We start from the raw sequence: 72,089 nt of genomic DNA, 5'->3' as shown, positions 1-72,089 counted from the left end.
GGAATCATACTGGATCTTGAAACTCAAAACACTCACACCGTATGGTATTAATGTAGATAGGTAATATAGAATGTTATTTTGGAAATTATTTTCATATATAAGTTGAGATTGTATTTATAGGAAAAGATAGAATGTTTATAAAGGATTGATTTTTTTGATGTTGTATTGGTTGATTAAAAGGTACTGTTATATTTTCAATCGTCATATAATGTGTATAGAAGGAATATATATATATATATATATATATATATATACTATATATATATATGTATGATTATAATATGGGTGCATGAATGTATATGATGTGTATAGGAAGTGATGATTATAGATAGAGAGACAGATAGAGGTGTGCACAGGAATAATAACATATTTCTGTGCGACACAGTCTTGTTATATCACGCAGCAAGAGCATGAAGATTTTGTCAGTGATAACTTTAATGCTACATATTAGGGATTTTTACACTTGCAAATTTTTGCTTAGTCCCGTACCAACGGTGCGGCTAAGGGGGGGGGGGGGGGGGGGTGGGGGGCTTAGCCCCACCGTTGGTACCGGACTTTCCTTAGCCCAATTTCTGTTTACACTCGTTTTTGCCAAAGTGGGCTTTGCCCCACCGATAGTCCCGTACTATCTGGCCCTGCAAAATAGCAGGGTTAGCACCGCAATTGCGGTGCCAAGCAAACGAGTGTAAACAGAACGAAAAAATAATCCGGGGCTAAGCGACGGAGACGAAGTCCGACCCCCACTGACCAATCAGAAACGAGATAATCAAGTGCTGCCGGTGCGTGTGTGTACGTGTACAGTGCACAGCGTAATCATGAATATGCATGTGGTTTGGAAAGTACCGGACTAAGAAATACGAGTGTAAAAAAGTCAATTTTCTCCTTAGCCCCGGACAAGAGCTTAGTACGGGACTTATTGGCGAGTGTAAAAAGCTGAAAAAATTGGTACGGGACTAATGATAGTCCTGGGTCAGAGAAAGTACGGGGTTAAGAAACACAAGTGTAAAAGGGCTTATGTGTATTTGGTATATTTTTGTGTTATGTGCCTAGGGACAAGTGGCAACACATCATGCCACTCTTTATCTGTACCCGTGTTCCTTGCCTGCTATTGTGATTGTTTGTAAACCAACTGTAGGAGTTAAAGACCGGCAATGACCACGAGAATGCTCATTGTATCGTATTTTTAAACAATCCTCCGCTGATACACTTGTATGAACACTGAACCTAATTCTTACCATCGGACCGTACCCTACTCCTGCCTGACATGCACCACCGCACACACACCTTCCCTCCAATATATCACATGATCACTCTCATCCCGCCACAAGACGGCCACAAGACACCCAAGTAACACACGTCTGCTTAGCACATAAATAAAGGCCTACTAGTATTATCAAGTTTAGTTATGATATGTGTTTGATATTTTTATTGTATGATATGTCTGCATGTTAGACATACGCAATATATATCTACTTACAGTTATACATTGTTGAATGTTTTGCAATTGCCAAATATGTTGCCAAGTATGCTATGAAGCTGTTAACTCATGCTGAATTTGTATTTAATGTATCATGTTCATTACTCCACAATATGATCTGTCATGCTCCAAACATCTATTTTTATTTCGTAAACAGACAATAAAGCTGAAGAAGACCAAGGTCGAAAGCTTCTCACCAGCCGGCTTCCTGCAACATCTTTTGTCATCATTACATTGTCTCGACTACATGTATATATATATATATATATATATATATATATATATATATATATATATATATATATAACTTCAGACTCACAGTAGAACACCCGTAGCAGAACACTCAGCCATGACCAGACAGGACATATTATAGTCCAACACAGAAGATGAGCACACGGTGCTGTGATGCAGGACATCACATCAAATGATACACGTCTCATGCAGATCCTGAGGAAGGCCTGAGGAAGGCCTGATGACTGGCCGAAAGCTTGACTGAATAAAAGAGAGACTCAAGATCGAGAGCAAAGTCCGCCTCAGTCTAATTTCTTTCAGTATATATATGTATGTATGTATATATATATATATATATATATATATATATATATATATATATATATATATATGTATATACATACATACATACATACATACATACATACATACATACATACATATATACATACAGAGGATTCCCATTATAACGAAGTCCACCGGACCGGCAGTTTTCTTTTGTCATCAGGAAATTTGGTTATAGACGAACAGTAAAATGCGTAATGATACATTGATGATAATTTTTGGGTCTGAATTAATCTTTTTTACTTCTTCGTATTCATGTGGTATTGAATGAGAATTTCGTTATAACCATGTTCGTTACAACGGGAGTGTACTGTAATGTATTTCTTGTTGATTTTGACAAGCTGTTATATTGCAATCGCATTTGCCTTGATTTGTAATGGAAACTACATTTCCTGAAAACATCTTGTGATTTCCGACTCGGGACGGCTTAGGGGAAGCTGTGGGAATGACTTCCACGAATGTTACGCTGTTGTCGTGAACTACGTACAGAACTCCGCAAACATTTACTCCAAACAATGCCAAACTCAAGAGGAAACTTGGCAAAAATGAGTACTCTGCCATCCGTCTCTAGCTATAGCTTCCTCTTGCCATCTCGCCGTGCGCAGCTGCCGGGGCTCTTTTGCTGAGCAAATGGACCGAACTGTTGTGTAAAGAATGCCATTGCCTCTGGGTTGATATGCACCAGAGCTTCGACGAAACTGCCTTCTCTCTAACGACGGTGAATCCACGAAGAATGGGGCGCTAATGTGTCGAATGTTTATCCCACACGAAAAAAAGACAGAAAGAAAGAAAGAAAGAAAGAAAGAAAAGAAACGACAAAAGTGACAAAGATAGGCGAAGTGTATCATCATATCGATGCTAGACTGTGTTTTCACCAGGCGTAGTCAAGCCCGGCCTAGGGACTGGGAAAAAGTGACTTTAATGGGTTTCTACTCAATGAGTGGGAAATGGAAAGTGACGGATCCAAGGTGGAGGAAACTGAAGGGGGAGGGGGAGAGGAAGACGAATCGTTTATGCTCCATAATATATGATTGATCAGCTTCCTTTCTGTCTCTTACCCGATAAGCTAAGGTCACAGCAAATGGCTCGACACACATCGAATGCGTATAAACCTGTCCCCGGGTCTAATGAATGCACTTTCATTATTAACGTTTAAGCCATACTCGGATGAAATCCCCGTATACCTCTTAAAACCTAGTCAGATGAGTCGACGTTGTTTTTCTTCTTTGTGCTTCAAGTTCGAATCCAGCTTTCATCTTCTTCTTCTTCCGCTTCTTCTTTGCTTCTACAGCTACCATGGCTTTTAGAAGAAGGTCATGATATGAGGAACACGGGGTAGTTGAGTGCTTAATTCGTAATAATGATTCATCCCACTTTAATGACATTCAACTTCTTCAGAACAAACTATGCTATGGATGCATTACAGCAAAACTGATCGAAGGGGGTGATTACCTACATTATTATATTGTCTTCAACTATGCATTATTTGTGGGACCTGAGTGACGACGGTCTCAGATAGTATGCTTCACAACAGCCGCAACATTTCGGCATCTCCCAGAGGAAATGAAAACATCATAAAACATTTACTGAGTACCAGTCTATGGGATTGTGCTGCAGTTAAACCTTAAATGTTCAATGATTGAGGATGGTTTGTTTTGATTATTTGTTTATTTACTTACTTATTCATTTTCTTCTTTTTTTTTGCTGAGGAAATAGAATCATTTCCTTGTTTGCTAAATGTTTCTTTCTTTAAGTTAGAGACTCCCGCCTTTTGAAGGGTGTGCTTACTGCCGGATATGACGAGATTTTAATCAATATTGGGTTTACGAGGAAAAAAAATCCCCGGAGGTGAGGCTTGCTTTGAGCGGAAACGGAGGAGAAAAAAACCTCTTTGGAGCGACATCGGTAGACGGAAACAAAGATACAGCTGTGTCCATTTGACTAGTCACCTGACCTGGCGTCCCAATGGCATCTCAAGCTAGATGATGTGGTCATGTGACTTTTTTCTCAATTGTAGACGACTTGATGTCTTCTAAGGCATTACTGGAAAGAATTCTGATTCATGTATAAAATTACGGTGAAGAAAATCAATCAATCAAACAAACAAACAAACAACAAACAAACAAACAAACTCCTCCGCTCGTTGTGCACATCAAATGTTTCTGGTATAGAAAAAGATTTCCGATATTTCACAAGATTAGTAACATCCTGACGAGAGAAGATAAAAGTTTATGTCTAAGATCATCCAGACTTCACTGAAACCAGCCAAAATGATTAGATAAAATATTTGATAAAAGGAAATACGTTGCGATCCTTTTATTCACTGCATGCATAAAATCACCCATGAGAAATACTATTATATGAAATATCAATTTATTCATTTACGTCCTTGATATCTTGTTGCTTTAGTCTGACGTGAAATGAACAGACGATGACCCCTTGTAATCTGCCTTTACAGGTTTCCCGATATAACGGAATATCTTGTACTGATTAATACACAATTGAATTGAAAATATGCATTTGACTTCGTATCAAATTTTTGCCTTGTATATGCATTGTCAATCAATTATCGTCTCTCCCTGTAGAAATATTCAAGTAAGGTAAAAGCGGTGTAAATACATAATAAACGATATAAACACTAAACAAAAAGTAAGTCCCCCCTAAAACAAACCTCCGTAATTCATGAATCAGGAACCTTTGAGGTTTGTTTTTATTGGGGGAACTTACTTTTTGTTTAGTGTTTAGTAATGTGAATTATGATGACACCCCATGCAAGCCAAGCTCTGTGTATGATGACGATCTCCAGTACTGTAGTTTCCTCCCCTGTGCTCGTCTAGTATGCAATGCAATGGGGATATTTTTCTAAATGTCATGTTATCGAAGACAGTGTTGCTACGAAATTGACGATTCCTATATTGATTTGTATCTTTTCCCTTTTGCATACTTTGTATCAATTTACTGTACTTGGAGAAAAAAAAAGAAATACAGAAAAAGAAGCAAACTAAACCATATCAAACCGCACCATTCAAAACTAAACGAAACGAAACGAAAAAAACAAACATTCATCATACTGTTGATTGTTTCATCAGAGAACCACAAATCGGTTCATACACGGTACAGAAGCAACTATCCAAAAGTCAGTTGTTAATGTCCCTCTTTTTGCCAAGTGGTAATAAATGATTGACAGTATCAGTTGTTGGGAAAACTGAGCAAATTATGACAAAAGAAATATCAGTATCTGCTTTAGGTGCACTTCACGAGTTCGACACCCACGAATCATGCAGTCCACGAGCCATACAGCCCATGAGTTCGACACTAAGCAAAGGAGGCCCACGAGACAGACACATTAAGCCCCGTGTTGTAATGTCGAGCTCGTGGGCTGTTTTTTCCGGGTGCTGTTCGTTATTCCGAAGGTTCGCTATTTCGAAGGTTTGTTATTCCGAAGGGTCGTTAATCCGAAACACGCAAATTCCCTATACCTAGAGGTTCGTTAATCCGAAAATGGAAAAGGGTTCGTTAATCCGAAAATTTGTGGCGTTATTCCGAAGGTTCGTTACTCCGAAGATTGATCTTAGGAATAAAGAGCCTTCGGAATAACGAGCTGTAACCGTTTTTTTCTAGTGTCGAACTCGTGGACCTTATGTGCCCAGTGGGCACTCATTGGTGGCACTCATGGACCTTTTTTCAATGTCGACATCGTGGGCTGTAAAACTCGTGGGTGTCGGTCTCGTGGGATGACCCCAACACGGGGAGGGGGGGGGGGGGTTGAGAGAGCAGAAAACGAAAAGGGTGGGTTGGTGTGACGAAAATCTAATATTTCTAAAAATGGTAATTCATCTGATGACAATTTCGTGACGTTCGATAGAACTGATGAATGAAAGATCAACTTGTATCGCCTATATAGCTGCAATATCTTGACGCCCTGCGGGTTCTGACAAAGCGACTGAAACGGACCTTCCACGAAGTAAGATTTTTCCTCGTTTTTGCGAAACTATAGTGTGGTTTCAATGCCTTGTGAGACAATCATGAATGCCACATGACATTGTGCCTCATTTTTGAGGGCATTTTATGCATATGTATCATTATGAGCTGCCAACGTTGTACAATGTGTTACACAATGAATGTTGCTTATCTGAGTCCATGCGAGCAGCGAAATTCCGGTACGGCTACATACCCTAAGGGCCAGTAGAGATTTATTTGTAGCATTTAAGCAAAATGCACCTGCTACATTGTATAGATCGATATTACAACACGAGATCATGTGACCTGTCAAAATCAATACTAAGAGATGTTTCATTTGAAAGGAGAAAGGAAAATCGTTACTTTTGATGGGGTCTCGTTCACTCATTGTCTTCGATTATCTTGTCAAAATAATTTCGTAAAAGGACGGTCAGTATTGACAAAATGATTAAAGGGGAAATGGATTGTCATTTTTTTTTATCATGATGTCAATATTGTGTCCTTCTATTCTAAAACTTCTGACAGATCTTGATGGCGTCATAGTTGAGTCAATAATTGGTATGACATTGTAATGAGGTACAAATTTATTCAGGTGCAAGCATATTTTGACAGGTTTGTTCAGATTAAGTACAGGCGTTCATTATGATCAAACATGAAAACTTATTATTTTTTCGTGATTCCGTCATTAATGTTCAGACTTTTGCAGGGTAAAGGCAGCTATACAATAGGTTCCCCCCCCCCCCCCAAAAAAAAAATCGGATATTTGCATTGATAACTTCCAATATGACTGGATTGTCCGACTACTACTTCAGGGTCTTGAAATATAACATTTTAGCTATAATGTGCAGAAAACCCCATTCAATTTGGCTAAGTGGTCACAGAGAAATTTGTATCGTTATTACGCATGTCATGCAATGGGTCTGATTCTTCCAAGTTTAGCACTTGGGTGCTCTTGGAACTGCATAATGCGTGAACACAATGGACACAACTTGGAGGGAAGGGATTCCTGACATGCTCTACAAAACTCCTCATTTCTCTTTGACCACTGAAGCAAATCAGATTGGGTTTTCTGTAAGATGTGGATGATACGTTACAGTTTCATACCCTGAAATTGTATTTAGATTGATTCACTACTTTTAAAGATATCATTGCGGAGGGTCTCGTTGTATTCTTTATCCTTTTAGGTGGACATACAGTATATATATCATGTTTGTTTAAATTGAATTTGTAATATGTAGTTGTAATCCTAGATGTATCGCAAGTAGGTGTACCGGATGATAGTTTTCATTCTATCGGTGTCTCGTGCTTGGCCTATTGGCTAGGGTTTTTCAGGGAATCGTTTTATTTCATTTCAAATCCGATTCATTATGGAAGGGTAATATTCAAAATTTGTTATAGTTACATAGAGTTTTTTGGTGGTAGTATAGCCACATGTATTCTGTTTTTATGCACAATGTGATTATCCATTTCACAAATTGTTTCACAGTTTTGCTTTGTTTGATTTTTTTTTAAATGAGTTATGGTGGTATGAAATTGTGTTATGAGAAGTACAATATTCAAAGCAATAGTTTAATGAAGTGTTGGATGCTGTATTTTTTACAAGTATGTGGTGTGTTATATTATGTTAAAATTGTATTCATGAAGAATGTCGTGTGATTTTAGTTATTCAAGTTATTCAAGTGATTTCATGGTACCGATACATCTTTTAATAATATAGCATTTTTGTTATTCAAACACTGCGAGATTTGTATGCAGTCTTGTTTGTGCGATATCTATGTGGTTCATTAGTTTATTACTCATCGATTTTTTGTACTGGTGTAATTTTAGTTGGTCAAGACAATCATATCCGTTCTCCGTGTAAAATTATATGCCTATGAACTCGGGAACCTACAGTTTTACAAGCTTTAAAGCTTTTATGTAGGCCCCATCATATTCTTATACTTACTAGTGACATTTTCATACGATGTGACCATGTACATTTGTGTCAAGTATATTTTCTTTTTCTTTTTCTTATACAATCAAAAGACATTATTGTATATATTTTGTACTCTTGTTTTGTTGTCAATAATTTTGTAATGTCATCATTGAGAAAATGGAAATATGAAATAAATTTGAACTGAACTGAACTGATTTGTGATTATATTTTTGTTTAATGTTGTATGTGCAGGACTTGAAAAAAAATTTCCAAATGGCCCATAAAGATTGCAATAAGTATTGAAATTGATATAAGTAAGTACATTCAATGTACCTTTCGAGTAGACATTAGTTGAGTTTTGATTAATGACCATGTACATCACTGTCTATGTACAAGAAAACACACACATGCCAATGATATATTTACAAATTATAAATAAATGCATATATATATGTATACATATCTCAAGGCCCGACACTTACTTTTATTCTTTAGTGGCCAGTTCGGGGGACTAGAATCTTTGAATTCTAAGTTTTGGCGGCCCGAAATGAAAGGAAATATAAAAATTCATTTGGAACATTAGCTGCCCGATCGGGCGACAAAAAGATAGCGTTTTTCGAAGCTCGGTGGCCACACTTTTTCTTTTTTTTTGGTAGCCCCGGGCCACTAGCTTACAGCACACACACACACACACACACACACACACACACACACACACATATATATATATATATATATATATATATATATATATAATTGACCCAGGGAACTATCTCTCACACTATATATATATATATATGTGTGTATGTATGTATGTATGTATGTAGATATTCCTATGTGTACACCCATATGCCAACAAGAAGAATTTCCTATATGGACAATAAAATGAATCTAAATCTGAATCTGAATCTGAATCTGAATATATATACATATATATATATATATATATATATATATAATATATATCTTCTTCTTCTTCTCCTCAAGTCACTACGCAGAATGGAACGTTTAGATTTGTCCAACCCAATGTTGGATGCACTGCCTGGCACAGGGCGTTAGAGCTGCCAGATCCTCCTTTGTGCAAGGCTCTGGTAGAAGTGGACAGACGAGGAGATGTTGCATAGTCTGCTCCTCTCCACACAGGCAGGTGGTGTCATCATTCTCACTATACCCCCACTTTGCTAGGTTAGATTTGCAGCAGCCGACATCACTTCTTAGGCGATTGCAGCAAGACCAGAAAGGCCATGCCTCACTGGCGCCTGATGTTGTAGTTTCCTTAGGGCCGGTAGTAGACACTGTATGCGGTGTATGGGTATGACTGATGACTCTAAAGCATTATATGATGACCACATCTTGCGTTTTGAGGATGACCCTTTTAGTGATGACACCATTGAGCTTGGTGAAGCCTTAGCTAATTCCATCACAGAAGAAAGGCGGAAGAAATGGCAAGAGCTCATTGAAAGCACAGATATGACTCATAGTAGCAGGAAAGCCTGGCAGACCATCCGCATCCTAGGAAATGACTACACAAAGCCGCAGCCAAGACCGCAAGTCACCGCTGATCAGGTTACCCACCAACTCCTCTTGAATAGCCGGGGAAATCCAAATCACCGTCCTCAGAGGGCTAAACATCCAAGAGCTGCTAATGCATCCTCACAAGACGCCACAAGTTTCACAAGGCCATTCACAATGAGTGAACTGGAATCTGCAATGAAGTCTATGAAAAACAACAAGGCTGCAGGTCTTGATGATGTCCTAGTGGAACAGATCAAACCCTTCGGGCCAGGTGCACGCAGATGGCTTCTTGATATGGTCAACGAATGTGTTAAGTCCAACAAGATCCCAAAGATGTGGAGGAAAGCAAAAGTCATTGCTCTACTGAAACCTGGTAAAGACCCTGCCATCCCTAAGAGCTATAGGCCGATATCCCTGCTCTGCCACATGTACAAGCTGTTTGAACGCCTCCTCCTGAACCGCATAGCATTGTTCGTTGATGATCACCTTATCCCGGAACAGGCGGACTTCAGACCGGGAAAATCATGTACAGGACAACTACTGAACCTCACGCAGTACATCGAGGATGGTTTTGAGAACAGAAAAATCACTGGTGCTGCCTTTGTCGATCTTTCTGCAGCATACGACACAGTCAATCACCGTATCCTTGCCAAGAAACCGTATGAGATGACCTCAGATGTTAGACTCACAAAGTTGATCTGCAACATGTTATCAAACCGCAGATTCTTCGTAGACCTCGGTGGTAGAAAGAGTAGATGGAGGACACAGAAGAACGGACTTCCTCAAGGGAGTGTGCTTGCCCCTTTGTTTAACATCTACACAAATGATAAACCTACTCAACCAGACACTAGACGCTTCCTCAATGCTGATGACCTTTGCATTGCATCTCAAAAGGACACCTTCGAAGAAGTAGAGGACTCCCTCTCCAGTGCACTGGACTTACTCATTCCCTACTATGCCAACAACCATCTAAGAGCTAACCCAGACAAAACACAAATCAGTGTGTTTCATCTTAAGAATAGGGAAGCCAGCCGTCAACTACGGATTAGTTGGTATGGGAAACGCCTGCAACATGTATCCAAGCCAGTCTACCTGGGGGTGACACTTGACAGGTCCCTCACTTTCAAGGATCACATCATTAAGACCAAGGCAAAGGTGGCATCAAGGAATATATATATATATATATATATATATATATATATATATGTAAACATAAGCCTGAAATCTGACCAAACATTGAAAGCTATAGTAGACAACCTTGGCACCCCGGATGAAACTTAAAGATTCGTGACAACTGTGTTCCAAACATTTTTTTTTTAAAGCAAAATTTAAACCCTAGTCGCTTCTCCGTTCTTCTGGAGCAATTGCTAGATATAAAGAAAGAATGGTTTATCTTACAGACATGAGAAACGTTTTATATCAAATGACATGCACCCTCGGGATGTTGTTTCCAGTAATCAAAACTCATGAGGAGGCTCTAGCTAGCTTGTTCGCTTGTTCTGTTTTATTGATCTCTTGGTTTTTACTCTGCGAATTAATGTGGAATGAAACACCATTTAACAGTTGGCAATTCAATAATTCAAGACATTGTGGATATGCGCTGTAAGATATGTGCAGCTTGTCATTGGCGAAGGTACACTGCGTCTTTGTACATTTACACCTCAGATCTTTAAGATAAAGATTATGTTCCTTGGACATTATATACACCATGAATACAAAAGACGAGCTTTGATAGCGATTTCTTCATAAAGTTGTGCGTAACAACGATCTATTTACAACCATTTCATCGATTCAGTGTTCGTAGAAAATAGATTCAGAATTTGCAGATGTAGACCATCCAAATGTGTTGCGACTTATGTCATGTTGCACACATAGATTACGGTACCCAGGTAGTTCACTGACCTTGGTCAGACCGGTAAAGTCCCTTTTTGTAGAAACTTGAGAAAAATACGTATTTTAGTCCGAATCTGCTCGCAAGTCCAGATGTAAACTTAGTCCCCTGATGTGGTGGATTCATAAGTCACGGTAGAAATGTTTTTCTCGCAAAACAAAGTCGGACATATTTCAGTTCGAAGGTGGATTTGAAAGGTTTCAAGCGCTGCAGGATGTAGTCATCTAATTAAACAAAGTCAGTATTCCAACTGCCGTGAAGTAAGTTAAAGACGCTGTAATTGTCCACTTTCATGGGTATATAATAAACAAAAACACAACTGCATCTCCTGCTGCTTTAATACTCAGTCTCCTTTTCTTAAAGATGTGTTAATTTCTTCATTTCATGCATGCTTTGAAAAATGTGCCTATTTTCTGTGAAAGCCTCTTCGTTGCAAATGCAGAAAGTCCGTCGGAAAGTCCGGCTTATTCGTCTCTAGGACAGCATTACCCGAGTCACTCCCAGCTTGCATCTCAAAGAACATGACTTGATTTACCAAAATAAAACAAGGGACATCAGTTCCTGTATCATCTGATGGCATTGATCAGCGTTAAATGTTTACCGACGCACTTTATTGAAACTGATGCAACACTAGCCCGCATTTGAAACAGCCCAGCGGCAAAATGGCAAGACAAATAGAAGTTGGTTTGCCGCAAGATTCTGACAAACAAAAAATGTGATTTTTTTCCCTCCTGCTACCTACATGATGTTTCGTTTTCCTCTGAGATGATGTCAGATGATAATACCCATTATTGGCAGTCATGTACGTAGAATAAAATACTCGTGTTGAAAGCCATTAAAGTCTGAAACGTTGAACTTGACGGGTAATCCGGCAATTGCATTTGACAGGAAATTGATGAATGATTACACCTGTGTCGATCACGGTATCTGTTTCATCAGAGCAGTATGGACTGCCTAATAATGACAGATTACAGTCGTTTTAAATCTAGCATATACATCCCACGCATACACATCTTGCGCATACTTTGCATAAGGTTTATTGAGTAACGATAAACCCATTCATCGAGGCGATCGATATCCCTCAGGGAAATTAAACGGAGTTGGTCCAACAGTGCGGTGCAAGTATCTTCCATTATTTAGTTAGCATTTTAATGCAAGCACAAGCCTTCGCATGATAAGTAGGATTTATACGTTAAATACAACAATGTGTATGAGTTTGTGTAGTTACATTAATGAAGGTCTCTGTACTTGTCGCATCCTCACGCGCGGATGACGATATCAAGGTAACTACTCGCTTTCGTAAGTCTCTCACAACCCCGTGCCTGTCTTTAAGGGCAATTGTGTTTCTGTATTGTCCTTAATTGTTTACTTGTTTATGGGTCTTTTTGTCTGTTTTGCTCTACAATAAATGGCAGTGGTAACCCACCAATGAAGACGCTGTTCAGTTCTCATCAGCGGCGGCTTTGATCACACCGACTCGGAGGCAGTGCGGACAAGATGTTGATCGACGTTGTTCGAGTTTTCATTGACCGGCAACGCCAGCTGCGGGATGGAACGCATAGACGGTGTGCGAATGATTACCGAACTCCTTGTCCGCCCACTGGTCTCGCTGAAGTTGCGAAAACTCCGAGTCGCCCGGTAAAGCCCAAATTTGCGAGCTAGATGCTGGCGGAACGACGAACTCATTGAATACAGGATAATGGGGTTGATGCAGGACGCCAGATAGTACAGCACGATGCGCAGTCGGCCGAGAATGTACCAGGAGGGGCGAGAAAACACCACGAGGTTGAAGTCGAAGATGAGCCAGCTGAGATAGACGTACTGCGGCAGCCAACAGATGGTGAAGACCAGCGTGATGATGAAGAGATTGATCGACACGCGAAGTCTAGCCTTGTCGTCTGCATTGGCGCTCCTGCGCCGGTGAAGAATTGTCTTCTCGCTGAGCAGCTTCCGCGCGCACAACGCGTAGAAGAACGTCATCGAGAACACGGGCACCACGTAGAAGAACACGAGCTGGATGGTGTAGAAGATCTTGTAGGACAGTTTCTCGTACTTGAAGGTGCACGTGCTAACCATAGCGGGGCTCAACACTGCGTCGAAGAACACGAAACACGATATGGAGCACGTGATGACCCAGATTATAAGGCAGAGGACAACCGTTGCGCGCATGATGCTCAACCGTCGCACCAGAAAAGGCTTTACTATGGCAAAGTATCGCTCGATACTGACGGCAGTTAAGCTCATCGAAGAGACGCCAAATGAAGCGTGATAGAAAAAGTGGTTAAGCCGGCAGTAGTGGAACGTTGTGCGCATGTACGATGGTGCAATGACTGGCGGTGCCGTTATAACGATGAACAGAAAATCTCCCAGTGCCAAGTTGGCCAGGAGGATGTTCGGCGGTGTGCGTAACTCACGGACAGTCCCGACCAAGTAGAAGAGGGTACCGTTGGTAACCATCCCCATCACCACTTCCATGACGATAATCACGGTAAAGGCCAAAGGAGTCGGGGTCCGTTTCGGGATAAACTTGGGCAGGTCTGTCATATTGTCGTCGAAGTCGTTAAATTGTCATCGAAATCCATTGTTGGTGCAATGGCGTAGTGGTCCAGCAAAACCGATGATTGATTGAGGATGAACTCCATCTTGCCCTCCGAATTATGTCGCGTTCATTAATCACCCTCATGTATACCAGTACCTGTAGAAGAAGAGAAGGTAAAAGAAATGACGAGAATGAATGCCGAGTTTGTATCATGGGCCAATTTCCAGAGCACATACACCAAGTGGGGTCGTGTGAGTCTAGATCTCTCCATTAAAAATTAATGGAGGGGGAAGGCTGGCTAGGTTCGGATATATTTGAGAATCCCTGTAACGAATTGTGTACAGCTCTATCACTGATGTCTATGTAAGATACACACACAGCCGAAGAATCTCGACTGGAGTCGACCATTACTGATATTATAAAGCTTACGTGTCGATGCACATGTTCGCTGACCGGTGCTACTTGTGGTTTTTCGAATGTACCCTGATGAGCAGCGAATGAATCGGGTCACCCACGAATCTCCACGCCACCGGGTCATTAAAGGAAACCAAAACCCAAAGAGATGTGGATTGAGTGAAAGCAGCAACATTAGTAGAACACATCGGTGAAAGTTTGAGGAAAATCGGACAATCGATGCAAAAGTTATGGATTTTAAAATTTTGTTGTTGGAACCGTTGGATGAGGAGACTAATAGAGGTTATGGCGTAATGTGTGGAAGCAATATGAAGAAAACATAACGGGATCCAAAATTCTTTTTAATGAAAATTGCACATTCCATCAACTGATACTGACATGATGTTAAGGGTAGCAATACTTCCCCTGCTCTTTGAAAGCAGTTAGTCAAGTTCTCTCTTTCATTATGTCTAAAAAAGTGTCTTTTGTGGAATTCCCGTTACATTTTCTTTATGATATTGTTGTCCACAGATGACGTCATGACCTCTAGTACTCTCCTCATACAGCGGTTCCAACTCCAAAACTTTAAAAATTCATAATTTTTGCATCGATTGTTCAATTTTCCTCAAACTTTCACTGATGTTTTCTAATAATGTTGCTGCTTTCACTCAATCCACATTTCTCTTTGGGTTTTTGGTTTCCTTTAAGAATCGCTCTGCCCTCTCTTTGCCCTTTGTGAGAAGGCCATGGTAATGGAAAGGGCATCGTTTCACCTCGATGACGAGACGTTAAGTGCTGATCTTTTTCTACCCTGGTAATCGTGGTGAACTTCCACAAAATGTCATCGCCCACTTGTGCATTTAGACCATAGATGTTTCGGGCAATCGGACCAGCTTGTCGGTGACGAATGTGCTGTTGTCTTGAGCAACTAAACCTCCCTAATTCAAAACAATAACGAAAGGATAAATTGCGAGGATTTGGGATCAAAGTATGTTTTCATCATGATTTAAATGAACGATTGCTGGGTTCTAATGTTGCGTACTGTAGGTGAAACCAACTGGAGCTCAAGGCGACAGGACACGTGTACCTCTCATAGAAAGGGAGACATGGAAATAAGAATACTTATCATAAACATAATAATTTATATTCCATACATAGTTTACATGCTTAAATGTTTACACTGATAACATTTTTACATATCCATTCTCATTCCAGGCTAATTGCAGAAGACCACCTATGGTTTGAATAGTACTCACATCATATGCATGAAATGAAAAGAAGGGATTGTAGTCCACTATCACTGTCCAACAACTTTTGATTGTTAAGCTAAATTTTTAACGCGTCACGCGTCCTCTTCAGAGTGCCAATACAGTGGTGAGATATTGAAGATTAACGTTGGCCCTCTTACACTGTCTTAGGTCTTGCAGCTGATTGCTGTTGGAACGCGTTGAAAATTTAATGTAAACGCTGAATAATCGAAGCCACCAATCTTCGTCTGTTCATGTTATTTTCTTCATGGGCCGTGTTAAAATGACGCCATTAGCCACTGCAGGATCTTTATGATTCTTTAGTGTTTGACTAATATAGATGTCAAACCAGTGATTGTGAAAGAAAAATGCACGGACTCGTGAGGCAACGATGCTTGGTGACACGTTCGAAGCGACATCCTAAGCGATTCGTGTTTTCAACGTATCAGTATCTTCACGCTAAGACAACTTATACATGATACTTACATTGCAAATAATTGTGGCGATCTTTTCGCCAAGCAATGTGATTCAATGGCGAAGACATGCATTTTCCCAATTCTATGATATCAAGTCATTAATAGCTCCGTGGCTTTCACGGGTGGAGCATTACGTGGCAACGACACACGATGTTATCCATTCGAATGTACTGGGATGTTGATCAGATGAAGACATGAAGCTGTGAAAACGTAATGTGATGCTTAAATGCTTCAGGATGTCTCACACGTATTGTACATGCATCGACAATCGACCTCTAGCAGACGACAAAAAGGTGGGGGGACATTGATGAGGAGCACGTCCACCGGGGAGATGGAGGCGTAATGCTGATTGCTCGGAAACAAGCCGTTCATTTGTAAACATTTAGCTCTTATTATGTGGCCATTACATCGCCTTGCAAGCATTCGAGGGTACAGGGGGTAGGATGAGGGGAGGATTACAGCATGTCGCCAACGACTCGGACCAGTTTGCACATTCTTCCTCCATAGCAGGCCCTTAATGTTACACCCCTCGCCCTTCTATCGCCGGAGGGAGTTTAATCAGGTGCATCTTAATGCGGCTGGTAATTTGATCGTGCCCTCCATTAAGATTACCCCTCGACGCAGCGCGACCCGACACAATGGAGAGGGTAATCTCTCAAAATTCGCTTTGATTAGGGTAACACTTCATAACGCCATTATAACACCCACCTTGTACCCCCTAAGGTGAGCGACGACCTCTGGTTGAAAATAGGTGTGGTGATTATTGACAGGTCGTCTCAATATCTAGCCTTAACTCTATACCCCATGGCAAGCTAAAAGACTCTTTAAGTACAAAGTAAAGAAATGGGATGGGGTAGGCGGGGAGCAGAGTAAGGACATTGAATCAACTTGATGTTTCCGCGGTCAGTAAGAAGTGAAAACTTGTGCATCCGATTGCTATACGTTTTACTCATTTTGACCTAAACTGCTACAGTATCTGTGTAGTGACCATACTGATGGAGACGCTCCATCTCATGCTTATTTCATAACATTGTTTTCTTGTAGAGGGGAAATGATAATCAGTGGTTGGCTCCTCGAGCGTATTTTTGAGACATTTTCTCAGACAACAACGCCCTTTACAGTGTCTGAACGCACAAAGGGGAAACTGCACCCATTCGTTATCACCCAAGTCTTTGGTCAGTTAGGATGACTCAATCTTTTGATAAATAAACAAATGAAGAAGATATACGTGGTTGAGTAAACCACTTTATAAGGTGATAAGATCGTGTGTGGGAGTGAGTGTTTGAAATGCTAAATGCATATATATATATATATATATAATAAACATATGAGGAAAACATACGTGCTTGAGTAAACCACGTCAGAAGTTGATAAGGTCGTGTGTTGGAGTGAGTGTTTGACATGTTAAATGCTTATATATATATATATATATATATATATATATGTATATATATATATATATATATATATATATATATATATATATATAATCATGTTCATCGTTTTCATCTACCACAATCTATTCTCTATTTTTAAAGTTTTATTGGAATATGTGAGTCCGGCAGTGTTCATCTGGTGTCGTCTTGAAACCAGTCCAGCCGACCGATTGTTTGCTAAAGCAAAAAATATAGATGCCGCAAAGGAAATGTGGGGAAGAAGAAGAAGAGACACAAATTTAACGGCACGACGCTGAAAATCAGCAAATTTCCTTCCAAACCAACGGCCTTCCCCTTACATCAAGCATCAATATATTGAAACGCAAAGTAAACGGAGACGGCGAGACTGCCTATAATTTCTTCACGTGTCCACTTTCATTTGGATGTGTGGCAATTTAATAAAAGGAGATTCTAAAACTCCAGAAAAAAGGGCACACATAAGGACATCATGTGATTCTCTAGAATTATTCAATCTTGCTTTGATTCCACATTTGCTATATTAGCTAAGGGCAGAATACACAAGTAGAAACACTGTCTCTTGTTATTTTCTTGAGTGTATTTCGTGCCAACGAAATAGTAAAAAAGAAGAAATTATAAAATAGCAGAAAATTAGGTCAGAATCTCCTAAAGCTTCGCGAATCACATCAAGCGACTTTGACACGCTCGCACAAGTTAGTGTAGGTATCTTACCGTGGATGGTTGCCATGTTTCAACGCTTGAAATAATCCTGATTCAGAACATTCTTAATAGACTAATGGTTCATCGTAACTATACATGTGCTACTTTTGGTAAGACGCAGGACACGTTATCTTCTGACAATATTCTCCTAGACAGACAGACAGACAGACGACAAACTAAAGACTTGCCAATGCATTCTTTTGCCTCGCTGTGGAGCGTTTACAAAATGTTGGTTCAATAGCGATTTTGATGATAATAATGACAAAATGATAGTTATGATAATAATCCTGCCACGTAAGAGCTCCTCATAACTTTAGATAACAATGAATAGTTACATAAAAAGTACGTTTTAAGTCTATTAAAGAAATGCCACCGAAGGGGGAGTTCCTAATTTCTACTAGTAATCACTTTAAGTCCACAGTTTGGCGGCTGCACAGGCAAATGCTCGGTCTCCTAATAATATCTTTGATTTTTATGATAGGATCTAAAAGAAGAAGGGTATCTGTAGGCATGCACAGGGTAGGAGTGTGTTTGTGAGATTTAAGTATTCATGATTGTGCAGTATAACCAGGGGCTTGATCAATAAAATTGCCCTGAAAACAACCAGCAAGATCTTAGATGATACCAGTATTCCTTGGAGAAGATGAAGCCAGAGAGGGACTCTCAAATATAGGAGTGATCCGTAAGAGTATGGATCTACTGCAGATCAGCCCAGCGCAGGTGTTTTGGCTTCTTTAGGAAGTATGTGTGTTAGCTTTGCTGTAACAATTGTTATTACGACCAGCTTGACGGTGATGTCAATGACATTGTCAGATAATGGGCATGGGGGACGGGGGGGGGGGGGGGGACGAGGGAGGGGAGGTTGTAAGGAAATATCTCACTCCACCAACGGGAAGATGGGGTACTAGCCATGAATAAACACGAATGCAAATCTTTGTTCTGAACAAACTATATTGTGGAGTTGTTTTTTTTAAATCTTACCTCAGTTTTCCTACTTATTTGTGGACTACGAAGAAAAACATAGTGAGACATTGAATCAGATCTCGCTTTTTGTCGGGGTAGCTGGCAGAAAGGAGATTTACCGAAGAGTAATGAATATATGACTTGCTATATTTTGCTGAAAATGTTCAAGTTTCTGAAGGCAGAGTCTGTACATACTTTGTGCGTGAGAACAAAGGGTTTCTCTTCCTCCGTTTCAGCCCTTTGGTATGATGACTTTCCACGAGACAATTATGATTATTTCATTAGTCTACGTGATCACATCATACACACGAAACATGCCCCCCCCCCCCCGTTGTGCAAGCGTGATATACCACATAGTAAGACATCACGTTATTTCCCGGAAATGTCCATGGCAACCAATCAAATTGATTTATGAACGTAATTGAATGATTAGATTTAAGAAATTTCACTATCAAACTGCGATATCGAAAAAGCTTTTCCACACGAAAGTCAGACATTTTCTTACGAGCGTTGCATTTTCTCTACGCTTAGATTCCGTGTTAAGAGGTCGATATACTTTAATATTTAAAACTGTGATGTTTGATCATATGGAGTGAATGCCCATGGCCAATATGAAGAAAGGGGGGGGGGGCGTGTCTTCCACACCACACGTGCCTAGGCATTTAAATTAAACGGGACATAACATTGCCATCGATTGGAATATGATCATTTGGCCCAGGGCGGGAAGAAATGATGCCGAATTGAGGAAAGATAGATTTTCGTCCCGCTCCTATCCTTTCTAAGTCTCCAGGGCATTCAACGAGTCTTTCATCACAAATGGTTTTAATTTCCCCGTCACATTAAACCATGGTTTATGTCAACCCTTTCCTTTTTTATCATAGAAGTCTTTGTTTTACGGCTTTGCGGAGTTCTGCGCGCAGGGAATTTCCTGAAAAAACATGTTATTTTTCTTCGTGTATTCGTAGAAATCCAGTAACGCCGCACCCGGGAAAACAGGCTTTGAATGCGAAAGTGCAAAAACGTCGCCGTTTTTGTTTTTGTTTTTGTTGTTGTTTTGCTAAATATCAGCAAAACTCGAATATTCCTAGGGTATCGCTACCTGATTTATGAAGAAATGCATATCCCAGAATATAGCTATTTGCTCTCTCTCCGACTTCTGTGGAATGAAACTTGGGGATATTTTCTGTGGAAGATGTTTGTTATTCCGAAGGTTCGTTATTCCAATATACACCAATTCTACATTCCTAGATGTTCGTTAGTTCGATAGCGAAACAGGTTGATTAATCCGAACATTACGTTGTGGTGTTTATTAGTAGGACAAATTATATATTTCCTAAAATGAATAGGAAAACAAAATAGGGTTCATCATATCGAAGGTTCGTTAGTCCGAAAAAAAGAATCACCGTTTTGTCGAGTTCGGAATAATAATGAACTGAATAATGAACTGTAACCGACTTTTATTGGCCTTCGATTATCGTCTTCATGAAATTTGAAAAATGTACCTTCGAAATAAGAGTGTTAATCTTTGGAATATCAAACCCTCGAAACAAATGAATCGAATAATGAACTACTGTAACCGACTTTTATTGGCCTTGGGTTATCGTCTTTATTAAATCGTGATGACTTTTTAACGAATATAAAAATCGCTTTGCGCCCCACCCCCTCTCTAATGTGACATAAATACTACTTCAGATATTTTCTTTCATCTTATTTGTTTTCATTTTTCTTCTTCTTCTTCTTCTTCTTCTTCTTCTTTTTTTTTTTTTTTGGGGGGGGGGGGTTCTACACTGTCCTCAGCGACGAGTTTGTTACTGCGTAGCATGGTGCGCCACGCGCCGCCACGCTGATATGGGGCCCTTTAACCCATATTTCTAGAAATCTGATTTTTAATGGGTTACCTCCCTCTCTCCTAAAAAAAAAATGCCAAAAATGAAGATTCTAGAATTCTGCCGAACTCTATTGACACCTTGAGCTGTTTTCTCACCCCTATTACGTTACATCAGCGTCCGCAACACAGTATCTTCTGTGCTATTTACGCTTACTTAATGGCTGCTACGCTGCGGTATATCCCCTACTTCCAAAAATCGTTTAGTTTAATCACATGTTTAGTGAAACTGCGACCCACTTAATTACCCGTTAGATGTTATTAGCCTAACTACGCTGTGATCGGTTTGTTGCTCGTGTTAGATTTGGAATGATGTTCAAGACAAATATGAATTCCGTGCGATATGAAATGTGCATTGTGAAATATTTTTAGGGTGCAATTTTTCTTGTTTTTCATTGTTTATTTGTGTTATTTCTAATCGCGATTCGTGTGTGGAGTGCTGCTTCCCGTTTCGAGAAACCGGACCGGGCACGACATGATAAGCCAGTTCAGGGTTCCACTTAGCGTATGAGGTGAAAAAGGTCATTTGTACCAACAGGCGTGTTGGTATTTAAATCCACTGAAATAAGCATCTGTGATGTACTGAGTATACATTCAAATAGATTATAACAATGCTTGCCAGCACTTCATCCTGAGAGCATAAGTGGTATTTGCCAATATCATTAGAAAAGGATAGTTAATGCATTCAATGCAAAATAATGAAATGGATGCTTTCCGTTGTGTTAAGACGGATCTTTCGGTCACCCTGGTCGAGCGAGTTAATCCTTTGTTTGAGCGTGACTGATGAATTCTATAAATTGTTTCGTCGGGCAAGCCTATGCATGATGTTTTATAAGCGAGTGACGTGCCTCCAACCAATAAAGGTCATTTGTACCCATGTGCATATCAACTAACTCCGAACTGGCTTATTGCGAACCTGTGAAAATTTTTTGTGTAGTGTTTGCGTCAGTTAACAAGTCAACTCATCCTGTGTGCGTGCACTTTTGTGAGCCTACTTCTTTGAAGGTGTGCGTGTGTGTATTTATCTCTCAACTTCTCAACATGGCTACACCCGATTTCCAAGTAATTGGACGTAAATATAAAATCCCATTCTCCCCGCCCCCTCCCTCTTCGCAGATGCAATCAAAATTTCTCGCACGCCAAGTAAAGCTTGTCGTTATATTCGTTGGCAAAATTATAGTAAACTCAAGTTAGACTTGCTTATCAGTCTGGGATTACCTATGGATATGACTATCGATGGGGGTATTTGCACAAAACAGGGACCTTCTCCAATTTCTCAATCACGCGCCGACGAATGTTTAATTCCAGGGACTTTTGGAAGTTTGTGTCAAGCTCAACCGTGCTTGCACGCTAGTGTCACAACGGTTGCTGTTTAGGACGTTGATGGGGTAAGCCTTTGGTCAGAGAGAAAATAGTCATGATTATACCCCTCCATTTTGAAATCAAGAGCCCCGTGAAAGATATAAAGGAGAAATACGACAAAGAGAGGGTCTAACCGCATAGATTTTAAGGGATTACAGTTGACGCCGTTGTAACTTATGGCGGGCACCTGCATAAGATAATGACGTCAAAATACATCTCAATTAATGGGAACATGTAAAGTCCAAATCTTGTGTGTGTGTGTGTGTGTGTGCTTTTTTTGTGCGTGTGCCAGTGGTATTTCCAGATATTGACATAATTATCTCTTTGGGCGCACGCCTTAAAAATGAAATAAAATGGTAGATGCATTCATATAGAGAAAGCAAGAAAGAAGTCGATGTCAAATAGTAATAACATTACTGAAATTTTGCTACTTTCTCCAACTTCTCCATGGTGACATTTGGCAACTATGTGGTGTTTCTGGAAAATGGCATTAGTATTCAAAACTAATAGTCAAAGAGACGTAATCATGTTTTGGAATTCTATTGGGTAATAACTCTGCATAATTATGATTATCACCTCTCTAAACTGGCAACCCCAAATTTCACTGCATATCCTACAACGCAGAAAATGTTAGATGGAATAGATAAACTTCATAAAGAAACATATCGGAACAAATTACAAACTATAGCAACTGCTTGTGATAAAACAGACAACACCGCTACCTGTTCGTGCGCTCTCGTGCTCTATCGGTATCGATCAGCATTGCGTTAGGCACGTCAGATGAACGACTTGTGGACATTAAATTCGTTTAGAATATGCTGTGTATTCGTTGGCAGTTCGTTAGCCATTTGTTACACTTACATTTTTTATACGTTGCGCATTCGTTTTAGCCAAGACCCAGATGGGCTGGATGTATTTGGACGAACGGCAGACGAGTAAAAAACGAAAACCGAGCGTGCAAAACAGCGAATGTTCAAATCATACAGAGTGTATTGATTGATTCGTTATCATCCGCTCAAAGCTTCAAACATGTCCAAAATAAAACATAAAAAACTCGGCTCCAGCGTATCTCTGCGAATCCCTACGAATAGAATATAAGCACAGCGAACATCAAGCATGTTATGAACGATTAGCAACGGATGCGAACGTATCTTCAAATTTTCGAATTCCGATAGGCATTCGTTGACTCGATATGCTCTAGTGTGAAGCGGCCTCAAGGGAGAAACTTGAAATCTTATTGTCTAAAATATGTTGCACTTGTAAACTATACCTTTCAGCAATCAAAAGGCTCTTGCAATTCTGTCACGAAATAAACCATCATAATAAATGAAGAGCTTGCTTCCAAAAGGCGCTAAATCCATAATTTTTCAATGGATTTAGCGCCTTTTGGTTGCAAGCTCTTCAAATATGAACAGCAAAGGGCTCGAATTGTTTTCTTTTTGTTTATTCAAGTCCTCGTCACAGAGTGGTAACGTTGAACAGTAAAACCAGAGTCTCCTACATAAAGTAGCCTATACAGCTACAGCACCAAACCCCAAATACGTGCTTTGGGACTAGATGGGGTAATATAAAATCATTATCTTTTCGTTCGATACCGTGGTTCAATAACTTAATCACTGAAGTCTAAATCTTTTTCCGCAAGAAAAAAAAAACAGTGATTAAGTGTTAAATTCCATAATAAACATATGAGTGCCTTCAATCACATTATAAGATCAATTTTCTAAAAGCAACTACACGCCACAAGTCCTGAAAGGCTCATTTTCTCTTCATTCTCATTTAGTGTTCTTCACTGTCCCCCTTGTTAGGCCTGGTGGAAAATGTTAATCGCATCAATAGACTCCACATTAATGGCAACAAACTAGATTTCTTAATGCAATTTGTCAATAATCTATGGTCTCTGTGGACGTCAAGCAAGAGTTCGTTATCAAAGTTATATCGCAGCGAGTCTATCCTGATTGCATGTTTTCTCAAACAACACTTGAATATTGACCCCAAAAATGCGCCATCCCGAAACACCAAGGGGTATTTCTTTGTATCAGTGTGCAAGGATACAAATTTTGCATGAGAATAAATCTAGAATGACGTGATGTGCTTTCTTTCATGCAGCCGACCTCGATAGTCGACCCAGATTTTTTTTCCTCGCTGTGAAAATAGCATAAATATGTAAGTAGGTACAAGATAATTGACGAAAGATGGATTTCCATTGCGAAGAAGAGAAGACGAAAAAAGAAGAAAGAGAGGAAGAAGAATGAGAAGGAGAAAAATAGACGAAGGAGGAGAAGGCGACAAATAAGGGAAAATAGAAAACGAGGAGGAAGAAGAAAAGGTGAAACGAAGCAGATAACACCCTCACGGTTTTGTATCAGTCAATTAAACAGCGTTGACACGGTGTCCATTCAATATCTCACCACTGTATTGGCACTCTGAAGAAGACGCGTGACGCGTTAAAAATTTGGCGTAGCAATCAAAAGTTGCGGAACAGTGATAGTGGACTACAATCCCTTCTTTTCATTTCATGCATATGATGTGTGTACTATTCAAGCTATAGGTGGTCTTCTGCAATTAGCCTGGAATGAGCATGGATATGTAAAAATGTTATCAGTTTAAACATTTCATGTAAATATATGTATGGAATATAAATTATTATGTTTATGATAAGTATTCTTATTTCCATGTCTCCCTTCCTATGAGAGGTACACGTGTCCTGTCGCCTTGAGCTCCAGTTGGTTTCACCTAGAGTACGCAACATTAGAATCAGCAATCGTCCATTCAAAACACTGTAAATTATGTCGACCATAACCGGGGAGTTCCAAAAGAGGAAGAAAAGAAGATTCATTGTGTTATGGAATGAGTCAGGTGCATTGCTACGTCAGTGCATAAATCAACTATTGTTATAGGCAAATTGAACCCGCCAAGTTATAGCTGAAACAAACATTCCCATGAAAATAGCACTAAAGCGAATGGGTCTTTTATTGTGTCTGATGTTCTGTGCACATAATGATCTCTTACGAACATCACCAAGTATTTGACTTATCCTTACAGCGTGTTTCTACAGAACCCAAATTCCGGGTCTATCGGATTCTATCTGATAGCAGAGCCTGTGGAAACACACCAGTATCGGAATTTTCAGATTCCGATAGCCACAAAATATCCAATTATCTTAACCGTCTCCTGAGGCAGTTCTTTCCGGGTTAGTTCCTCGTTTCAGCGCTGTGGAAACATGCCGGGTTCAATAATTCGATACAGCTGATGTGAGGTCGCGGCTATAGACGTTGCCAGAGTTGGCATAATTTTAGACGTTTCAGCAACTAGCATTAATCTAAGTATAATTTGGCTGTTTTTAGCATAAATCTAGAATAATTTCTACAGAAATGAAATCTCCAGGCGTTTTTTGTAGGCCTAGGTGACTGTGGTACTCCCTTTTGGTTAGTGTTAGTTTGTGTTCTGATTTTTGGACGAAATTGACGATAAAAAGTTGTGAAGACGTGTTATTTGTGTTTTTGTTTTTGTTTTGGCGATTGAGAGCCACAGTTCAGTTGGGAGCATAGAAGTTGAGGACCTCTTTTTCACTGTGCTTGTTAGCTTATCGGGCACCACAAATTGTAGCAAGAAATGGGAGGACAATTGGGCACCACAATGCGAACGGGCATCACGATGTTCAGTTCAGTTCAGTTCAGTTCAGTTTTTATTTCTGCATTTCAAAATCAATACAAATCAACAAATCAACAAAATACTTACATAGTCATTTACACAGCTAATATTCGTAACGTTTGGATCTTACATACATTTTCTTTTCTTTTTTTCAAGAACGAATATCATATATGAAAGGAAGCAATAGGAAATGATAAAAATGAAATGCAGGGGACCATCATCATAAGCTAAGCTTGACGAGGATGATGGCCCCAGGTAAAGAGATACATAAAGAAAATCTTGCCACTCACTGAGTGGGGGGTAATTGTGCAATGGGCTCAACGAAGAGATACATAAAGAAAATCTTGCCACTCACTGAGTGGGAAGTAATTGTGCGAAGGGCGTGCGGTGCAGTGCGGTGTGCATTGTGTTGGGATGAATCTTGGTTTGTACGTTGAGTGTTATTTTGTGTATCAGTGTGATGAGGTGAATGTTACTTCAGTTATGGCCGTGAACTCATTGTTTAGGTTGTTTGTTGACCAGGTGGTATGAATATTTATGTGTCAGAAGTATACTGGATTATGAGGGTGTTTTTTAGTTCTCGTTTGAAAATGTTCAACGACGTACGTTGTTTTAAATTAGGGGGTAAAGAATTCCAAATATCTGGTCCATTGTGCTTTAATGATTTTTGAGCTAAAATGATTCTGGGGTTTTCGAGATGGTAATCGGACGACTGACGTGTTGGATATGAATGAACGGTGAAATTTGGAGTGAAGAAGCCATCAAAAATTTTTGGAAGACAATTAAATGTATATTTATACATAAAAACAGCAGTTTGAAAGGTGTGAAGATCCTCAATTTTCAATGTTTTTAGTTGACGAAATAGGGGATTGGATGGGGATAAGTAACGGGAATTGGTAATCAAACGTACAGCACGTTTTTGGAGAGTAAAAATTGGATTAATTTTAGTTGAGCCACAGTTTCCCCAAGCGATATTGCAGTATGTGATATGTGGTAAGATCAATGCATTGTATAGAATAGTCAGGGAATTTTGAGAAATGAAGTTTTTCAGTCGATATAAATGTGATTGGGAACCATTTAATAATGCGATTGGGCACCACAATTCAATTTTATTCTTATTGTCTTTTTTGCTTGTCAGCCGATCGGGCACCATAGTTTGTAGCAAAAAGAAATGTGAGGACCTTTTTTTTTGATTGATTGATTTATTTTTTGGCTTGCTTGTCAGCTGATGAGGTACCACAATCGGTGGACTTGATGTGACATAATTTCATGGCAATTTAGAATAACTTTAGGCCTCTTCAAGCACAATCCCGTGTTTTTCGCTGGTCACACTGTATGAACTGGGAGTATTATTTGAAGGCAATCACCAGTAGCATGATTGTGCCTCATGAGACAGTTTCAAACTAGACTGCAAAAACACCATCCACAGCACAATTGAATGCATCGATCGGTAAATCCGTTCTACTCTAGCCGTCATGATAAATATTTATTTAAGGCCTACCCACAACGCACTAAGCCAACTTTCCTGACATCCTGCCACAACTTCATACAGGCGTAGAATCGGATTCTAACCGATTCTACGCTTTCTGTGGAAACACGCCGTTAGTTCACCGAGAACTTCATCCAGCAACTCTCGTCACGACACTCACTGCATGTCACTACTGCTGTGAAATCATTGTTTCTGGCGCTCCACGAGTTCTCCATTCTACGAATGTTTCTTCTGCTTCAACCTACACTGAAAATAATTCCTCCACTTTTGATGAAATTAGCGGAGTCATCCCACGACGCTGACATCCGCGGGTCACACAGGCCAGGAGTTAACGACATTGAAAAAAAAGGGTCCATCAGTCATACAGCCCTTGAACCTTGATGAGATAATCCCTGAAGCAGCTCTTTCCGAACTAAACTGGGATGGGATGTACTGTGACAGTAGGTGATGGTGCAGTTGTAGCATATTTACAATAAAAATAGTGATGTGCACACTGAAAATTCTGTAAGATTTACAGCAACATGGAACCCACAGGAGGTTTCAGCCCTCTGATGACAGGAAGGGCAGCCCACGAGTGATGCAGCGCTCATGAGTTCGACACTTTGCAAATAAGGTCCTTGAGTCTGACACTAGGCAAACAAAGCTATCGAGTTCGACACTAAGGAAAAAAAAAAGGGGGGGGGGGCTGAGTCCGACACTGGGTGAAAACGGTCCACGAGACCGACAGTACATCATGGGGCTTTGTGTGTCGGTACGTGGGCCTCGTTTGCCTAGTGTCGGTACGTGGGCCTCGTTTGCCTAGTGTCGAACTCGTGGGCATTGTTTGCCTCGTGTCGACTCATGGGCCTTATTTGGATAGTGTCGAACTCATTGGCTGAATAGCTCGTGAGCTGTATGATTCGTGGGCTGTATAACTCGTGAGCTGTATGATTCATGGGTGTCGATATCGTGACATGCCACCAAATCAACTGCCACCGCATTCCGTCACATCTTTGTCATTTATTTTTTTCTCCAAGTTTCTGAAGCTATCAAAATTCATAATCATTATCACTTGAACGTTGACAATAATGTCATTATTTGGTTTCAGATGAAATAAACAGTCAATGCCGGAGGAAAAAAAACTCTAATATCTTTGATCGACTATATACACGGGAAAGCAGATAAACCCTTCTTTACACACCAGTACCCACTCATATTTGATTTAAAATGAGAAAAGCAAGAAAATACATAAACAAGGATTGAAATGTCGTGCCAATTTCACCTAGCTTCCGTCATTACGATGACCTGTTCATGGTCATTGGTCTAGTCTTACACCATTTGACACCGTGCGCGTGTTCGTCCATTTGAGCCGCTGTTTTTGCACTAGGACTTTTAAAGGAGAAAGCTTTTTGCCTCGCAAGAAGTCGAAATTGATAAACATCGCGAGTCAATCAAGCCTGTTGATCACAGTGTTGAAAATATTTCTTTGCTGCGGTCACACGCTAGCTATATCACGCGTGCTATCAACGACACGGAAGTGGGGCTGAGCGAGATTTCATTGGAGACAAGACTGCATGGGTTTTGTTTTTGTCCGTGTGTTCTTTTGTCTGATGTCTTTGAAAAAAGAAAGAAATTAGCTTTAATCTCGAAGAACCTCTATACCTGAGTAAAACAAATCGTATGCTTTCCATCTCCATTTGTGTTTGTGTGTGTGTGTTTGTGCATGTGTAAGTCTTTTTTTTTTTGGAAAGCAGTAGATAAAGAAGGCTGATACTTTTGTGATATTTATAATATTTATAGTAAGATTATTTTCGTTAAATAAATACATCGAAGCATAGACCAAGTAAAGCTAAACTAAATCCTATTTTATGTCATGCATAACCAAATAGGACAGGTAAGAAAGAAATTTCAAAATACTTTAAAAGATAGCTCTACACATTTAAGTTAACTTACGAAGCTTTCCATAAATTTTGACGAACTTCACTTTCTTGACAGAATTACGCAATGTTCCTGGGTTTGTTGTGGAAAGAAAAATAAACACACAACAGTGTCTTTGGGTGCAGTATTTGGGTTTTCAAATTTCGCGTTCAAAGTAACGATTACTTATGATCATGGAACACCTTAACAGCAATTTATTACTTTTTTCCTCTATTTCGCCTGGTTACAGCGTGTGAAACAATACAAAAAAGAACGTTTTATATCACATGACACCTGCCTGATAATCTGTAATGGAGTGCAATCATAGGCTAGAAAAAAAAAATAGCGAGTTCACTAACTCATTCAATCCACGTCCCGTGACGCTGACATTGCACTTGAAAGAAATGGCTGAATGCAGATAATCTAAACTTTCTGCGGGGATCAATTAGTAACCACAATCAACCGTAACCTTCGACAATAACTGTCAAACTTAATTTTGAAATGATCTGAGCAGCATGTAGGAAGGAAAGAGAGAGAGATACACACACACACACACACACACACACACACACACACACACACACACACACACCCACACACACACACACACTTGGAGACAAAGAAAGAACATGAGAAATAGAGTGATATGTTTAAAAGTAGATCTGATAATGACAGATATTTAGGGAAAGATGAAAATAAGTTTAGAAATCGATAAGGATACAGTTATACCTGAAATAAAGACTTACAAAAATTGGTAAAGTACACTGACATTATGAAGAATTTGATCGCAAAAACGGGTAAGGCGTCATTTTGAACATTCTCAAGTACGTCCATCATCAGATAGAACGAAATTAAACCTATCAAATGATACCTCACAAGTTGTATTATATTCTTGAAGTTATGATTAAAAGTATCCGAAATTCTCTTATTATTTTCAGTGTTTTGTAGCACCTTTAATCGCGAATTTCTCAAATTGATAAGAATGGAGTTAAACCGTTTTGCGCTCGAACTCCTCATTATATTAGAGACGGAGATTTAAGAGAGATAGCTAAATGAATATATAGGCAGAAGCAAATAGAAACATACATGGAGATAAAGACACAGACAGACAGACAGACAGACACACACACACACACACAGATATATTGGCATGAGGAGAAGAGTCGGAGACAATATCTCGTTCGGACTGACTTTGGGTCAGTTCATTACTCCGATTTTCTGCCCTCCGCTTTTCATCAATCTAGATTCATGAAATGCTGCTTACAACGGGCGACTTGGACCTCCCGGGGGTCCCCTCACCTTTTATCAGCGTGTTCCGTTCATCTACATATATTATTACCTGCATGTCTTCGGGAATCGTGGCACACCAATTCTGTGGGGTGTGGCTATGATGCCTTTTTTTTTTTACACCCGCGCTTGGTCATTTTATGCTGTGGCTAATTTGACTTCCGATGAGGTGCCAACGATGTCACTGCGTTTCCCAAGATTCACATGGTGGTTCGTATCGCATTTGTAGAAATGAGATGATGATAAGTCAAGCTTACAGGGATCGTATAGTTTTGGTTGAGACCTAAGTTAAGGTTTCTTACATTTTTTGGTGAGATAATGAGAAACCTCTTATGAAATATGAAAGAGCATGTAATTCCATGAGGAATTCAACGTTCATATGATGAAAATTGGTTTTGAAATGGCTGAGATATCCAAAACAGAGCAATTCTTATTAAGTGTGTGACTAACATTTTATTATACGATCGCTTTGTTTGACTTTGTTTTTGGATGTTTCAGTCATTCCAAACCCGATTTTCATCAAATAAACTTTGAATTCCTCTTAAAATGGTATGCTCTGTACTATTTCATAAGTGTTTTCTTGGTATCTCGCAAAAAGTTAAAGGCCCAGTTCTCATCTCCACCAATACTGTACCATCCCTTTAATAGCAGCTGCAGCATTATGATTAACCTTGTCCATATTTAAGGCACATCGATTAGTCACATCGATATGACTTGAACACAATTTACTTTTCATCATATATTTGCATTCCATGTTAGTTGGCTACCTGAGGCGATGGTAATCTTGATAGGTTAGCTAACTTAGTCGAAACCGTCACTGTGTTAAAATATTAATTTTGTATAATTGCATCTTATCCCTATACCTCTCTCATTTTTCTCTTCATCCCTTTCTTTTCATCCCTATACCTCTCTCATCTTTCTCTTCATCTCTCTAGCTCTTTCTCTTTTTCTCTTTCTCTTTAGTCTCTCCCGTCCCCTCCTTTCTCTTTCCCCTGAAGCGTATAACTGTACCAGTTTTGAACTCGGTCACTGACCCCCCCCCCCCCCCCCTCACGCACTACCTTTTTAGCTTTTCCATTCCCGTCGCAATGGCACATTAATTACCCATTTTCAGCTGACAGCTCTCCGACATAAGCCGATAGAGAACTTGAGACATATCTTGGTCACCATACCTATACGTCTGGATGGTTAGAGGCACTGGATGAGAAAGATCATCCCTCGCAAAACAGAAAGATTTAACAACACCGGGAAATAGACAACCAACCGACCAACCAAAAAAAAAAAAAAAAAGATAAAAAGAGAGAGAAGAAAATGGAGATAATGACGCAACGAGGCAAGTGACAGGTTAATTGATGTCGGGGAATTTATAACGAGGGCAACGACATTATCTCAGCCAGAGAAGATCTGGTGGCAGAACGCACTCTCTGAGACACCGGAAAGAGATTGTGATGGATGGGAAGAGAGCAGGATAAAGATCTTTTTCCTTTTCTCCAGCCTTCGTGGCATTTTCATTTCTTTTTCTCGTGTGTGTGTGTGTGTGTGTGTGTGTGGGGGGGGGGGAGGGGGGGTAATAGAGAGACAGAAATTAGGCTTATTTAGTTGCACTCTATTTTGCATTTGTAGCCCGATTACGCCATATACGTGGTGTAAGTTCTCTTTTTGTTTGTGGGCTGTTGTTTGTTTTATTTTTTAGGAGAGAGAGAGAGAAGAGATGCGTGTACTTGAGTGGAACTGTTATAAAAAATGAAGAGTCATAATTATATAGAAAGCTTTAGAGTAAAGATGGAGCTCTTGGAGAATGGGGGGGGGGGTGGGGAGGAGAGAGAGAGAGAGAGAGAGGGAGAGCGGGATGGCGAGAAGGAGAGAGAGACGGAGAGAGAAACAGTACTGCCTTTTAATAATGTGACAATGTTGTTCGTTAATGAAGAGGCAAAAGCGGCGTAGATCTGTGTGCAGTATGCTGTTTGTTTTAGCCAGGATTAATATTGTCAAACACTATCCGTCGCTGTGAAAGGTCTATTCTTATAGACCAAATAAAACAACAAATGTAGCTACAAGCGATACAGATATCTTGTCAGTGGCTGTTTGTTTTGCGCAGATTTTGCAGACTACTAGTATGGATTTGTTTATCTCTCTAAAGACATTTCGATTCACGGAGAAATTCTTCAAGCTGCTGTATCCATCCCTGCAATCATGCGAACATGTTATGTTGGTAGAATGTATAGTAAATCCACTTGTACACAGTTGCTTAATATGCGAAAAAATAATAATAATAAAAAAATATATAACCACGACTGTTCTGAACAGGACCGGTGCCTTTGTACAACACAAATATAGCGTCCCTATTCATTCTGATCCCTCCAAGATACGCGAGCCACGGTTATCTGAAAGAAAGTGAAATGGCGTACACCAGGTGTGTGTGTGTGTGTGTGTGTGTGTGTATTATATGTATAGATACATGTAAGATGTATATTATGTATGTGTATTTGTTCGTATGTGTGGAACATGTATGTACATATAACTACAAATGCATGTTTGCAAATATTATCATTAATTGTGTGCATCAGTGAGGACAAATATAACAGATTCATTGATTTCAACAACCACTGTAACACGATGATTGTTTTTTCCAATGCATGGAAAGTTCCAATCACCACTTCTGCCCCCAAACAAAAATAAAAACAACCAAAAAACCAAGCAAACTGGTTTATAAGAGAGTACAACCAGTGTAGAGCATATTATCTGAAATAGATTTTTAAAAGAATGATTCATAGGGGTCTAGTGTCATGTTGTATTTTCCTTGAAATATAATGATATTTAAAGTTTAAAAATTACAAATTAGCATGCTATCATACTACACCAAAAGAGAGATCATATGAGCCTCTGTGTGTGAATCAAAGTGGTGAGTGCCATTCAGATTTAATGAAATATCCCTGGTAATGGTTATCACGAAGAGCTACAATCCTCAAATTACCTCCTGACCTCAAGATCAAGATCATCAACAGCAATCTTTTAACTATAACCCCCCCCCCAAAAAAAAAAAAAAGAAGAAGAAGAAGAAGAAGAAGAAGAAGAAGAAGAAACTGATAATACATGCTTGCTGCTCCGCCCCATCAACATGAATTAACGATAACACAACTCAACATGAACAGAAAGAAGGGAAGGCAAGATAAGCAACACACGGATGACTATCATATCCCATGATCTATAGATTAACCTCGCACGAAAAATGACTCTTTAACGACACTAATTTCGAGCGCGTTAATACCATCAGCCACGCAAGGGAGGTGGTCGGGGTGGGGGGGGGGAGGGGGAGGGGTAAGGGGGTTTGGAGTGCTGCGTCTCCTGCACTTGGTCGGAACTGCTCTCTTTCTCTTCATCATGCTCACATTGGATTACGCACCATTTTATCGATGTCCGACGCCAATAAAAAGCATATTCCTCGAGCAGTCTGCAGCCGGCGAGTGTTTGAGCGAAATCAATCTCTACAAAATCTCCCGCCTTTATTTCCCGAGGGGACTGTCTTTCACCAAACACCAGCCCAGTGCATTCACTTTCCTGAATGCGTACAATGTTCTGGGTTACGCCAGAGGACCTCAAGATGAATCTGGGTGGAGTTAAGCGCGTTTAATCTTAACTTTTTTTTTTTACTCGCCATTATATTCGTAGCGATGAAGTGAAACGGAAACATTTTCATTGAGTGCGTAATATTGAAGGAGAAAAGCATGAACACGAATGCTCTACTTGTGGTGGGATTCGGGAGTGAACGGCACCACCAAAAATCTTTTTCGACAGTCCGACCAAGGAGCTACAACGCCCCATGGTCTGATCAACGTATACGATCGCAGTCATAATGCGCCTGATATTAGCGACATGGTTTGTGGTGCATGAGTAACAGTATACTCTTTTCTGATAATGAAAGCGGTCTCAACGGTCACTGCCGTGCATGACTTGTATCACGTAACAGTCCCAAAGGAGCACATACGAGCAGCGAAAAGTTTCAAAATGTTCGATAATGACCCACGGCGACTGACGTTGCAACTCATTTATGCAGGCCTCAATATTTACTCGCATACGCCAGCGAACGGCTGAGTTTAACCTCAGCATTTTTCTTTCGTCAATAGAGCATGGAATGTTTAACGACATTTCGCCGCAAGACACGCTTTAATTGCAGCTATTGAGCTCTCCAAATGTGCGGTGGATCCCTCTCTCCCCCTCTCTCTCTGTCTTTTCCCCCTCGAAACAAACAAACAGAGCAAAAAATGTATGTATGGGATGACAAAAACTATACCTGCTATTTTCACAATGCTCTCGATGCCTTTCCCTGAAGAGCCGATGCCACTGGAAGAACAAAAAGCCACCAACAACAAACAAGAAGATAGACCAACGAGCAAGGTGCCACCTGAAACGGTATTCCCTTCAAGAAAGTCACACAACACGCTTCAAACTTGACTCTCGCTGCGGTTGATCGAAATGGAGCAATACACATCATTATAGAATGCAAAATAAGAAGAAGAAGTAGGAGGAGGAGGAGGAGGAGGATGAGGAGGAGGGCAGAAGGAGGGAAAGACAGAAGAAAGAAAGAAAGAAAGAAAGAAAGGGGACAGAGAGAGAAATCGAAAACTACCCATCCAAGCACAACCAAATCAGACAAACTACACTCACGGGAAGGGAATGGGACACCCAGTGGCACAGTCAGTGTTCCCGATCCCGTATACACCGTGTCCTGAAAAGGCATGAACTTCAACTCTTCAACGGGAGTGGGGATGATGGGGATGGGGAAGGGGAGGGGGGGGGGGGAGGTTGAAGGAGGGCGGGTTGACAAGAAGGACCAGAAGAAATCAAACATTATTGAGGGGAAAACCACATAAGGACAAATCACCTTATATCCGCTATCAGCCTTTATAATTGAGGGTACTGAAGATTGTTTGGGTGACAAAATACAAATTACCAGATTCCTAACCATATGAATAGATTTCCAACGATGTGTATTATACTTATGGACAATAACAACAGCAACAAAAAGCAAGGACAAAGTGAGTTGTGTTTGAGAGGATGAATTATACACCCGTTTGATCATCAGCACATCGCCAGTTCGCCTTAGAATTCTTCCATGAAATAAGTATTTTGCTTTGTTCAACCCCTATGAACAGTCCCCCCCCCCATCCTATAGAAAAATGAATATTGACTCACCTGATGAATATCCTTACGTCGCACCAGCATCACATACCCTTTAATACACATCCAATTTTGGAGAGTACTATTGTATTAGGACCTAAGTGTAAGAAAAGCCTTCAGGAGTACGGTAACGTGAGAGCTCGCGGCCATCACGTGACTTTCACGTGATCAGTAAAAAAGAAGAAAAGAACAGAAAAAAATGGATCACATTGAGAACCCCTCTATAGATATAGCATTTCAATCGATGTATTTTAAGCCTTCGTCCAAACAAAAATTTCATTGCAGGTTAAAGAGGAAATGATAGCAAAAGGCTTGGAGAGGAAACACCTCCCCTAAAACTCACGAAAGCAAAGGTAAACCTACATGTTCATGACATGAACATCATAAACTCTCTCTCTCACATAAACACTTACACATGCGTATGGCAAGACGTTTGTGTAAAAAGTCGACAAACTCTGTTTATCACTTGATAAACTGAGTTTATCAAGTAATAAACACAGTTTATCAGAAACATTGTGTTTATCACTTGATAAACTGAGATTATCACGTGATAAACACAGTTTATCAGAAAAACTGTGTTTATCAACTGATAAACATTGTTTTTCAAGAAAAACTCTGTTTATCAACTGATAAACATTGTTTTTCAAGAAAAACTCTGTTTATCAACTGATAAACACAGTTTTTCCGATGAACTCTGTTTATCAATGATAAACTGAGTTTATCAACTGATAAAACAGTTTTTCTGATAAACTCTGTTTATCACTTGATAAACTCAGTTTATCAGAGAAAAGCAGAGTTATTCAAACCTTCTCGGTAGTGGGCGCTGGCAGCATATAATACGCAGAGCCGTCTGCTCTGTTAATACGTACATGTACGTAGATCTACAGCTAGTGATATATATACACGGCACTGTATATGTACGCGGGGCCAGCCGGGAAGCCAGCAGCTGCAGGGAAGTGGACAGTTATATGACATGATGGCCTTACGTCGCAGGCCAACTTATCGCACATGTATGTTCTTGCTCTTGTGTTTCCTGCCCCCTCCGATGAGGTGCTTGCGGAGATTTTGGCGACTCAGCGGTCTCAGCCCGCGCATTTCATACATGCGATTATTATCAACGAGCAGAACATATCAAACAGTGAAAACGCCCTCTCTTGTGGAGAGATAAATAACTCTGCTTATCAAAAGTGAAAAACTCTGTTTATCAACTGATAAACTGAGTTTTTCAGAAAAACTGTGTTTATCAACTGATAAACAGAGTTTTTCTCCGATAAACTGTGTTTATCAACTAATAAACACTGTTTTTCTGATAAACTCAGTTTATCAAGTGATAAACTCAGTTCTGTTTATCAATTGATAAACAGAGTTTATCACAAAGACTGTGTTTATCAGTTGATAAACTCAGTTTATCAAAGAAAAACTCTGTTTATCAGTTGATAAACACTGTTTTTCACTGATAAACAGAGTTTATCGACTTTTTACACAAACGGCTTGCCATACAGAAAAGAGTACAGGATTGAGGATGTCATACATGTAGCTTCTTTTTTTTTCTTGCTCTGGTCGGAACCATGTGCTCGCTTTAATAAGCACTGTGCCAGCTGAAGTTGCTTAGAACTACTAGTATTTCCCATCGCAATAAATGGCTATGACGTCACAACTTGGTACTCTATAAACAAAAGGGGAGCATGAACCGGAATCAGATCCACAGTCATTGGAGCATCTTGCTCAACTCATAGTGACAATACACTGATGTTGCACGACAATGATTGTTGCTCTTCCCTATCTGAAACTTACAAACAGGTTTCTCGTAAACAAGAAGACATCGAGAATTATCCGCGACGTCTAATTGCTTTATACAAGAAAGCTGTTTTCTTAAGTTGTAGATAGGAGAGGTAATATCGAATCATTGAGCAATCGAGCACAGAGAATACAATCGAATACGTCAGCAATACCGTTCAGTTTGCCTCCGGGGATTCAAGTAAGACTTCCTCTAGTCGGAATAGATACAGTAGCTAACACGCAAAGCATAATCGATTTTCGTGCTTCCGCTATAACAGGTTACACATTTAAACATTTCAATTGGGTAATATAACACAAAAATGAAAGGGACAACTACAATTGAGGCGATGATGAAATATCTTAGTTATTTTCTGTTTATCTTATGGCATTACGAGTTATTCCGTACAAGTTATTTTTTAATGACATTCTATAGTCTTATCTTGTAAAAGGAGCTGCGTGATCAGAGATATCGTCATCATCGTGCAATTAACATGATTAGGAAATTAAAACTCTTTGACCTGACCAGGAGGTCATTTCGTAACAAGGCTGTGTTCATCGACAACACCATAGTCGGTTACTATAAAGCGATTTGCCGCCTTTACATCATCAGCACCCGTCAGAAAAAAAGGAGATGAAAATGAACATACCCCAGGTCTTGCCGTTGAACACCATCACCAACTCAATATCTTCGCAACAGCCTATCCAAATTCAAGAGTCCAATATGCCCAACAGTATTCATTGGTATAATTGCATGTTTGTCTGTGTGTGCGTTTGTGTGTATGTGTTAGTATATGGAGTTTAATGTGTGTGTGTGTGTGTGTGTGTGTGTGTGTGTGTGTGTGGGTGTGTGTGTGTGTGGGTGTGTGTGTGAGTGTGTGGGTGTGTGTGTGGGTGTGTTTGCCTGTGCTTACACGCCGCAACTGGCGATGATTTCGCTGTGCGCAATGGACCGTCGCACTTTTCAGACGCCCGTGAACCCGCATAGCGTGCTGCGTGTATCAAAACAGTGACATACACATAGCCTCGTGTCTCATCTAGTCAGTTGCCAGGTAGCCCCCTCGGCTCGAAGACTTTCAAGCCTCTGTGTTGACTTTCAGCTTCAGCGATGGATTTTTAGGGGAAGAAACGACACCTCGGAGCTTTAAAGGTTTGTTCTGGGACCGAAATATCCTTCTACATGTTTGCCTTTCGTGAAAACTACGTCAATGATGTCATCTCTATGTTAACAAACCCGTCGGAATAAAAGAAAAAACCCAAGTTACAAAACACGATTTGATTTTTTTTTAGCACCTTGGGGGATACTTAATAGGGATACGTCTGGTCGACCTTTTCTTCGTTCACTGACCGATATCTATCGCTCGCGACAAAAGTTCGTTCGTTTCTTGTCGTTCCAGGGTTCAAGCTTATGTTAGAGTTACATGAAACGCATGACGCTTGAGAAATATTATTAACATATGGTGTTGCATTTGGCATTACATTTGTAGGCTCCAAATCAGCGTATTGTCATTGGTTTGATTAATTTACATTTTGGTCGTTATGAAATCTACCAGTATATTGCTACAACCCTTCTAAACATGTCCCCAGAAATATTTCTCATAATATGCCGTGAAAGGTTGTTCATGGTTGCATTGTTGCATCATGCTTACCACTTAAATTCCTTATAGGTCGAGGTACAGACGGTCTTTGAAGTAGAAGATACTGACAATGTTGAAGTACGCGGTATTTTTGTTTTTGGCTTCACAATTTGTTTCGCAACATAATCTGATGCACCTGCGGTCTTGACAATTTGATACGGATATCCAGTCAAAGAGCCATAAATCGCCATGACAAAGTAGGGCTACGTACGCAGTTTTGCGAATGCTTTTTTAGAGTGTATTATAATAATAAGAGTTTGCGTGCTCGCGTGCGTGCCCATGAGTGTGTGCTGTTCGTATCTATAGACCACAAAACGAAATAAATTCGAGGTCGTGAAATACATTATATCAATATTCATTCTCTTCATATAACATTCTCAATTCATCATAAATGTCCACAAATTTTGCCATCTTCTTTATATATTACAGGCAACGAAATGGAGATAAAGGAGCAGACATTACCAGCAATAATGAAATTTATTAATACTCCCATTTTCTCGATGAAATGTTTCTCCTCAGAACCACGGTCTAGAAACAGAAATTTGATAGCCGTATACTTCTCTGCGTGTGATATTATATATATATATATATATATATATATATATATAATATATCAACTACAATTTTTACACACACACACACACACATGCACACACATACACACACAAAGCAATATCATCCATCTGCATGGAATTCTTATAGGCAAATCAAATACACGAACATGTATAGTTTGCTTGGGCGAACTCCAGCTTCATTGCATTACGCTGTCGTGCATCCACAAACTCCCCTCGGATCAAGGTCTGCAAAGTAACCGTCCCGTGAAACCACCGTCGCAGCATATTATAGTCTTTTGATGTCATGGCATGGTAAACTGCCTAGATGTCCAGGTCCCTCGAGAGGTTTGCCTTCAAACCTATCCCCCTTTTTAATGCGATGGACTCCACATTTTGTCCATATAGAAGATACTATTATAGTTTGAGGTACGGATACGCGATCTGGGTTAGATGTTAACACCTCGGCTGTTTTGTATTCACTCGCGTTGTACGATAAATCCAATAAGGACAGACGAGATTACGTATAGAGTGAGAGGGCTTTGCATTTATTCAGAATGCTTCGCTTCGAAAAAATGCAAAAGCGTCCAAAGTCATATCGAATGTTCGTCCCTTTCAAAGTACACCACGGGTTCAAGTTCTTTTCATCAGGTGAGGACGAAAATTTTAGTATGTGGGACACTGTATCACATACATGTGCGGCAGACGATACCAGCATACAACTATATTGTTGAAGGTGATAAAGTCTCATGAGCCTTATCTTGACAATTTAATCGTCGATGGCAGTCTATCATCACATGCCAAAGTCCCGAAATTCCCGTCGATCCAATCTCCCAATCATTGTCGCCGTTCCCAATAAAGTCCAACATTCCCACCGACGACTGTTCATATTTACTCTTCAGTATTTCAACTGACAGGATATTACTCCGCTGCGCATCGTAGCAATTTTGCTCTGTTTGTCGAAGAATGTTTTCCCGCCTATACTACCCCCTTTCCATCACACAAATTTTCAACATTGATTGTGCATCAAATGCGCTGCGAGGCATTTCTCTTAGTTTCAATATGTTACACCGCGCATGATTGTTTAATCTGTTTCAAAGAAACAGTTACATAAAGGGGAAAAATACTGAGGTTAGGTAAATGAATAGAACAAATGAGCTTATTTCTTTGAAAATGATTATTCTTTTGATTTTTTTTGAATTGCTTTAAATATAAATTAATAGAAGATATGAGGATACACATGTGGTAGGAAAGGCTTCTAGTTGCAGTTGAATCACGATATGCCCAACTTATTTGAAGCATGGTTTCATTAACTGCGAAGAAAGTGCTCAGACGGTGATTCTTTTTTTTTCCACACACGTGCACATATACATTTTTTTAAATATAAACCTCTCAAAAAGTTTGGAAATCTGAGTTTGATCAATCTTTTTTTCATTTTTCCTTAGAAATAATTTATTTGTGCTTAGTACCACACACAGATTGTTTAATTCTCTTTAAAATGATACCTTACTTGTTGTGATTATCGTATACATGGAGGTGCAGTGCTTACAAATATGAGGTAAAGTCAAAATTTAAAAGCTGCAAAATGGCCCAATTTTTGACGTCCAATGGAGTTTCCTCGTTATGAGTTGTTGTTGTTGTTCATTTTCCATCTGTAAAGATGGCTGGATAGCCCATATTCAGCTACACTAAGCTGGTCTTCCATGGGGTCCAGTTGGATGTGGGGTAGGACCACTTCACCGGGTTAGACACCCTGCTCTTTGCGATGAATGAATGAAGCGGGATATTTTACGTGCATGAGCTGTGACTCTCTCATACACGGGACCTCCATTTTATGTCCTATCCGAGGGACAGAGTGTTTTGCCTCTTGCTAGAGGGGACGGTATGTTTACACACAACATTGCTCAGTCCAGACTCGGGTTCGAACCCGGGCCGCGTGATCGTGAGGCAGACGCGCTACCGACTGAGCCAACTCACCGCCCTATGAGTGAGTTCCCCATTGTTTCTTTGGTGTTCATTTACTGTAACATCAGCATTTTTATGGAGTGAAACATGTATGGGTTCAACCAAACAGATAAACAAACAAACACACACACACACACACACACACGCACACAAACAAACACAAACTAACGATCATGACTCAAACCATTTTATCTCACAGAACCTCGCCACATTAACCACAACAAAGACAAAAAGAAGTGAAATGGCATGGTCTTAGTTTTATTGGAGTTTTATCTTTATTTTGTCTTCATTTTGTCGTTATTTTGTCGTTATTTTATGTTTACTTTGTCTTTATAATTGTCAATGAACATGATCGGGGCTCAGTATCTGGTGAACGACCCAAGTGCTTGCACCACCGCCTGGCACCGTGTCCTCATGCTGTTGATTAGCTTCGTGATTCGCTGCTGAGGAATGGCGTTCCACTCGTCAACCAGTATCTGACGGAGTCCTGTTAATGTCGTTGCATTTGTGACCCTCTTCCCCACAGCTCGGCCATGTTGATCCCAAAGATGTTCTTTGGGGTTGAGGTCGGGGCTGCATGCAGGCCAGTCCATTCTAGTGATGCCCTCTCTCTCGAGAAAGTTGCGCACAGGTCTCGCTTTATGTGGTCTTTCGTTGTCATCTTTTTGAAGCATCTCAGCTTCGATTTGCCCGATGGCGCGGGCTTTTTTAACATTGCTTACATGCAATGATGTCCATGATGTCCAACCATAAAACTTGATGAGCTATCAAAATTGCCTGGCATGGCACCACTGAAAACTTGAATGTGAAGTTAAGATGTCTATTGAAATTTTCCTTCATGGCTGACCAGTTGAGAACAAAAGACATAACATAAAAGAACATGTTCTCTATTTACTCTTCACGACCATTCTCATTCATAAGGATAGTTCTTGTTCATTTTGCAGCTTTTCAATGCAGCCCTTATCAGACTCTTTTCAGTACAGCCCTTTACTTGATAGCATAATCATAATGAGTAGGATATCATTTCAAAGAGAATTTAATACTATTTCCATTTCAGATCAGGCATGTATTGTATAGTGCTTACAAACTGGAGAAATTTACAACTGAAGTCAGATTTCCAAACTTTTTTTTTTGGAGGAATTTAGATACAACGTGTAGAAAAAAAATCCTGCGATCTCATTGGTCGAGAGCTGTGCGTTGATTTTTTTTCTCTTTTTTTTACTGGCCGCATGTTGCCTCACTGACGATATTTACTGTAAACATGACTTGACATGCTCTATTCTTCGCAAACTTTCGCGCACTCAGTAAGAAACGCCTATTGACTACCCAACCATGCATCAAGTAGATTAACCATACATCTATTAATAAATGCTGGATGCATGGTTTAAGTATTACAATGGATGTATAACTTTGTCTATAGCAAGCTAAAAGGAAATGCATCCAGTAAATTTTCCATCTGCTTACATGATCAAAAACTTGAATTCTGGACAAAAATGCCCCATTTATATAAAACAGATGATGCACATGTCTTCTCGTGCGTCAGCAGGAATAGTGCGGGTGCGGTAACTATGGAATTTAGTTCAATAATTAGTTGAATCAAGAAACTGGAAATAAACTCACTGTTGCGACGTTTCGCCAATTATCAATTGGCTTCTTCGGGCGAATGATGCTCCCGATGATGGAATGGCCCTTAAATAGTGCGAGATTGTGCAGAGCGCACTGGACCTTGCCCAGCGCACGAACGAAAGACGGCTTGGGATTTTGCGAACGGCCCGGTCCCACGCGTGCGATAAATTGAAACGGAGACCTCCTCTCTTGTTAGGTGTAGGTCTCTCCACACGTTCCCAGATGGCTTCCTTAACGCCCCTCTCAAACCACTTGAATTCTCTTTCCAGAATGATCACTTCATTGGTGTTAAAAGAGTGTTTGCTAGCGTTGATGGAGGGGCGGATCCAGGAATTCTGTAAAGGGGGGGGGGGGGGGGGGGCGTGACTAATATTTCTGGTGCCACTTTCGGGTTTCATTTCAATTTTTTCTTTTTATTTCTTTTGTTTTTAACGAAAAGTAAAGGGGGGGCGTGCGCCGGTTGCGCTCCCTCTGGATCCGCCATTGTTGATGTGTGTGTATAGTGCTGAATCCGGGATGCTTTCTGAGCTGCTGGGTCTTCTGTGTTGGTTCATGCGAGCTTTCAGTGATTGTTGGGTCTCCCCTATGCAGAAATCATTGCAATCCTCTTGGGAACATCGGATACCATAGACCAAGTTTCTCTGCTTTTCTTTGGCGACTCGGTCCTTGACATGAAGTGATCTCTGCCTTAATGTGTTGTGGGGCTTGAAAGCAGTAGTGATGCCCTGTTTCTGAAAGAGCCTTTTGATCTTGTCTGACAGATCATACACGTACGGGATAGTGATGGTGACTTTCCATCCCTGTGTACCGTGGGTTCTCCGTGTGTTCTTGCTTGGTTGCTTCGGGGTGTCAGCTGTAGGGAAGGCCCAGTCGGGGTAATCACATCCAGCTAAGGCGTTTTTGATGTTGGTCTTTTCTTTTGCAACCTCAGATTGACTGTGAACTGTGGTGTCTGCTCTGTGGAAGAGGGTCCTGATGACTGCAAGTTTGTCAACCAAGGGATGATGTGACTGGACATTTAGATACTGGTCCATATGGGTCGATTTTCTGTACACTGAAGTGGAGAGGGTACCATCAGAATCGACGTGAACCTCAACATCTAGGAATGCCAGATTTCCATCCTTGCATGTTTCTTGTGTAAAGGAAATGTGCGTGTCCATGGAGTTGATGTGACTAAAGAAAGACGCACTTTCTTCTTCATGAAAGATGACAAAAGTGTCATCCACGTAACGGAGCCAGATACGTGGAACGCGTCCGGAGTAGGTCCTCAGAGCTGTGGTCTCAAACTCTTGCATGTAAATGTTAGCTACTATGGGAGAAACTGGTGATCCCATAGCACATCCATGTTGTTGTATGTAATGCTTGTCGTTGAAGGAGAAATAGGTTGTACTTAAACACACTCCTAACACTTCAACAATCTGGTCTATAGAAAGTACGATCCTTCCAGCTGTTATCCCGACTGAGACATTTCTTTACCACATTTACTGCTTCGTCTTTCGCGCGCTGGACAAGGTCCAGTGGGCTCTGCACAATCTCGCACTATTTAAGGGCCATTCCATCATCGGGAGCTTCATTCGCCCGCAGAAGCCAATTGATAATTGGCGAAACGTCGCAACAGTGATTTATTTCCAGTTTCTTGATTCAACTAATTATTGATCTTGTACCTCGACTGGATGAATGAGAAGAATTTACATCAGTCTATGGAATTTAGTCTAAACCCAATCAGCTTTTCCTTGTGGGTTAAACATAACATATCTAACTTATGTACACAATTGCTTCTAACGAAATCAGACCTGTGGATCATTTGTTTATACTGTATGTATAGGCCTACATATATTTTACTGAATGCACAAGATTCTAATGTTACACTTGAAGGGGATGATTCGAGAAACATACATAGGCCTTCCCAACCTCCATCGTTAGGCCTTATTATCTCTCTAATGAGGCACCTTGTGTGACCCCCATTACGACCGTCACATCTACTCCGAATCTTCCGGTATCAACACAACCACCACCACCACCACCACCATAGACAACAGCACTATAACAGCAGGTGATGTTTAATCAGTGATAATGCAGCTGTTACCCTCCTGTGCCACTGGGAAGCCATCAGTATGGGAGGATAACATGTGCGGAAGGCATTCTCATTCACTCGTAGGATTAATTGGCCAATGATGTCAAAGCCACAGTTTCGTAATTAACAACAACGGTGACTCGGCTGCCTTGAACGTTGTATTCAATCACCTAAAAGTTACGTACACCAATTTATGTAACCAGGGTGACCCCAATACCTCCACTTTCAAAGACGACTTAAATAACGTCAAAACAGCCTGTTTTGCTCTATTTACCTACATCGAACATACCCATTCATCATTTGTTAGATGGGGATAATGATAATTGGTATCAATGGCGGCATTGCTCGTACTTTTTTCTCATCTGTCTGTACTTTCCGCCACAAAGCCCGATATATTTTCAACAAAGAAAAAGATGGAAATTCTGGAGTAGCTTTCGCTTCCTCTTCTTTCACCCATCTCTTGCATCCCGTTTCTTCTCATCAGCATGTCTGCCCTCGACTTGCCATAAATTCTTCTTCTTTTCTTAATTTCAATTTTCGTGGTTCATCCTTCCGAGTGGGAATATTGATTCCTACTGTGGTAAGTTGACAGCTAAAACTTGAAGCCCCATAACGAAGACGTGTTTCAGCCGAGCGCTAAAGACAGTCGATAATGTTTTGGGCATTTGAGGAGACGCGATGAGTAATATGATGCGCATGCATGAACGCGGCAGAACTGTAATGCAATAAAATCCATCATAATTCTGACGAAATTATATTTCGTGGAGCTTTTTTTTTTCTCTCTCTCTCCATGAATGTACTACTGCTTAAGGCGAATGTCGTGATAAATAGAAAACGCGACACGAACGAGTGCAGTAGAAAGATCCGATCGATCCAAGTGTCTTATCGAAGTTAGAAACGGTCTTCATTTGATGTCCCTTGCTGAGTTGCGCTATATCACATTTCTCATGATCGTCCGTATAGAGCTATTAGAATGTTGCAACCGGCAGATCAAATCCACACCTTGATTTCTCTCTCTCTCTGTACTCCATAACAAGATGGCGACACGCCGACGAATGATAACGTTCCAAAGGATGAAAAGGCAAGAGGCGCGAACAGATGATAATCGCCTTATTCAGCTCAAGTGGTGACTAGGATATTATGGGAAGCGCGTTTCGCCGTTTTATTTACTAAACGCCAATACCCTCCTCTTTCCCATATTACCCCCCTCACGCTGTTCCTCTTTCATCCCTTCCCTGTCTGTCTTCCTTGTACACCTCTTTAACTGTCAGTCCTATTCCCACTACTCTTATCTGTATTACACATACTCCTTCTTCTCCTTCTCCACCTCCTTCTCCTCCTCCTCCTTTCCCTACTTCCTCTCTCTCTATATATATCTTGAGTGTTTATCACGATCAAAGTACTTTTTCGTCTTTACGTTCACTCATATGTCCTGGTACAGTCCAAGTTTGCCACTTTCCCAGTGGGATTTTTGTTGTTGTTGTTATTTGGACGGACCACTGTAATGTCGTTGCATGCCTGGATATAAAATTTCACAACACAAATTAATCAGAAATCAGAAATCACTTCAAACTTGACATCACAAAGATGCTAGTGTTGAAGCGATCTGCTTGTCTGTTATGAAGTATTACATGTACTCACTCACATTACAAATACAAACACCTCATTTCTTGCGTCTGACGAGGTAAGTAGGGGTACTCAGCTAAAAACATAAATCTATGACCAGTGACAAGAAAGTTGCAATATAATTAATAGAAAACAGCCACAGACGACGGCAACAATACAGACCTGTAACAAATTTTGGTGCGGCCAACCACAGACAGTCAGATAAAGCTTTTTGAGTACACCTCGGGCAGACACTTCCACCGTTTCAGGGTAACGAACGTACGAAATGTGATGGTTTGCTCGACAAAAGCTCATGGTAGAGAGATCATTAAAAGTAAGCTGTCTCTGCTGAAGAAAGTTTTATGAATGTATAGACTAGAGTCGAGACGACAAAAATGTGACGCGTCTGTGAACGCGTGTCACGTGACACATCAGATGACGCGAACGAAACTTGAAACGCGGTGGCGCCGCGCAAATAAAATTGAAGAAATTGGGTAGGCAACAAATTCCGTGACCATAGCACCGACACACTCGAATTCATCCGCCAGATATACTGTATGTAGATCAATTCGGAAGTACACAGAGGTCTTCAAAAAGATCTGCTTGGAAAGAATATACATTCGAGTAAGTATATGTCGATCTAGAGGTCAATTCTGATCCGCTGGTGCATGGTCCATCGATATATAGCATATAGTAAACGAGGGAAACAATGCAGAAAGGATGTAGTGGCGTCGGAATTATAATAAAATAATAATGATAGTGGCTACTTGTATAGCGCACAGGTCCACTTTTCAGTGCTCATGGCGCTTCAAAAATGAAAAGATATCATATATTTACATGCATATACATATTCAAACATTTCAACAAAGGAGAAATTGGTAAACAAAAACAAATATATACCAAATAAAGAATACAACATATACCAATTAAAAATACAATATTGATCCAATATTAATGGCATACAGCAATTACAGTCCTCAGTATGAAAGGAACAGATAAGTTTTAAGTTTGGATTTGAATGACTCTGTAGATGACAGTTCCCTTAACTGAAGAGGTAACTGATTCCACAATTTTGGTCCCATAAAGGAAAAAGCACGATCACCATACCCATGTTTTACTCTGGGTGTTTGGAGTAAGAATGTATCTGATGATGAACGTAGCCTTCGTGTCGGATTGTATTTTTGAACAGAATTACTTATGTATATGGGGGAAAAAGAATGAACTGAATGATGTACTAATAACAGAATCTTGAAAATAATCCTTTTTTTCTACAGGTAACCAATGTAAGGAACGGAGAACTGGTGACATGGAATCAAACTTATTGGTAAAAGTTAACAATCGGGCAGCAGAATTATATACGTATAGATTGTCATCCGTGACATTCAGTATGATGCAGTTTGATTGGAGGATGTTAGTCACTTTATCAAGATAGCCTATTTTCTTTTCACCAGAGCTTGCCTATGCTATAGGTTTTCCAGTCAAATTTCGCTCTTTGTGCATGAAAAAGTGTAAATACAGTATAGGTCAGTCATTTTGCACATAGTGCCTGAAAAAGTGGAAATGGGTCATTTCATTTTTGCTTATAGGGCAGCCAAAATTACCATTCATCATCCGAACCTGCCATGACGCAGAGACCACTGGCGCAGACTAAATCGCCAATGGGCATTCAGATTCGCTTCAAGGTATATAACTTTGCAAATCGGTAGACGAATTCCAGCATTGAGCAACCAAATTCGCTCGCGAACCCCCCTCGCGCTCTATTTGGGAATTCAGAAATACAATTCGTGCATTCAATTTCGCACATGTAAGTTTGTGTCCGATATGTATTTCCATTTATAGAATCTAACGCCTTATTCCTTCTTCCACTTTTACTTTTCTTCACAAGGGAGGGGGTGTCACTCATTTCATTCTTTTTCATAGTCGCCGAAAAGAAAAGAAAAGTCGGATGCGCTACTGAATGCTGTCGAGTCAAAATCAAAGGCATGGTATTTTGTAAGTGTAAGACAGCAAAACTTGTTAGGAAGCAATAATTAGATTTGATATTGTAGGATGTGCATTGCGGGAGGCACTTCAGATTCTATAAACATGTACATGTATAGCAATGTGTTTAAGTGTCGGCACTTGTTCGAAGAAAAATAGCCTTGTTACAGACGATGCCCTGGATATATTTTGTATAAGGCGATATGCCGTATCAGCGACCCCGTAACCTCACGGACGTAGCTCGACAATTTCAAAAAGAAAAGAATTCCAGCCGAAATAATTCGGTTTTCTTCATCTCTGTTACATGACAGAGCTTGAATGAACTGATGAAAGGCTGTGGTCTCCAAAGGATCCATACTAAAAAATTATTTCTCTCCAGTGAGTGGGTGTCTACCTGAGACGAGTAAAACAAAACACCCCAAAAAGCTGGCGGGAAAAAAAAGTACATCAAATCAACGCACGCAAAGAACCCGTGGGGGTGTAGATTTATCGTTATTTTTCACGCGCTATAGGAACAAGATCAGGTAGAAGACAAAAAGAAGGGGAGAAAAATCTTCCTTCACTTACGAATGGAATGCGTGAGATGAATTTTAAAACAAGGTCCCCCATGTCACGCGGGGATATGCAATCGATTGAAATGATTTCAGTGACACTCTCTCGCCTCGCCATCTGGTCTTCTTTTACACTTCCCTCTCCTACTCCAGTCTATCCCAAGTGATTCGATTCAATAAGACGTTCTACGTCAGTTCATTTTGGAGAACTCTCTCACCCCCTTTTTTCTCTCTTATTTCTCTCTTTGCTTCGTCGTTCTTGTTTTCATGCTTTACCTATGACTCAGTAGACAAATATCTAGTTTATTGCTGTCCTATGAAATGCAACAGAAGTAATGATCGCAAAGTTGATGTAACACATCTATTTTTTTATTTTGTTTATCTTTTCACTCATACCTTTTTATTGGGGAAGTGACAGAATTTCAATATCCTACGTTTTTCTATGTTAAATAAGTTAATATTCTGAAGGTTTGGTAATTGGAAAAGGAAATAAAAAGTGTATGGGCTATCCAGCCATCTTCTCAGATGGAAAAATGAACAAACAAACAATTCTGAAGGTTTGCTAATACAAATAATGTTCGAGCTAACGAACATCTGTATAGGTATACGGAATTTATGTGTTTCTTAATAACGGATCTTTGCAATAATGAACATCACCCGTGTATATATTATTTTAATGTGTGTATGTATCACGTGCTTATTTTACTTGTAGTTCTGAACAGCAACTGAGTGAAGTGGAAGTAACGTACATTTAATGCAACCTCTTAACAAGCAACTGACTACTTGGTTGCGAGCAACCAGGTTAAAGAACTAGGCAATAGGCATTTAGAGTGCCTTGCCTATTGGACCTACATCTTCTGTTGATGGATTCGAACCACGAACCTCAAGACTAAGAGCCGGTGGTCTTTTCCACGAATCCTAAATAGATCCTCGCCAGCACTGTCCGACAGTTGCTGTAATTCCATCTCGATTGCAGTACCAGATAGTCATGAAAACGGTCTCAAGCACAAGTTGGATAAAAGGATATTATTTTAAAGCCAGTAACATGTTAGCTTGATAAAAACCAGTAATCTCGAGCAAGTAGCGAGTTTTCACTACACTAACTCAACATCTATATCGCCACCAGAATAATGCATGCAGAAGTTACACAAACAATGCCCACGTCTGAGCGGTTGGGAGGCAGTACGTATTTTGTCTCATTTCCCATCAACACACAAAATCTTGTTTGTTTAGTCAGTGCAATGCTCGATCGTTCGGCTTCATTTACATCCGAGGCAAAGTAGACACCATTTTGTCCTTCAAATTTCCCATGGCTTTGCGCCTCTTGGGTCCATATTATCACTCGTGTCGCCTGGCCGCGCTTCAGTTGTCCAGCGGCTAATCCATCTTTCAGCATCGAGCTGTAACCCGAGAAGAAAAGTTATTTATCACGGCGAGTGATTATTTTTGGAGAAATTTTTATCCAGTTGAAATGATCAGCGCGGCATAAAAAGGGGGCTAAAAAAAAATCTGCATCAAACCGTCGCCTAAACGAAGCATCCGGTGAGCCACGCGCTCGTGATGTTGATGACCAGTGCTACCGCGTTGGTTGGGAAGCGAGCCCTTTCTCACTGGCTTCACCGTCCTCACGCAGCCGTGAAGAATCAAAAGCCGCCGCTAGGCGGGATCGCTCTTCTTAAAGCTCCTGGTCTGGGTCGATCTATCAACGTCATGTCCACAGTCTCAGGAGTCAATCGATCAGAGTTCATTTGCATGAGCATCCCCTGGTGATCGATGGTCACTTTTCCACTCCTGGTCGGTCCCACATTACGAATTGAGCATTGATTGCACTCTATGATGTAAGAACCAAATAAACGCGCTTTGGATTCCTAACGTTTAAGTCTCATAAGTAATTGGTTCTCGACCCCCCCCCCCTCTTACCCAGTTCATGATTATCACTGAATTATTCACATTTGATTATAAAACAATAATCCTTGTGGATGAATTCGGCACGTCAATATTATGAATTCGCTTCCGACAATTTAATCCGTTGCCTGCGAGATAGGGCTACTCTCCTCAGAAGTGGTACATAACATACGCGGTTCTGTGAAAAAAAAGAAAAAAAATCGGAGTAAAAAGTACTCTTGTTCAACTATGATGATGACACAAAAACCTGTTGACGAGTAAAAGATGTTCAATATTAAAATCAGGAAAACGATCGTGGATATCCTTTGACCCCAAGGCAATTATTTCTCATAGACCTCTTTTTTCCATCAGCAGGTGATCCATCTTGTTCCTGAATTCAAGTAGCTGGGTGGAATGAATTTCAGCGCGAAAACAAACAAACAGACAAAAAAGACAAAATAGTGTGGCAGTCTGGCTTTAATACACCCAGAAAATTGTGCACACTGCCCTCCCTTGATAATTTGTAATGATTTAATTTCATAAAGATCTATATGAACGTGTTTGAATGATTTCGTTTCATCAAGAACTAAGAACGGGCTTGAAATAGCCAAACCCGCTCTCCTCCCTTGGACCGGATTCTTGGAAATAAGGCAATCAATTTAAGGCGAAGAAGAAGAAGAAGAAGAAAGAAAGAAAGAAAGAAAGAATGGGTGTTTACCAACTATCTGTATCTATTAAATTTCTCTCCCTGGATCACGGAAGTAATGCCGTCGAGCTACCTTAAACTGTTGATGGCTTATCACATCGATCGTGGAAACAGCTACCGTCTCCTCGTTTCAATTTGCTAGCTGGTGCTGCTCGCGCATGCTAAACGGAATCAGCTTGGGAAGGCAGCAGACGTGGTCATATTTCACCAGATGGCTGAATTAAATCGATTCACACTCGACATCCTTATGCCTCGATCAAGTTATACATGTACTGTATATCAAATGAGGCCAGGCGATGGATGAATCGATTGTATTGATGATGAGGATGGAAAGTAGTTTAGGCGTTGCACTTTACGGTCATTAATCTAGTAAGAAAGCTTGTGATACTTATCTTGTCTGTGTGTGTGTGTGTGTGTGTGTGTGTGTGTGCGTGTGTGTGCTTGCGAGCGTGCGAGGGTGTGCGTTTAAATCGTATATTAGTTAGAACATCGACCTGGCAGCAAAAGAAGAAATAAACAATATCATAAAACGTGCTGGAAGGCAGCGAACGTGTCCAAATAAACGTGTGACGCAGGGTAAATCACGTTGAAACGTCCCCCCATATATTAGGGGTCTCCAGCCGGGAGACATTTTCCTACATTGCGCGAATTCGATGAGTGCCGAAGTGGTATTACAAGAATGCAACAGGACGCGTAAATACCCTAAATCATGCAGTTAAGATTTCTCATGGGGCTATTTAGGTAATTTGGCGCTCGATAGAGAAGCCAAACAGCGAATATCTATGAGAATTAAAAAAAAAGATCCCTGCCACTTACGTGCAAAATGCTTCCAAATTAGAAAAGACATTTAACTTTGCCTCAGAAAGATACCCACAGCCATAAGTTACAAGATAACTGATGATTGTTAATTGTGTATGCCTTTCGCGATACCGTACCGATACCTTTATAAACATGAAACAAGGAATCAGCCACAACCATTTTAAGTGCTTCGGAAAGTTGATATTAAGTTCAAGGTGTCCAAGCTTAAAGGAATGTTAAAGTATTGGTTGAGATGAGGATTCAGCTTTTAACTTTTTGGGAGATACTTCGAAATCACTTTAAAGTTTCAAAGTTTGTTTGATGAAAATCGTTTTGAAATGACTGAGCTTTCCAAAAGCCATGTAAAACGAAGCGATCCTAATAAATGGTGGTTGCCACTTTTATCAGGATCGCTTTGTTTTGGATATCTCGGCCATTTCAAAACCAACTTTTGTCAAATACCCTTTTAATTCCTCTAAGAGTTTTCTGCTCTTATATATTTCATCAGAGGTTTCTCATTATCTCAAAATATCATCATCAAAAAACGTTGGAAACCTGAAGTCCCATCTTAACAAAAACTGAGTTTCCTAACAGATATTCTGGTTAACCATATATCTCTGTAGACGACTGTTTTCTAGATAGAACGCGTTAACATCATAAAAATGTCCTACCAAATCTTGATATGTCGGAATTTCCCTAGATATTTTCTTAACAAAAAACTGTATGGTAGTTTGTTCAGGAATATCCGCAAGTTTATATACACATTATTCAACGATCTGTATATAACTTCTGTATGTCTGAATTTACTTTTCTTTTCCTGTGACACCGCACGAACTATACTTTTATTAATGGGAACCAAGCTTTCTTTACTTTTAGAGGGAATATCAAAATCTGCAAAAGATCGCAATAATAGATTTAAATGATTATGTCAGTTCATCCAATGTCCTTACACAATGGTGAAAAGAAACCACATGCCCAACCCAATGAAAGGCACCTTTCAAAACCATGCTACATCTACATAAACATTTCAAACATGTTGAATGACTGACAATGACTTAAGTAGAGTCATACCTGTTTAAAGCGGCCCCCAAATGAGACGAAAAAAGTGGTCGTTATGGACAGATGGTCGCTATAGACAGGTGGCCGCTAAGACAGGTTTAACTGTATATCGCGAGGATGCCAGAGCGAAAGGAAACGGGTTGAAGGGAATGAAGACACGAATAACGTTACTTTTTTTTTTCGTTTGCTGTGCAAAGTTCATCTCATTTAACACAGCTGTAAATGATGGCGAATGCACGTCATTCTTATGAGGGACTTACTTACGTGTTCACACCTACAGTATGCTTAAACTATTTTCCGACTGCCCGCGGTTGCAATGCATGCACGCCACTAACTCTGGGAAAAACATGACGTCAAGACAGGACGAGAAGTTGACAGACCTTGCCACGATCGTTTCCATACATCAAGGCCGATCGATACTCCCTGCCCCCCTCCTCGTACTTAGCGTAATACGAGAAGGTTGTCCGCGCGGCTGGTCCCAAGTCGAACAACCTAAGCACCAAGGTTCCGCTGAGTGGGATCCGAGGCTTTGCAGGCGGTAAGCGCCACTACACCTAGTGACATATCACTTAACGGAAGGCTCTCGTCCGCCAAGCGACGCCCTCCGTACGTGACCGTTTTGTTTAAACCCACAGGTGCTCTCTCTCGCTTACACCTTATGTCATGTGGGTTGGCGGTCACATGGCGTGTCCTTTACAACCTCCGTGTTCTCAAAAGGTTTTGTCATTTTTTTTTATCATTGCGAGTGCACCGTAAGACTAACTTTGCTCCTTAACGTCCTTCGTCTTCATAACCTCGTTTTCTTCATCACATCAAAAGTATTACTGTACACTGATATACTAGCCTAAAAAGAACTCCTAAAAGCTGTGTAGTAGTATTTAGGGAAGGCCTATCACTTTTATCATGATATCATGTTACATGCTATTGCTCTCGTATCTGCATAACAGTAATGTCATCAAAAATGTCTGTGTAATTTCAAATTTTCAGCACAGTATTCATGGTCAATGTTTGATATTTCATGAAATAGTTGTCGTCATCGCCACCGTCACTGCAATCAAAAATCGTTTCCCTACTACTAACTCTGACTGCCTGAGAGATATAACGTATATTTGCTTGAAAGCAGCAACGCGTAGAAACCTGAACGTCACCATATTCAATAAACTATAACGCAATGCCCTGGAAACAAAAAAAAAATATCATAGGCCTAGAAATTCCCATACCTCTTCAAAATTCTTATTGTTATTATGCTATTGGGTCACTTCAATTCATCTTTTTATACGTCGGTTGTGCAGAAATGTCGTTCATCCCCACAGGGATCTATTTCCTTCTCTTTCATCGTCTCCGGAGCATCACCGAACCCAATCAAGTTATGAAACCGATCAAATTTGCGAGGAGAGAAAAAAAAAAGCTCAGACATTTTTCCCCGATATGCTGTGCAATTATGAAATAAAGTGATATAAAATGTTTCACCTTTCATGAAAACAGGTATGATTATGACTCGCAGGTGTTTGATAAAGCCGACCGATATAATATATATATATATATATATATATATATATATATATATATATATATACATATATATATATATATATATATATAATACATTCAGTGAGATAGATGAGAGGGAAGCGAAAAAGAAACAGTACAGCAATAGAGGAGAAGATAGAATTTCGGAGATGAGACAAGAAAGTTAGAAAAGAATCGAAAGAAAAACACACACATACACGCAAATACTCATACACCAACACATATTCATTCATTCATTCATTCATTCATTCATTCATTCATTCATTCATTCATTCATTCATTCATCCATTCATTCATTCATTCATTCATCCATTCATTCATTCATTTAAATGGTATAGTCAACACACTTAATCCCTCATTCATATAAATGGTAAATAGCATATGCAAATTATAAATAAATATACATACTCATACACACACACACACACACACACACACACACACACACACACACACACACACACACATGCACATACACACACACACATACTGGCACACACATGTATACATACACTCAATAAGACAAGAGTCTACTGATTATACCGTGAGATGGAAAGTGAATAGATTATAGCCATAAAATCAACTCGCTCTGTGTCATCCTACATGACATATTCAGACAGCATCTAATTCGCCCGTCACGACAAATTGACTTCTCCGTCTGCTTAAAGATCTCCTAAGTCACAAGGGAATGCCAGAACACTTTTCTCGCTTTCTTGTTTTGGTTCACTTTTGACGCAAGTGACGCGTCAGATATTACACATGTCAAACAATATCAAGATTCACAGCTATAGGATCAAGAATTGACCTTACAGTTTTCTCAGATCGTCTGTTCATTGCGCTGTTGACATGGGGGGGGGGGGAGACAGATCTGCATAGATCATAGTTTGTTTATTTGATTTTTGTTTGTTTGTTTTTGTTTCGCTCCGGTATGTCAATTTTGGTTACTGAACAATTTCAACCATGTTCCTGCCATACTTGTACAAATCAATATGTATTCACAATAAATCATGCCTTCAAGTTTTACAGAGGCGAGATTTATAAGAGCGATAGTTCGTGAATCAATACTGTTTTCATGGTTTTGTGACTTAGTGTATAGTTGACAATAATCAGTTGACAATAAGCCCTGCGCCAAACTTTCACAAATCATTCTTTTCAGCCCAAAATAGCTGTTTATACTTCAAGACAAGACCTACTTTTCCACTTTTCTTCTCTGTATATCTCCCATTTCTCTTTGACCAGAGCGACCTATTTACGACATAATTTTTGCTACTAGATAGCTTTTTAGTAGGTTCCGTCCGCTGCAATTAGTCACTTATCACACTTTTTTACAAGTCATGTTCCTTCAAATTGTAACCATTATGGTACTCACAGCTGAACCTTCATCTCTCTGAACAATATCTTTCTTTCATACGATGAATATATTTGTAGTATTTTTGAACCTTTTTGATAAATATACATTGTGATTATATAGCTATACTCATCAGCGTTTGATCGCAATTATATTTGACTAAGCGCAGGGACGCTTTGGTAGTCTATGCAGTTGCGATTGAGCCCGTATTCAAATTAAACAAGAACAGCGTGTGATTTTATCTCTGACAATTAGCCGACAAAAGTCCCTCCTGTTCAAAGTTTGCTACTGATATTTCTGCCTTTGTGCCGCAATCAATCGTAAGTTTGCACGCGTCGGTAAACAGGTGGTGCGCTCGGCGATGAAAAGATAACATGCAGTGAAATCTTCTTCGATGAAGGTGCGATAATAATTATTGACGATGAACACTGCTTAGCAATTTGGGACACCACTATATTCTCGCCAATAAGAACCCCCCCCCCCCAAAAAAAAAGGGGGGGGGGGAAAGAAGAAGACGTGCCCCGCATCCACTTTGCATGCTTCGTGAAATTAGCTCATCTTTAGCGACTTCCACCTCACGTTACACCTCTGGGAGCGCCAAAATGGGCGAAAATGCAGGCGATGAGTGCACGGACGAAAAACAAACAAATACATGTACCGTCGAGGCAGTGACCAGGTATAGAGACTCATGAGGGTCTACTGATGCGCAAGGATTGAGGAGGGGGAGGAGGGATAATGGCGGAAAGATGGAGAGGGGATGGGGGGGGGGGGAGGAGGAGTTGGTAGTGATGATGATGGATTCTGTGTGCCCGGTGTTCCTGTCATTGAGAGCCATGTTGCAAGTTCGAGGAGCAGTGACGGGTTTTGCCGGCGGCTATCGTGTTACTTATCCGCCAACCGAGCATCGCAACTCGAGTGCTGCGAGAAACATCAAGGTACATACACGCGCAATAACGTCGGTTTACACAACAGTGGTTTCCAGTATACGTCTCTGTTTGACCCCCCCCCCCCCCTTCTTTTCCCTGAAATGTTCATGTATGAGTGTTGACATTGTAGAGTGTGTTGTCTCTCTTTCCCCACCCTTTTCTTCCTCTTTCCTTCTCTTGTATTACCATGATCTCTAGATTTTTTTTTTCTCTCTCTCTTTGTGCGTCATTGTTCCAGAAAGACAATCCTCCCACGAACTCGATTGAATTTTGCCTCATCCCGAATGCATGAACTCAAACATGCCATCCTCGAATTGGGGCTAAAGAAATGGAACAAAAACAAAAATGCAGTTTGTCGCTACATCTTCTATTCCATCCAGATAAAACGATAATGGGGTGTAAACCATAAGTCCTTGAGGGTTTTTTTTTCTTTGGTGCTTGCAGTGGCGGATCCAGAGAGGGGCGCAACCGGTGCACGCCCCCCTTTATTTTTCGTCAAAAACAAAAGAAATAATACGAAAAAAAAAATGAAATGAAACCCAGAAGTGGCACCAGAAATATCAGTTGCGCCCCCCCCCCCCTTGCAGAATTTCTGGATCCGCCCCTGTGCTTGTGCCCATATAGTTTGTAGACGACAGATTATTGCAATCATCATTTGGGTGTATTATTATAAGACTCCTGCATCTTGTGTATTTATCATAATGAATACTGTATGTATGTATGTATGTATGTATGTATGTGTGTATGTATGTATGTATGTATGTATATGTTACTCTGATCTCTCTTTCTCTAGATGTGTGGATATATAGACACGCACACACTTATATGTAATAGACAGATATATATATATATATAAACATTTCGAAATAAATAAATAGATAGATAGATAGATAGATAGATAGATGGATAGATAGATTGATTGATAGATAGTGGATAGATACGCATATACATGATGGTTATAGGCTGTTGGGAAATGTCGCGGTTATTTTCTGTTATTGAAGAGAAAGAATGACATCGATGACGTCACAACACCGATAGCTCTGTTTTCGTTCAGACTTCTGTGACGTCGGTCATGTGCAGCTTGTTTGATGCTGGATGTTTGTATGGAATGATATTTGAATCAGCCTTGGAGTGGTGAACTAGCTATACACTTGGGCGGGCTTTCAATTCTTTGTGCTTTTTTGTGAATGTGAGTGTGGGATTATGTTTGTGCCCTTGTGTGTGTGTGTGTGTGCGTGTACGTATGAGAGGGCCTGTTCTGTGTACGTGGGTTGCCCAAACCTAAATCTAAGGCTCTTATCCCGGCTCCTTATTAAGTACCAAGGTTCAGCATGCGTACCCATTCCGCCCCTATCCCCGGAGAACCTTTTTCTTTTTTACCTCACCTCCTTCGAAGACGCCATGAATAAAGATGGGATATACGGGCGCACAAAATGCCCTAACACGCAAGCGACGAGATTGGATTGACGTGATAAGATTTGAATTCGGCTGCGGAAAAACGCTCCAGACGACTCTTCTGTCTTTGCCGCGCTGGCCACATCGACCTTCTGGACCTTGCGATGACACACTCGAAAAGACCAACGAAGTCTCGGGGTGGTCATGTTGGTGGAAAAAAAAAACCAGAAAACTGCCGGGCAAAAGCAATCATTCATGAGCTTTCGCCACAATCAAGAGTTTCGAGGTTGCACTAAAAAAAAGGTTATTTCACGTCAAATAATTTCGTTCTTTAGCGCATAACTCAGAAGCTGATTCGTCAGGCTAAAATTTGTTTGTGTTGTATACGAGGCGCAAGCGTTTCAAGACAATTCTTTCTTCTATTTCTATAACTCGGGACTATACCGACACCGAAGCAAATAAGGGAGTTTATGGTTAGTGCATGTCTCATTTGACCCCTACACCACAGACTTTGAAATAACATGGACATGTGTTGTGATCAAGAATTCCTTCTTGAAGCATGTCATCTTGTATTAAATCAATGTTGACAAAGTGCATGGAGAGATTATGCCAAACAGTGTTGATGAATGACTTACACCTGTACGTTCTAATTTAGTCTGAAACACATACATTGTAGTGACATAGTTCAGATTCTCATAGTTGCTCGAGACTTCTTTACGTTTTAAAGTCAGTGGCATATACACAGACATTCTCATTTGACCTTTGTTCTGCACATGCGCAAATCACAACCGTGAACTCCCTTATTGGGTTAGATTTTTGGCGCGTCTCTATCCCCTTAGCAAGTTTAAGTTAAGTGGAGTTTACAATAATATAGGCCAACATGAGGGCTCGAATGCTGCAAATGTTACACTTTCGAAATCTGTCTTCTTCTGACTAAGACGTGGATGAATGTACTACTTACGTCTTGAGTAGTGGTAGTAACGCTACATCCCTATCTTGCAGGTTTTTTTTTCCAACACAATGTCATGGAATTCACCACAAAGGGGAAAACACACTCCTCCACCTCCTCCTCTCCCCTCCCCCCCCCCCCCCACCCAGAAAAGAGAATAAACAAATTTCGTCGTTCAATCTGTCACGACAGATATTAGTGGGTATACATACTGGGATAACTGATGTCACTTTTGTTTTTCCTTCGGAAGCGCTGCTCCATGATTTTAATTTTCAACGCTTTCAGACAGAACGGCTTGTCAGAGTGCCAATATCGCCCTGGGGGTGAACGATGACGTTTCCCATGATAACGTAAGGCCTGAATGTGCGATATCAAACCACGAACACGATCTAGGTATTATGTGTCGTGATTTCCTTTCACAGAACGGGGTTATGTTTTCCATGTGTCATCGACCGAGGAACGAAAGATAGATAGACAGACAGACAGGCAGATAGATAGATAGATAGATAGAAATATAAAGATAGATAGAGAGGGGAGAGGGTAATGAGGGAGGGAGAGAAAGAATCATCAAAATCGTAATTTCCGTAATTCCTGTAATTCTATCAAGGATGCTGCTGCAGATGTTTCAATAGCACATTGCAAAGATGATACCAGTAGACGTATCTTTCAGGCTAAAACTATAAGTAAAAGTAATTCTCGCTATTGCCTATGACGTAAAAAGTACCCAGATGTTGATTTAAGCGTCATTTACGGTGCATTATGGGATAGTCCGGTAGCAAAGTCACTTCCGTTCGTACGCGCGTGATACGTGACTAATGCTATTTACACACACAACCGACCGTATTCTTCATGTACTTCCTGTTTTCTCGACTTGAATTACAGCTTTAATATGATTTGAAATTTCTCCATTCTTAAGAAATTGCTGTTAATACGACTATTGGTTGTTGCTGCGAAGCTGCCATGTGTTGTTCGAACGACAATAAATAAAAAAAGTCTGCAGAAATAGGACCCTTACTGGCATGCGAGACGTGAAGTGGCCGCGTGGGTGAAGTTTGCGGGTGACTCCACAGCGCAGTACGTGCACGCGCGACTTACTAATAGTGGTAGTAGCACTAGGTAGTAGTAGGCCTAGTGCCTACGCACATTGTACGTACTTACTTGGAAGAAGTTGCTTCGGAGACAGGATAAGTTCGAGATCACTGTTTGTTCCCGATTATGTTCGCGTCATTTCGACAGAGAACAAATAAAAAAAGATCTGAGCACATCGGAATACCATCTCTTCGTACTACATCCAAGTTGTGTGCCACAGCTACTGAAAAAGCAGAGGCTTTGAACGATTATTTTCATGAGATGTTTTCAAGTGAAAATACTGAACAGAACCCATCTAAAGGCCACTCTGATTATGCATCGATAGGTCACCTGCACTTTCACAGGACTGGAGTGGAGAAGCAACTAAAGCAATTAAACCCCTCCAAGGCCAGCGGGCCAGACGAGATCCCACCCAGACTCCTGCAGCTTATTGCACATGAGATAGCCCCAGCTCTGTCATTCCTATACCAACAGAGCTACAATGATGGTATAGTTCCATCACAATGGAGACAGGCCCTCGTAGCTCCTGTACACAAGTCTGGTGACAAGAGCGAGACCTCAAACTACCGGCCTATTTCACTAACCTGCATTTGTTGCAAGGTAATGGAACATATTGTCCTTAGCCAAGTTTCAAAGCATCTTGCATCCTGTAACATCCTCTCAGATGCACAGCATGGCTTCCGCCGAGGACTCTCCACCACCACTCAGCTCACATCTACACTACATGACTGGTCCTCCACCATCCAGAAGCGTAGCCAGGTTGATGCTGTTTTCTTGGATTTCCAGAAGGCCTTCGATCGGGTGCCCCATCAACGTCTGTGTACCAAGCTTCGCTATTATGGCATAACGGGGGACACACTAAACTGGATTATGTCATTTCTCACCAACAGACAGCAAGCTGTGGTTGTTGATGGTTCCAAGTCCACATGGAAGAATGTCACGTCTGGAGTGCCCCAAGGCTCAGTACTAGGACCAACTCTTTTTCTCCTCTTCATAAATGACATACAAGATAATATCCAGTCTAATATCCGCCTCTTTGCTGATGACTGTGTCATTTACAGAGAAATAAATGCAATCTCAGACCATCACATACTACAACAAGACCTCCTGCAATTATCCACGTGGTCTTCAACTTGGCTTATGAGCTTCAATGTGAAGAAATGTGCCGTCCTATCTATCACCCGGAAACGTAATCCCTCCGTTTTCCAGTATCATCTCCACAATGTCCATATACCTAAGGTACAGGAATACAAGTACCTGGGAGTGACAATCACTCATGACTTGAGCTGGAACAAACATTGCCAGAACATCAGACACAGAGCAAGCAAGACATTAGGGCTTCTCCGCAGAACATTATCCCCATGCACGAAGGAAGTAAAGGCCAGAGCCTATACCGCACTTGTCCGGCCCCAACTAGAATATGCATCAGAGGCCTGGAACCCACACACAGCTACAATGGTAAACTCTCTTGAGCAGGTGCAGAAAACTGCTGCTCGGTTTGTACATGGAGACTACAGGTATTCAACGTCTTCCTCAACGCTGGTCTCGGCTCTTGGTTGGGATAGTCTCCACACACGACGCCTCCTTGCACAGTGCACCCTCTTTCATAAGATACACTACTGTCAACTTCTACGTTTACCACATGTGATTTTCCCAGCTACCTACATAGGAAGGCATGATCATAAGCTCAAGTACATAATCCCAATCGCGACCATAGATGTGTTTAAATTTTCCTTTTTTCCCCGAGCTGTTAGAACCTGGAACCATCTGCCAGGACCTGTGGTCACAATTACCAACCCATTAACATTCAGAGAGACTGCTCTTCCAGTCATCCGAGTGATGCAGCCTCCTGTTGGGTCACACATGCTCTAAGAAAAGATGCATGTTTTTTTTACTAGCACTATGCACCGTCACTTTTATTGTACATTAGTGACATTTAAAATCATCCTGTTCACCATGTCACCTCTCACTGACGCACGACACTTCTACCATCCCGGGATAGTTTCAAGGAACTGCTGAAAGGGATTACTACTTCAAGGTTCAAGGTTCAAGATGGGCATTCCCTGACGATATCCAGGTGGGTGAATATTTTCCAGCATATTTTCAGCGTACGCAGAGATGACTGATCTGTGATGTGCACATCGATCGCATGATCAAGCAGTGCAAACGCTGTACCGGTATGTGTTGGCTTATGCGCTGCGTGCAGTGGTGCATGCTAATGCAAGGCCGGCCGCCGTCGGGGACTACAGTGTCTCGAGTATGACAGGCCTGGCTACTCGCTGGCTCGGGCGGTACAGCGGCCCACTGTACTAGTACCATAGAGATGTAGTGTGGTCGGCGCGGCGCTATAGGTAAGGTACACGTACGCGCACGCTAGCGTTGTGCAAATTATGCCCCGCGCCGGAAGTGCCCTTGATACCAAGTACACTAAATCTTGACGAAAAAGCCACATCCGGGTACTTTTTACGTCATAGGCGATAGCGAGAATTAGAATGACTCCAAGAATATGATACACACACACACACACGCACACACATACATACATACGCACAGATACATATATATAATTATATATGTATATATATATATATATATATATATATATTGGTCTAATCGGAAAGATCACAGTATTCATTGTCAGTTCACATTTTTGTTGTTTTGTCTTTGTTACAACATTGTACTGATATGATGTGTCTTACTATGTGCATGTAAATGCTTGGTGTTCTTGGGAATGAAATAAAATGAATATGAAATGAAATGAGGAAATTCTACAATTATTGTTGTATGCGCCCAAAGAAGTCTTAAGAGAACCAAGTCTCCTCTTTCTACAAAAACAGCACACTGCAAATATGATATAATTGTTCCTGATCTCTTTTTCATGAATGAATGAATGAATGAATGAATGAATGAATGAATGAATGAATGAATGCTATGAGAAAAATGATTACAGTTCGTTATTCCGAAGGTTTTTTTAGTCCGAAGATTCGTTATTCCGAAGATTCGTTATTCCGAATGTTCATTAATCCGAAAATGACATAAGGTTCGTCATTCCCAAGGTTCGTTAATCCAAAAATGAAACACAGCTCGTTGTTCTGAAGGTTCGTTACGGACCCTATTTCATTGTCGGATCAACGAACCTTCGGAATAACGAACCCTATTTCATTTTCGGATTAACGAACCTTCGGAATAACGAACCTTCGGTATAACGCCAGAAATGTTCGGATTAACGAACCCCTTTTCATTTATTTTTCAGCTTATGTACGAACCTCTAGGTATAGGGAATTTGTGTGTTTCGGATTAACGAACCTTCGGAATAACAAACAGCACCCAGAAAAATAGATATTTTAAACTAGCATCATCCTACGATGACATAAGTATGGTCATTTCATGGATACAAGATGTTCTTTTCGTGACTCGTAGCATTATCGAAACATTCACAGATCATTCGAGGTTTGGCGGAGGTTCTGCTCCTGACGTCGATTATTACCCAGACTTTCAGTTCAGTCCAGTTCAGTTTGATCTTAATTTCTGTATAGAATTCGTCAGATACAGAGAAAGACCGGTGATAATACACGGATCATGGACCTAATAGTGGCGTATATATTTGAACAAAAATCTGCAAAATTAGTGTGAAGTATACAAGTCACGGTAATTTTCAAAATATTTGAATAACTGCATTGGAATCAAAGAAGTCAGCAATACAATTAATTCCAAGATAAAAGAGCAACAAAATGTAGGAGTATACCATCATGTTAGGCAAGTGCCTTATGAAAAACACAAGAATCTCTCAATGCGCAAGAATAGACCTATGCGGATAATTTATATCTAAAGACAAATGAAAATGTATTCATTTATATCTTTCGTTATGCGTGCACATTTGCATATATACGTATGTATGTATTAAGTAACTATGTATGCGTGTATGCATGTCTGTGAGTGTGTTCATAATCTGTAATCCTCGGAAAGGCTGTCACTCACGGATGGAAATTGAGAAACTTTGCAATTATCTTGTCTGGATTACCCATCCTTCGTCTCCCTTGGTTTCTAAACTAAGTCGCGGATTTGATCGGCTTAACCTGTTGATGACTGGTCGAGATTGAAAAAGAAACGAACTCAGAAGAAAAGAATGCAAAAAAGAGGAAAGTAATAATGAAAGGCTCTTTCGATACCTCGGCATTGACTAAACTTCGTAGAACAAAGGAAGAGTGACGGCTGAATCAAATATCCCTTGTCTTTTTTTTTTAATAAAGCACAAGTTCTAGTTTTCAGCAAACTTTGAGAGGTGGCTATGTTCCGATGTCGCTGGAAGAGAAAGAAGAACACTCATTTTCTAAAGGGCATCTATAAAGGGGGCGAAGTGGACATTTTGATAGGCCATCAAAATTCAAATTGGCTATCATCGAGGTTAATGACCAAACCTTGTGCTACATCAAAACTTGATCCCATCCACCATGCCTCTACAAAAGAATACTCAGTACAAGCCAGAACAACAACAAAACAAAACAAAGCAACAACATAAACAACAACAACAGCAACAACAAAACTTCCAAAATTACAAAGCGGTCGACGGACAAGGTCTTACTTAAGACTCCGGACAACCGCCACCATTTGTTGGATGCGAAAGCTTGGGGTGGAGGGGGGGGGGGGGGTAATCAGAGTGACTAATAATCTTAGAAAGAAAGATACAAGCTGTAATATTGTGTTTTTGAGCGCATCGTAATTCGTTTTTTCGGGCGCAATCATTGCTTGGATTAAGGGCTGTGCAACTGAAATATGATTACATATTTTGTCATGCCTTTATGTTGGAGCAAGCAAAGCAACAACAACAAAATCAAATCAGTAATTTGTAGGACTACTTTCAGTAGTTCAATAGTTCATGTCAGAAATCTAATTAACTTTGACAATCCTTAATCATCTTGTTATGATATTCTCATTGTAATATGTACAAGCACCGAAGGAATTCATGAGCATGCGTGATTCGTAAAGTTCGGGCAAATGAGGCGGATGTTTTGCGCGTTGTCACCACATTATGAAGAAACAAAATATGATATGCTACAAGATTGTAAGTGGCTCAAATTACATTACAAGTGACTAGTCCAACCAAGTCTTTGGATGGATAAATGAAATGACCACGATTTAGTGAAAAATCTTTAAAAATGGCTCTGCGTCTGTTTCAAACCAAATGGCTTCTCCTTCACAGACTTCCCAATGTTTCTTCTTCCTTATTTTCTGTCCCAGTAGATTTTTGTTTCTTTCAAAGTTTAAGGCACACACACTAAGGGTAATGTGTTCTATAAATTCGTCCGTTTTATTTGTGTTTTTTTTTTTTTTTTTCACGTGGATGCACACATGAAATGCCGATGGCAAATTTGAGGGAGAAAAGTGCCTGGGTGCAGATTTAATAAACCTGCTGGCTCATTGTAACCCGAGGCAACCTTCTCCAATAAGGTTTCTTTAAAAAATTTACTGGTCTTAGCTATTTGAATCCAATCATAGCGGCAGTGTATGGTATGGAAGCTCAGACGTGCAATGAGAAGTCGACTTTAATGAAACTCACCAATGAGCCATATGCAGTAATATATATCGGTTTGACATACCATATAGACAATGCCTTTAAATGCGCTGACGTCTCTATAATTCAACGATTATTCGAGCCTTGTGCTTTCGGCGATACATCCATTCACCCGTTTCACAATAGATAATGGGCGAAACGAAACCCTCATTTTCGCCGAACAGAAAGCGCGCCGCACTTGAAGTAGATTGCACTAGATCTGTCGCGAGGAAAGACGGACCTGGAACGTTTCAACTACAAGGCAGCATTCATGAATCATCGCAAAAAAAAAGGAAGAATAAAAAATATAATCCAATAGGCGGCACAGCACAAAACTGAAAGATGAACAAGACGAAGAAAGAACATTCCTCACTGGAAATGGGATCCGAGATTTGGGAAAGTGATGGAAAAATACAACACCATGAGAACAATTTCTTAGTATAGTAGTAGTTTGTACAGAACCCATGTTGAATTATGTCATGGAAAAGCGAGGATAGGTGGATTTGTTGCACAATTTCAGCTGTTTTCGAAAAGAATTATTTGAGCCGATTTTCTGCGGAAGGAGGACGCAACAAGATACCTTTAAGCATCAAATAACGTCTCTCTCTCGCTCACACACACACCCCCACCCTCTTGCATACGACGTTTCTAGTTTTATACGTTTGTGAAAAAGGATAATCATTATTGATACGAATAAGGTAGACTCTATTGATTCAATAAGGATATCCGAAGATAGACACCGTCAAGTTTTGAGAGTTGTGTGTTACTGGAACGTGTGTGCCGCGTTTGCTTCTAGATTAAAGTGACGCAGTTCTCACGAAATTAAAAAAACTATGTTGTTGTTGGTACTTCCAATGAACTACTTTCACCAAAAGCAAACTTTCAAATCACCAAATAAACCCGCATATTTTGGTTGAAAAAGTGTGAATCTGCATGGTGAATATGCTAATGAGCAAGTCCTGGCGGAGAGTCAGACGTCACCGAGGCACAACTCTTCCCAGCCGTGTTCTGCTCGTTATCCGTACGCTCCCTAGTTACCCGGATGCATGAATACGTCGGTGGCTACTCCGACTCGTATTTGACATTGTTTCTACGTTGTGTGTGCGCGCGCGCGCGCGCGTGTGTGTGTGTGTGTATGTATTTTGTGTTATATTCGCACAGTACACGTGTGGACGGCACAACTAGATCTACGGTAGATACCCCGTACGCGATTTGCCCTTCGCACTTTTCCAGAGCGCAGCTGCAGCCCTGTCGCCGCTCATGCATGTTCTAGTACGTACAGATTGTAGGTAGAAACGGTTCTACACAGGCCTGCTAGTACACTATAGGGGCGACCGCATTCAGCGTCGTCTGGTCAGGCTATCTTACATCAGTAGTTTTGCTCGAATCGTGCAGAAAATTTCCCACGAAAATCCTTTTTTCCGTCCCAGACCCACAAAAGTATCGTGAAAGGTGAGCTGTATGGCTTGGAAATCTCGGTACAACGATGCCGAACATAAGAAACTTAGGGCCTACAAAATCTCGATATCGTGTTGTGACTTACCTGTGCGTGGACAATTTGAGATGCGATGTTTTTACGTGGACCAGCAGGCTGTGGCCCTCGGTTATAAACCGAGAAAACTCCTGAAGCCAGATGTAATCCCGACCATTTGCTCACATGAGCTATAAAAGGAAAGTGGCTAGCTATGTTTAATTTACCGTGGGCCTGCAGCCGGGGTTGGACTGCAGTACAGTGCCACTGAGCTAGCTGCTGCCAGTGCCGACTGGACATGCACGGCAAAGTGGAGCGAAATCATATCCCTACGACTCCCTGTGTTTACCCTTCCCGGCTCACGTCATATTTTTTTTTTTTGTCGAGGAAAGGCGATATCTGACTACTTACAGAAATTTTGAGATACAAACAATATTTTCTTTGAAGAATTCGACTCTCTCATGCACAGGTTATCTTCGGTTTGAACGCCAAAATCAACTAGACGGAGTACTGTGGATTAGTATGGTAAGGATTCGCGCGCGAGAGTGGTTTCTACGCTAAGAAGTATGCAACACGGACGGAAGATAGAAAAGGACCGTGCCTATTTGATGTCAAGTTCATGGTTTATTTGGTTTAAAAATACATATAAATTTATGTTAACAATATTGATTTTTCATGAATTATATATATCTAAGCTTGAAATATTTTTGAAATAATAAAACCACAAACTTTCACATTATATGATAAAATTGCAACTAATCATTTGAACACTTAAATTGGTTTTTAGAGGCACGGCTGTCAACTTGGTGAGTAGGGCATGCACGACGTAGCATCTTTTTGCCGGCTCTTACACGATCGCTTGCAGGAATTATTTTTCAAAAATCGCGTACGGAGACAGTTTTTCATTTCCAAGCGTATAAGCTGGTGAAAGGTTATGTTTTTTACTCTTCTTAATTATCATTACAGTGAAAATCTCAGGACTGCCTCCCTTTAAGAAATGAAGAGTCTGATGGCAAAAAGGGATTAAGTACCATTTTTTAACATTTTAAAGTATGCCCATTATCAAATAGGGCAAGATAAAACCTTTCCACTCATACGTCACACATGTTTTATAAGAAAGAATATTCTTGAAGTTATTATTAAGAATTTCACATGTACTTGGTTTTTTTCTCCCCGCAGGTTTAATCTCAAATATCCCAAACTGCCGAGAAACTGGCGAGAATGGAGTTAGCTCATTTTTGCGATCAAGCTCTTCAAATATTACTTGATGGGTATAAAACCGTGTACTCGAGTATATCTAGGGAGCTAAATGCCACTCCGACATGAGCCATCTGCATGCAAATGAGGAGACTTGATGGAATACACGTCAGACGGGAGGACGACACAGGTAGAATCTACACCTCCATTATGTTTTTGCAACAAACTGACCGAAATAAACTCAACGTTCATCGCCTTCAGCTTAATTACCACCGTACAGCACAGCTATCAGGCATGACAAGGCACGATGGTGCAGCTCGCACGTGATTTGTGAGCAAAGGAGTCAGAGAGCTGGCAATGACAAAACAACAACAACAAAAACACACAACCCAACAACAACATTTTCAGAGAAAAGTTACGAAGTTACAGACGCGTGTTTTTCTTGGGTTCATTTTTGCGATCAAGCTCTTCAAATATTACTTGATGGGTATAAAACCGTGTACTCGAGTATATCTAGGGAGCTAAATGCCACTCCGACATGAGCCATCTGCATGCAAATGAGGAGACTTGATGGAATACACGTCAGACGGGAGGACGACACAGGTAGAATCTACACCTCCATTATGTTTTTGCAACAAACTGACCGAAATAAACTCAACGTTCATCGCCTTCAGCTTAATTACCACCGTACAGCACAGCTATCAGGCATGACAAGGCACGATGGTGCAGCTCGCACGTGATTTGTGAGCAAAGGAGTCAGAGAGCTGGCAATGACAAAACAACAACAACAACAACAACAAAAACACACAACCCAACAACAACATTTTCAGAGAAAAGTTACTAAGTTACAGACGCGTGTGTTTCTTGGGTTGTTTTGTGGCTGTCTGTCACAACACAACCCAAGAAACACACGCGTCTGCCTAGCAGACTAACAGACAATAAAGCTGACGAAGACCTGAGGTCGAAAGCTTCTACCACCAGCCGGCATCGTGCGACATTGGTCTTCATTCTTCCCAAGATGACAAAAGCGTTTCGTAAAAATATCAGCATCATCCCACTATACATATATATATATATATATATATATATAAAGAAAATATGATTTTTTTGGCTCCTGCGGTGTTTATACGATTGTCTTTACATTTGATATATATATATATATATATATATATATATATATATATATATATATAAACAATATATATATATATATATATATATATATATATATATATATGTATATATAAATATATGAGCTTTTGAACATTATCACAAACAATTGAACATCCGAACAGGACTTAAAAGTGCAGCATTATTTACCAAAATCTAGAGTGATTAGAGAAAGCGAATATGGAAAAGATGTGAATCTGAACAAGAAGAATGCAAGACATCCACACACACAAAAAAAGAACAACGAACATTCAAAATCAAGGATGGAAGGAAGATGCACTTTCAGCTGCAAACTGTCAAAATACCTACACAAAAGAGAAAAGGAGGAGGGGAACCTGAGATAGGCAGAGAGAGAGGTCAATTATGCTACGATTTCATCGAATTATATATGGAAGCTCACTTTACAGATAAAGTTATACGTACACACAAGTCTTGACATACATTATAAGCAAAGTTGGGGGGGGGGGGGATAGGGAAAAGGAGGAGAAGGGGGGGGGGCAAGGAAGAGACAGAGAGAGAAGGGGGATGGAACATGACGAGGAGACAGTGAGTCCGTGCAAAGGAACATAGAAAGCAATTTTGTTGCTATATCAGAATGATCAACTGATGGTAAGTGGAAAGCGAATTGGGGAAAGAAGCCGCCACTGCGACTGCGGAAGAAGAACCCAGGAACAGTGCGCACATTCATTTTAAAAATGGAAGACGAGTTCTTCTTCCAGTCAATAGCCTATAGTACCAAACCCCCCAAAACATACTAAGTGCATAGTGATTTCAAATACCACTTTCTGGGCGGCCGGGAACTGAGGGGGCGGGGGTGATGGGGTCTGAACATGGAGACACGATCGATCAGTCTGTAACGTATAGGTCACATGCTTTGAGTGATTCGATTGATGTTGGGGTGCTGTTAGTTTGAATCTTACTGGTGGAACAGATAAATTCGCAATTGTATTACATCGTAATTAACATCATCATAAACAAAGACATCAAAGACATATTTATACATATATACATACACATATTATGCAAATATTCATATAGTCACGTCTAGTTGCACCTTTAACTCAACTTACGTTTGCAGTAAATTGAATTCTCGTTGGAAACCGTGATGAATGCCAGCCATACAACAGTCCTGTATTATATTTCGATAGTTACAGACGAGATTATGACTGTTTCGGCGAACCCAGTGAGCCATTATTCATGTTAAGTCGATTAAACTCAGGATTATTCAAGAAGGCGAGGTCCAATCGTCTCGCTTTTCCCGCCGCAATGTCAGCATGGGACATTGGTATCCCAGTCGCCCGCTCGCTGGAAAACATGAACCGTTCCCGTCTCGCATCTCTGCATTCGCAAGCGTCGACGGGAATGTTCACGAAGAAAAAAAAAACCCACTCGATGTGCACTCAAGGAAATTCGCTTGCGTTTTCTCTGATCGACCTC

At 40.5% G+C, this 72,089-nt stretch overlaps 1 protein-coding gene across 1 annotated transcript; it reads right to left on the bottom strand.

Moving 5' to 3' along the window:
- Positions 1-12,801: 12,801 nt before the first annotated feature.
- On the bottom strand, positions 12,802-44,664 carry LOC139729378 (neuromedin-U receptor 2-like). Its single transcript, XM_071640305.1, has 2 exons — positions 43,995-44,664; positions 12,802-13,898 (listed from the first exon to the last, which is right to left on the bottom strand). Exons 1-2 carry the CDS (start codon positions 44,662-44,664, stop codon positions 12,802-12,804), a joined length of 1,767 nt encoding a protein of 588 aa, XP_071496406.1.
- Positions 44,665-72,089: the final 27,425 nt, after the last annotated feature.

This window comes from Diadema antillarum, unplaced genomic scaffold, assembly GCF_040938485.1.
Source record: "Diadema antillarum isolate AM-2024a unplaced genomic scaffold, OU_Dant_1.0 seq00000235_RagTag, whole genome shotgun sequence".
Classification (NCBI taxonomy): Eukaryota; Metazoa; Echinodermata; class Echinoidea; order Diadematoida; family Diadematidae; genus Diadema; species Diadema antillarum.
Note: the sequence above shows the minus strand (reverse complement) of the source record. Positions and strands in the feature narration are given on the sequence as shown.

What these genes read in the sequence shown, in the direction of transcription:
- LOC139729378 (XM_071640305.1), bottom strand. Translation starts at nt 44,664, where the DNA reads ATGCAAGAGTTTGAGACCACAGCTCTGAGGACCTACTCCGGACGCGTT. An exon ending in GCAGAGAAACTTGGTCTATG is followed by an intron (nt 13,899 to 43,994) that starts GTATCCGATGTT and finishes TTCGATGACAAT; the next exon opens with TTAACGACTTCGACGACAAT.